Raw genomic sequence first — 60,948 nt, forward strand, 5'->3', positions numbered from 1 at the left:
TGAAGTTGCTAAATTCAAGACTTGTGTCAAAATCCGGGACATTTGCCCTAAGTGGGTGTGGAAGGGCCATAGCAAGGCCACTTAAATACAATGAAACAAGAGTAAGACCATGTAGCTTTGATGTTTGAATATTTTTGTTGAAGATAGGCGTAGTCTAGAAAAGTGATAATGGATAATGTGATTATCTGAAAGGATATGCTAATGATAGACCACTAGTACCTCCAAAAAGGTGGAAGGTTAAGGAAGGTAAATTCTTCATACATGGCAATGTGAATGATAGGGTCAACGATCCTAGAAACTAAGAGTCTGTTTGTAAAGGGGTTCTATACTCGTTAGAGGGCTTGGGACAATGCATCCCAAGAAAGTACTATAGATCAAAGGTAAACGTTTTGCGAGTTTTTAGAATGGGTTAATTATGGAATTGCGATTCAACTAAAGTTCTAAGACGTTAAGAAAGGTGGAACGAGTGGGAGAAATAAATGTGATGCTATAATAACCCAAAAGAGTATTTGGGCTTGATGGAAACCTTACAAGCAAATAAGTGTTAAGTGATATGTGGATGAACACACTTTCCCACGAATATCCTAACAAGAATTAAGAGGTGAGCGGGTTAAAAAAAATTAAGGGAAAAGACCACGTAACATGTGGAAGAGTTTGTGGCTATTCACTAGCTAGGAATAATGAGGCGAGAAGAAATAAGAAGAAAATCTATAAATTGAGATGTCCATGGTTATCGCAAAATAGTTCATATCAGAATGGTGGACTCGCCTGGAGCACAAGTGTTAATAGAAGGTATAAAGGACTAACCGTAATGCTATCGACTTGGGTGACACTGAATGGTAACTAAAGGAGCTAGAGATAGTTCATGTCTACATATAATGGAAAGTAAGACTACTGGGGGTGAAGTTACAATATGACAAGCTCATTAAACCAGGCACAATGATATTACAAGTTCACGGGAGGTAGACAAGTGTGTGGCAAAATAAGGCTATCAATTATGCACTATGAGCAAAATAGAATGGGAATGAATATTCCATTTAGAAAGAAAAGATGGCACCAATATATTGTTCGGGCCAGTGGCGTTTTCTGAATTGAATATGTACGAAGGGTGTTGATATGCGTTTTGGGTGGTGTTGAACAGTAAAGGGAGATCACGAGAATGTTTACAAGGGAAAGTGGAGTGGTTTCTTAAATCCTATAAGGCACACAAGGAGGAAAGAGGTTGACCAGGAAAGGTTTGAGCACAATGTTACATTATACTTGATGCAATGTCGTGCATGTTAATGATATTAAGGTGTGTGCGTAGGCTAGGAGATGTTATTCCTTTGAAATAGAAGGTTCTATAAGAAAACTCATCAAGTAATGTCTTTTGTTGAGAATTTGGAAGAGCAAGTTGCAAGAGAAATGTGATATAGATGGTTCACTATTGATGAAACATGGCCAGGTGATCACTTATACCTCTAGGAAACCCAAGAATCATGGAAGAACTATCCGGCACATGGTTTAGAACTTGCGGCGGTAGTTTTTGTATAACGATTTGGCGACATTATGTGTATGGGGGTTCACGTTGATGTATTTATGAACCACAATAGCCTTCAAGATATTTTTAAACAAAAGGAGTTGAATCTGAGACATAGAGGATGGCTCGGGCTACTCAAGGACTATGATATTGAGATTCTCTATCACCCGGGAAAGGCCAATGTTGTGGCAGATGCTCTTAGACGGAAATCTATGGGTAGTTAGCTCACTTGGAGATATATAAAAGGTTGTTGGCTAGGGAGGTTCACCAGTTGGCTAGTCTAGGAGTTCGTCTTGCAGACTCTAGTGAAGAGAGAGTAATTGTGTAGAATAAGGCTGAATCGTCGCTTGTAGCGGAGGTTAAAGAAAAGCAATACAACGATCCATTGTTGGTACAGCTGAAGGAGGGAATTCATAAACACAATATCACATCTTTTCTTTTGGCATTGATGATGGTACCCTACGGTGCCAAGAGCGCCTATGTGTTCTAGATATTGATAGTCTTCGTGAAAGGATTTTGGAAAAAGCTCACACTTCTAGGTATTCCGTACACCCAGGTTCTACTAAAATGTATCATGATCTCAAAGAAGTTTATTGGTGGACTAACATGAAAAGAGATGTGGCGGACTTTGTGGCAAAATGTCCGAACTATCAGCAAGTGAAGGCTGAACATCAAAGGCTTAGAGGATTGTTACAAAGCATAGAATTCTAACGTTGAAATGGGAAATGATCAATATGGATTTTGTGGTAGGATTACCTCACAAAATCAACGCACTTTTTGCCAGTCAAGTCCATCGATACTACAGAATAGTATGCTCAGTTGTACATCAAGGAAGTAGTCAGACTTCACGGCACTCTAGTTTCTATTATCTCGGATTGAGGGGCTTAGTTCATAGCAAACTTTCGGACGAAATTTCAGCAAGGTTTGGGTACTCAAGTAAATCTCAGTATGGCCTTCCATCCGTAGATTGACGGTCAGGCAGAGCGGACTATTGAGGCGCTTGAAAATATGTTGCAAGCTTGTGTTCTAGCTTTCAAAGGTAGTTGGAATGACCATTTGCCGCTTGTTGAGTTTGCTTACAATAAAAGCTTTCACGCTAGTATTTAGATGGCCTCATTTTAGGCATTGTATGGAAGGAGGTGTAGATCTCCGATTGGGTGGTTCGAGGTTGGTGAAGCAGAACTGTTAGGGCCAGATCTTGTGCATCATGCTATGGAAAAAGTTAAAGTCATTCAGGAGAGGATGAAAACTACTCAGAGTCATCAGAAATCCTATGCAGACGTGCGTCGAAGAGAATTGGAATTCCAAGTAGATGATTGGGTGTTCTTGAAGTATCTTCCATGAAGGGAGTCATACGATTCGGGAAGAAAGGGAAGTTAAGTCCGAGGTATGTCGGACCGTATAGAATCATTCAGAGGATCGGTCAGGTGGCATACAAGCTCGAGCTGCCACCCGAGATATCATTGGTACATCCGGTCTTCCATGTGTCTATGTTGAAGAAGGTAGTGGGAGATCCGTCCGTTATTGTTCCAATTGAAGCTATTGAGGTTAATGAAGAACTATCTTATGAAGAAATTCCAGCTGCCATTCTTGATAGGCAAGTCCGGAAATTGAGAACTAAGGAAACTGCCTCTGTAAAAGTGTTATGGCGGAACCAGCAGGTTGTGGAAGCCACTTGGGAAATCGAGGAAGAAATGAGAAATAAGTACCCACATTTGTTTGAATAGTTATGTAATAGCTTTCATGCATTTGGTTCCTGTAAACTCTTATCTTTTGATTTGATCTATGTTAAACTATTCCATTTTGACTACGTATGTTTCCTTTGCGGCCATGGTTGGTGTTGAACTAGTTATATTATGTCTATGGAACATGTATATGTTGTTAGGATATGTATCTGGGGCCCTCTGACAGGTGGATAGTCCTATTTACAAAGGAAACTCTGGCAAAATTTTCGAAAATTAAAGGAGTTAGCTAAATTCGGGGCTGATGATATATTTCATAATGTGAAAAAGCAGAAGTTACATAAGGATGGCTAATGAATGAAACATGATCCTCATTCGAGGACGAATGATCTTAAGTGGGGGAGAATGTAAAGCCCCAGAAAATTTTGCTTATTAATTTAAGATTTCGTGGTGCCAAGGTAGGCCAAATATTTTATCTTGCATGCAAAGGAGGATTAAGAAGATTATGGATATCAATTGGTTATGTTAATAAGTGTATAAGTCATAGTAGAAGTGAATTGGGGTCTAAGGAGAGGCCTAAGACTAAGCCAAGTTGGAAAATTTCATAAGAGACGAAAGTTGCAAATGAGTGCGCACAAGACCTCACTTTGGACAATCATATCTCCAGTTATATAAGGATTTGTGTGTAGAACAACCTATCAAATAAAAGTCCTTTGAATCTAGTTTCCAATGCTTCAAACCGTTTGTCATTCAGACACTCCTACAAAAAGTTATGACCAAACTACCAAAAGTAGCGCAGAATTTTACACTACCACGCTGCCCCATGCGCCGCCCCATGCGGCGCGGCTGTGTAAATTATTAGAGTACCTACAGTTTCTTTTCTAAACACATTTTGCATTACCACGCCACCCCATGCAGCGCGGTTGTGCAAAAATCGGGGTTTTTGTTATAAAACGACCTCATTTTGTCAAATAGATTTAAGGGACCATTTCTTGAGCAAAAATCAGATATTTTTAGAGTGAGAGAGTTCCCTAGAGTGAGAAAGTATCCCTCATCAATTCTTATACAACTCTTGCTCAAATCTTAAAGTATTAACAAGGAAATCCACACTAGGCCTTCATCCTTGAGGTAAGACTCTATACCCTAACCTTTAATTTTGAATCTAGCTAAAGATGGGAAATTATAAAGAATGTTTGTGGGTATTGAAGTTGTTATCTTGCTTGCATGTGTTGTCAAAGGTTGTAGAAACATTGTTGAGCTAAAGATGGTAAAGTATGGGTTGTGGGTTGATGAAATCCTCTATAAAAGGATCATAAAGATTTAACGCACATATGGTGTTTGATAAAATGCTCGAATGAGCTAGAATTATGAATATCTTCCTAATTTGTGTTCAATTTTGTTATGTCTCGAAGTAGATTGGCATTGCTAGAATTTCCGGAACGTTGTAGTAACTTAAGGAAAAGCTCTTTGAGGTATGTATGGCTAACTTTAACTCTTGTAGAATCCCCTTGTTGTGACGAGCATACGGTATGTGTACCTTGTATGAAAATATGTGTATTGATTGTCTTAGTTGATTTCCACACCACCGTGTTATATGTGATTGTGAAAAGTGATTTGATGTGCCTAACTTATTATGTGCTAAGCTTGTAAATGCTTGAGGATGACGATATGGGAGTATGTGTTAACGAATGAAAGAACGTTAATGTGTCCAAATGTGGGAATGTGTATAATGGTGGCGTGGTAAGTAATGAAAGATGGTATTCTGAAATGACGTAAATGAGTTGAACGATTACGACAACACCTTGTACATGAATTACTGCTTGGTGACATCTATGGTGTCTTGGGACCAAACGTATGAATTGTTGATATGAACTTGTGCTTCCTTGAAATGATGATTCTTGTGATTAATATGCTTTGAACGTTGTTTGTTAAGTCTCGCGAGATAATGGTGTAAGTAAATGGCAACAAACCAAGTGTGTGTATGTGAATGTGTTCACGTGGTAAGAACTGTGTAACAAATGATGGAAAGAAATCGTAATTGATGCAATTGAAACAACTATGGTAATATCATACGTGACTTGTCGCGGGCAATTATCGTTGTGACTTAAATTGTATACGGGTTTTTGCATATGATGGAAATGGTATTGATGTTATGAATTTTTTTTGTGAATTATTGTTGTTGTCGTGTGAAATTTGATTGTCCGGTGGGATCGGGTTGCGCGCCGCAACACGAAGTTATAAGGTGTGGGTTGTGGTAATAAGGGTGGCCGAGGTAATAAGGGTGGAAAAGTGATCGAAATCACTATTGAAATGAAAATATGTGAAAGTTGTGAAACCATTGATGTGATAAAATAATGTTGAAAGGGGAAAAGGAGAGATTGTGGAACTTATTTGGCTTTGGTTGTTCCTTTCATGTGCATTGGATTGTTGATTATATTACTATTTGTTACCGGTGTATTTCTTGATTTTACTTGGGGTAAAGTTTGTTCATACATACCAGTACAATTCAAATATACTGACCTCCTTTTTGCCGGGGGCGCTACATTCGTGTTAAGATTGTAGGTGGTTCTATAGCAGGTACTCCAGTCCACCAACAGTAGCACTCCTTCACTTTCCGTCAGCTGTATTGGTGAGCCTCTTTTTCCTCTCGGGGCCCTGCGTGGCTCATGCTGCTTTTCCTCCCGGAAATCTTATTTTGGTATTTGCGTAAGGTATAGCCGGAGCCTTGTTACCGGCAAGTATTGTAACACTCTTTTGTATCCCTAGAGGCTCCATAGACAGGAAATGTGGGTTATGTACTTATGTATTTTGTATTTGGGCAGTGTAACTTGTAAACCACGCTAAGTAACCATGTATATTATGTAAATCTCGTAAGAATGTGTTTAAATCATAAATGGCTATTTCACTTGGTTAACGGATAATGAAAACGCAGGGTAACACATGTGATAGGAAAGGCACCCAGGTCCGCTTGACTGGGGTTACCCGGTCGAGCGCCCGTCGCGCCCCTCGGTTTTGGGTCGTGATACTAAGTCACAATCTCCAATGGTGCACAACCCCATGCTCGTCATCTAGCGTGTGCATCACCTTAAAGTAGCACAACGATGTGAAATTCGGTGTTTCATACCCTCAGGATAGCATTTACAATCATTACTTACCTCTATCCGGTCCAAACTCTAGCCCACGATGCCTTTCCCTATCGAATCGGCCTTCTGATGCTCCAAATCTATCCAAAAACAGATTTATACCATTAAAATATGCTAAGGGAACAAATCCCATTCGAAAATAATAAATTTACATCAAAAATCTCGAAATTGGCCAAATCCGACCCCCCGGGCCCACGTCTCGGATTCCGATAAAATTTACCAAACTAAAATCCTTACACTCTCACGAGTTCATACATATCAAATACATCAAAATCCAACAAGAAATGACCCCTCAAATCCTCAAATCAAATTCTCAAATTCCAAGCCCTACCTCTACAATTTTAGGCTTTAGATTTCACAAATTCCATGATTAAATAGGTAGAAATTATAATAGGATTGAGTATTAAGTTCAAAAATCTTACCTCCAAGTGTTTCCCCTTGATTCCCTCTTCAATCACCCTCAAGAAGCTCCAAAATCACTCAACAATGGTGAAATTTTGACCCAAAATCGCGGAAGTGGTCTTTTAAACATTCTGCCCAACACTTAAAATCTCTTCTTCGCGAACGCGGTCAATGCCTCACGTTCGGAAAGCACAAAATTCCATTGACCACTTAATCCTTCTTTGCGAACGCGACACCCTGTACGCGAACGCAAAGCTTCAGCTTCTCAACCCATCGCGAATGCGACACCTAGCTCGCGAACGCGAAGCACAATTGGACCTGGACCTAGCTGCTCACCTTTACTCTACGCGAACGTGGAAAAGACATAGTGAACGCGATGAACAATGATCCCAACCCTTCGCGAACACGGGACCCCCATTGCAAACGTGAAGGCCAAACTTTCTGCCTCACACCCTAACCCTTCGCGAACGCGAAGACTAAATGTCTGCAACACCAACAGCAGATTTTTCGTCAACTTTTCCGACCAAACATGCCAACATATCCTATAACCTCATTCAAACTTGTTCCAACCTTCGGAACGCTCAAAACAACATCAAAACACCAAATTGACATCAGATTCAAGCCAAAGAATTTCAAAAATTTCCAAATTCCGCTTTCGATCAAAAAGTCTATCAAACCTCGTCCGAATGACCTGAAATTTTGCACACACGTCACAAATGACACAACGGACCTGTTCCAACTTCCAGAATTCCATTCCGACCCCTATATCAAAATGTCACCTATCAACCGGAAAACGCCAAAATTCCAATTTCGCCAATTCAAGCCTAAATCTAAAACTCCGGACCTCCAAAACACATTCTGATCACGCTCCTAAGTCCTAAATCACCTTCCAAAGCTGTCCATCAGAATTCACATCCGTGCCCTTTTTCACACAAGTCAATATCTGGTTGACTTTTCCAACCTAAGCTTACTCAAAAGAGACTAAGTGTCTCATTCCTTTCCAAAACCTCTCAGAACCGGAACCAACCAACCCGATAACACAAAATGCAGGTGATTAAGAAGTAGAAATGGGGGAAATAGAGCGGTAACTCATGAAACGACCGGCTGGGTCGTCACATCCTCCCCCTCTTAAATAAACGTTCGTCCTCGAATGAGTCAAGAAACATACCTGAAGCCTCAAATAGGTGGAGATATCTGCTCCGCATCTCCCGCTCGGTATCTCATGTAGCCTCCTCCACGGGTCGGCCTCTCCACTGCTATTTCACTGAATCTATATCCTTTGACCTCAACTTTTGAACCTGACGCTCCAAAATAGCTACTGGCTCCATATCATATGTCAAATCATCATCTAAAAGGACCGTGATAAAATCCAAAACATGAGACAGATCGCCAATATACTTTTGGAGCATAGAAACATGAAATACCGGATGCACACTTGATAAGCTGGGTGGCAAAGCAAGCTCATAAGCCACCTCCCCAATCCTCCGAAGCACCTTAAAAGGCCCAATGAACCGAGGACTCAATTTACCCTTCTTCCCAAATCTCATAACACCCTTCATGGGTGAAACCATCAATAGAACCTTCTTACCAACCATGTAGGACACATCCCGAACATTCCTGTCAGCATAACTCTTTTGTCTCGACTGCGCTGTACGAAGCCTCTCCTAAATCACCTTCACCTTGTCTAAAGCATCATGCACCAAGTTTGTACCCAATAGCCTAGCCTCTCCCCGCTCAAACCAACCAACTGGAGGTCTACACTGCATCCCATACAAAGCCTCATATGGAGCCATCTGAATACTTGACTGACAATTGTTGTTATAATGCAGAGCAGTAGAAACTGATCCCAAGACCCTCCAAAATTAATGACACAAGCGTGCAACATGTTCTCCAATATCTGAATAGTGCACTCAAGCGTGCAACATGTTCTCCAATATCTGAATAGTGCACTCAGACTGCCCATCCGTCTGAGGGTGAAAAGTTGTGCTCAACTCAACCTGAGTACCCAACTCTCATTGTACATACCTTCAAAACTGTGAAGTAAACTGAGTACTTCTATCTGAAATAATGGAAACTGGGACACCATGCAAACGAACAATCTCCCGAATATATATCTCTGCGAACTGCTCTGAAGAATAGGTAGTACACACAGGTATGAAGTGCGCGGACTTAGTAAGCCGATCCACAATCACCCAAATAGCATCGAACCTCTTCAAAGTCTGTGGGAGCCCAACTACAAAGTCCATTATGATCTGCTCTCACTTCCACTCTAGAATATCCATCTGCTGAAGCAAGCCACCCGGTCTCTGATGCTTATATTTCACCTGTTGACAATTGATACACCGAGATACAAATCCCACAATATCATTATTCATCCTCCTACACCAATAATGTTGTCTTAGATCCTGATACATCTTCACGGCACCCCAATGAATAAAATACCGCGAGCTATGAGCCTCCTCTAGAATCAACTCCCGAAGTCGATCTACATTGGGTACACATATCCGCCCCTGCATCCTCAACACCCCATCATCACCAATAGTCACATCTCTGGCATCGTCATGCTGAACCCTGTCCTTAAGGACAAGCAAATGAGGATCATCATACTGGCACTCTCTGATGCGTTCGAACAACGAAGGCCGAGAAATCACACAAGCTAACACCCGACTAGGCTCCGAAATATCCAAACTCACGAACCAATTGGCTAAGGCCTAAACATCAACTGCAAGAGGTCTCTCCCCAACAGGAATATACGCCAAAATCCCCATACTCACCGCCTTCCTACTCAAGGCATCGACCACCACATTGGCCTTCCCCGGATGGTACAAAATAGTGATATCATAGTCCTTTAGTAGCTCCAACCATCTCCATTGCCTCAAATTGAGATCCTTCTGCTTGAACAAATGTTGGAGGCTACGATGATCAATAAACACCTCACAAGACACACCACACAAATAATGGCTCCAAATCTTCAACGCGTGAACAATGGCAGCCAACTCCAAATCATGAATAGGGTAGTTCTTCTCATGGGGCTTCAACTGACGAGAAGCATAAGCAATAACTCTACCCTCCTGCATCAACACACACCCAATACCAACTCTCTAAGCATCACAATACACGGTATATGAACCTAAAGTTGATGGCAAAACTAACACCAGAGCTGTGGTCAAGGTAGTCTTGAGCTTCTGAAAGCTCTCCTCTCACTCATTCGACCACATGAAAGGAGCACCCTTTTGAGTCAACTTGGTCAAGGGTGATGCGATAGATGAAAATCACTGAACAAACCGATGGTAATAACCCGCCAAACCAAGAAAGCTGCGAATCTCTATGGCTGAGGACGGTCTGGGACAACTCTGAACTGCCTCTATCTTCTTTGGATCAACTTGAATACCCTCGCTGGACACCACGTGCCCCAAGAAAGCCACTGAACTAAGACAAAACTCACACTTGGAGAACTTTTCATAAAGCTTCTCTTCCCTCAATCTCTGCAACACAAATCTCAAATGCCCAGCGTGCTCCTCCTGACTACGCGAATACACCGGAATATCATCAATGAAAACTATGAAAAATGAGTCGAGATAAGACCGAAACACGTTGTTCATCAAATGCATGAACACTGCTAGGGCATTGGTCACCCAAAAGACATCACCAGGAACTCATAATGACCATATCGGGTCCTGAAAGTTGTCTTAAGAATATCCGACTCCCTGATCTTCAGCTGGTGATACCCTGAACGAAGGTCAATCTTAGAGAACACTCTCGTTCCCTAAAGCTAGTCAAACAAATTATCGATACAAGGCAAAGGATACTTGTTCTTGATTGTTACTTTGTTCAACTTCCTGTAATCAATGTACATCCTCATCGTGCCATCCTTCTTCTTCACAAATAGAACAGGCACACCCCAAGGTGACACACTAGGCCGAATAAACCCCTTATCAAGGAGTTCCTGAAGCTGCTCCTTCAACTCCTTCAACTCTGTTGGTGCCATACGATACGGTGGAACAGAAATGGGCTGAGTGCTCGGCACCAGATCAATACCAAAATAAATATCCCTGTCTGGTGGAATGCCCGGCAGGTCTGCAGGAAACACATAGGGAAAATCCCTCACAAGAGAAATAGAATCAATACTAGGAGTCTCCATACCGACATCCCTCACAAAGGCTAAGTATGAAAGACAACCTTTCCCAACCATCTACTGGGCCTTCAAGAACGAAATTACCCTACTGGGGACAAAATCAGTTGAACCTCGCCACTCAATCCGTGGCACACCCGGCATAGCCAATGTCACTGTCTTAGCATGATAGTCCAAAATAGCATGACACGGAGAAAGCCAATCCATGCTCAATATCACATTGAAGTCCACCATACAAAGCAATAATAGATCCACTCAGGTCTCTAAACCCCCAATACTCACCACACACGATCAGTACACACGGTCAACAATAATAGTATCGCCCACCGGAGTAGAGAAACGAATAGATTAAACAAGAGACTCACGCGGCATATCCAAATAACGAGCAAAATATGATGACACATATGAAAAAGTGGAACCGGGATCAAATAACACAGAGACATCTCTGTGGCAGACTGAGACAATACCTGTAATCACAACATCTGAAGAAATCACATTGGATCTAGCTGGGAGTGCATAGAAACGAGCTTGACCACCACCTGATCGACCTCCTCCTCTAGGGAGACCCCTAGCTGACTGACCTCCACCCATCGTTGGGTGGGCAAGTGGTGGTGAAGTAACTAGCAATGAAGCCGCTGGCTGACTCCTCTGCTGAGACGAACCCCCAAGACGACGAGGACACTGCCTCCACATGTGACCCAACTCTCCACACTCATAACAACTCTCTGGTGTTGGAGACGGGGACTGAAGGGAACCCCTAGCACCGGAATGACTAGCAGATGCACCTGGCATAAAAGATCCCGGAACTAATGGAGCACGGAACAAACTCTGGGCTTGACGGGAACTGAGTGATGAATGGCCCTCATGAGAACTGTGAGAACCATGACCCGATGATGCCCCACGATAACCTAGGCAAGCTGACTGAGCATGTCTGAATGGACGACCTCTATCGTGCTGAAACTGAACTCTCGAAGGAGCACCACCATAAATACCAGATCCCTGAGGCCTCTTGGCCTCCCTCTCGTCTCACACCTAGTGACGAACAGACTCAATCTCGTGACCAATGTCAATAACCTCCTTAAAAGTAGCACCAGACACCCTCTCCCTGGTCATGAGAATCCAAAGCTGATACGTGAGGCCATCAACGAACCTCCTGATCCTCTCTCTATCTGTAGGAACCAACTAAACAACATGACAAGCTAACTCCGAGAACCTCATCTTATATTGTGTCACAATCATATCTCCCTGACGCAACTGCTCGAACTGTCTGCACAGCTCCTCGCTGCGAGATTATGGTACATACTTCTCCAAAAAGATAACGGAGAACTACACCAACAGGCCTACGCCTCTCATAAGCCTCCCACCAAGTGAAGGCAGCTCCAAAAAATTGAAAAGTAGTAAATGCGACCCCGCTGGTCTCCAGAATACCCGCTATACAAAGAATCCTCTGACACTTGTCCAAGTAACCCTAGGCATCCGCGCCCTCTGTACCACTGAAAGTCAGAGGCTAAAGTCTACCAAACCTTTCCAACCTGCGTTGCTCGTCCTCTGGCATAACACGAGCTACATAGTCCTGAACAGCTGCAAACGACTGGGCTAGAGGTGCCCCCGGTGTCTGAAGTCCCTGCACGACCTGCTTAGGTGTGCAAACGGCAGGAGTCTGAGTGCCTCCCTTGGCCTAAGAAGTAGCTACGGGTGTAGTAACTAAGACCGCCTGAGCTAGGCAAGTGCATACTGATAGAATCTGGGCCAGGGCTTCCTGAAGACCTAGAATCACAATGGGCACCACTGGTGCCTGAGCTGGTGCTGCTGGAGTGTCCACAACTAGGACCTAATCCTGAACTGGGGCGGCTGGTAGATCTGTAGGTGCTGCCCTATTTGTTGTGCGGGCTACACCCCTGTCCCTACCACGGCCTTAACCGCGTCCTCGGCCTCTAGTGGCCCCAGCTGGTGGTACTAGTGGTCATCCATCCTGACCAGTAGCACGTGTCCTCACCATATGTGAGAGAATAGAATAACATAAGTTTAGTACTCGGATCAACAGATTTGCACGACAATAATTTCAAGAATATGAAGTTTTCCTAAAGGTTTTGCAGCCTCCCGAGGATAAATCACACGTCTCCGTACCAATCCGCGAGACTCTACTAAACCTGCTCATGACTCGTGAAACCTATGTAACCTAGGCTATGATACCAACTTGTCACAACCTTAAATCGGAGCCAGTCGTGATGGCACCTATCGTGAAACTAGGCCAGCCAACGCAAACCCCCAAACCTGTCACGCCCTGAACCTGGGCCTGGACGTAACATGGCACTCGATGCCTAACTACATGTGACCGAGCGAACCAACTAGCTGGCTGAATCGACATGTGATATCATAACATACTGAATACGGAAGATAAACTAACACATGCTGATATATTGAAAGTCTGGAAGATATAAATCAAAGTACGAAAATACTAATACAATTTTGAAACATATTTGTAGCCAACATAGCTTAACATGAAAAGCCTGGGACTCTGTCTAACTGTTACTCTAGTCTATGAAGCCTCTAATGAATTACTGAAAACATTGACTGTCTGAAAATAGTGAAGACTATAAGATAATTATAATTCCCCGAAAGAACTAAGGATCACCAAATAGCTGATATGAGAGTCCTAGCACTTTGAATCGTCAACCTGTAAATCATTACCTGCATTGTGAGATGCAGGCCCTGGGCAAAAGGGACGTTAGTACATTTGAATTGCATTGGTATGTAAAGTAACTGAAAGAAAGAACTATAAATGTTGAAACTAATACTGAGTTGACAATTGAGAATTGATAATTGGCAACTGAAATGATAACTGTTGAAATTGAAACTGAAATGATAACCGATAGCTAATAACTGATAGTTGATAACTGAAATGTTAACTGATAACCAATAACTAAAATGATAACTGATAACTAAAAACTTAACTGAACAAAGGAAGTAAGGTTATGAATACTCCCTCTTCTGAATGATGAATAACCTGTTTATCTGAATATTAAACTGCGGCCTTAGGCCCAATATATATGTGCAAAAACTGCGGCCTCAGGCCCAAGTAATGTATACATAACTGCGGCCTCAGGCCCAAAGATGCATAAAGCATAAACTGTAGCCTCAGGCCCAAATATACGTATACATAACTGTGGCCTCAGGCCTAAAGATGCATAAAGCATAAACTACAGCCTCAGGCCCAAAGACGCATAAAACATTAACTGATACCGCAGGCCCAAAGATGCATAAAGCATTAACTGCAACCTCAGGCCCAAATACAGGTATTCGATATTTAGGGATTTAAAATCATGAACTGAGAATCATACTGCAATACATGATAGTGAAATACTAAATCACACCGAGTTACATGATATTGAAATACTGAATAGGACTAGGTTGAGACATGTATTCTTGAACTGATTATGAATACTGAAACTTCAACTGTTTATGCCATATTGAGTAATCTATACTAGAACTCAGGGGCATCAAACCCAAGTCTATATTAAATATGCACTGAGCTTACAACATTCAAAATGAATGTCTTGAACGAGTTACGAAGCTAGAGAATAGAAGTTCTGCAACTATTCAAGGAAACTAGGCTTAACTATATTTCCAAGGCAATTGGTAATGTGGTAAAAGAAACATAGTGTAGGGAGAATCACTAAGATTCCCAAACATAGAGAGTTAGCCTCACATACCTTAACTTCCTACTCTTGAGCATAATACAACATTCGCTAACCCATTCAACTTTAATCTATATCTATACAAGTCAAAGGGATTCCATATTAGCAATAATACTCATGTTTTGGTTACTTAGGCATTTTCTCAAACACTTGGTGGCATAATACTTCATGGTCCTTATTAATGGTGTCTCTACACCCAATAACCCATTCTGTTGATCCTAGATAAATTCTAAAGTCTCAAATGGTTATAATCAACATAATTCTTTATCACCCATAATGTAAATAACACCCTTAACAAATAATCAACAATCAACACCCCAAACCTATAACAGTTCATGATTTTCTATCAAACCCAACAACTCATATCTCATGAACTAGAGTCAATAATCATTAATCCGATGCTAGAACTAATTAAAGGGCGAAGACATTACCCTTTGAAGTTCAATCCCCTTGAATTAGAGTTCTAACGTTCCTTCTCTCAACAACGATGTCCCAATCAAATATCTAATGATATGGAGGGTTTACCCATGTTAATAAGATGTTGGGAAATTGAAATTAACTAATAATCACCATTAGAACTTACCTTGGGTGGTGGAGGGACCCTTTTGGAGTTCGGTTTTTGAGAGTCCCCCTTTCTAGAGCAAGTTTTTGTGTTTTGGGAATGTGGGGGACGAAGTACAACTTTATAATGACCCCCCATGAGCGCCCCACGCACCTGACCATGCAAAATGGCAGTAGAACTGCCTCAGGAGCGCGGCCGCGCTCGGGGCGCGCATATCGCATATTGTTCTGTAAAACGCGCTTAACATTTTGCAAAGAGATCCGTTTGGGCTCCATAATATATCGCTGGAAATCCATTTCAAAGGCCTACAATTTTAGTGTTTTGAGTTTTCCCATATTTCTTACATATTTTTACTAAATCCTACTGGAAGATGGACCTTTTGTAAACTTACTCGATTTTATCGAATCTTATGCACCCCACTCTCCGTCTTGATTACAAAATAACTATTTTCACCCATACTCATCATGCTAGGACTTCATAAGTCTAAAATATAAAATTAATACCCATTTAATATATCCCCCTTGTGATATATAAGGGATGTTACATTATCTCCCCCTTGGGATCATTCACCCTCGAATGATTGTCCTGACTATAACTTCTGCTAACTCCGGACCTTAAACGGATTTGGTGGAAATATGAACTTTCATTAACACTTGCATACTAAGCTAAATGAATACATGATTACTACACTGTTGAGATATTGAACTGAATGAGTACTGCATTGACTGAATATTGGTCTGCCATGGATACGTGAATACTGAACTAACATGAATATATGAATATTAAACTTGCACGAATATTTGAGTATTGAATAACATCAATATCTAAGTACTAAGTTGGCATGAATATCTAAGTATTGGACTGACATGAGTAGCTGAGTATTGCACTGACATGAGTATCTGAGTACTGAACTGACATGAGTATCTGAGTACTGAACTGACATGAGTATCTGAGTACTGGATACTTGAATATTATAACATGACACGTGAAATACTAGATGTACCACCGCTAATTCTGGTGGCAACTACAACTCATAAGCTAATTGATTGGTCCTTCATAAGATTCTATATGGCCCAATATAGCAGGGATTATGCTTCCCCTTCTTCTCAAATCTCATAACGCCTTTCATAGGCGAAACTTTAAGAAACACTCAATCATCAACTTGAAACTCTAGGTCTCTATGCCGCACATTTGGATAGGACTTTTGGCGGCTCTGAGACGTCTTCAGACGCTCTTGAATCAACTTAACTTTCTCCATAGCCTGATAGACCAAATTTGGTCCCAACAACTCCCCTTCACCAACTTTGGACCAACCAATTGGAGATCTACACCTTTGCCCATACAGAGTCTCACACGTGCTATCTTGATACTAGAATGGTAGGTTATTATTAGCAAGGTCAATAAGAGGTATGTGATCTTCCCAATTACTTTTAACATCAAGGACATATCCTCAACTATTTGAACAATGCGCTCTGCCTGGCCATCTCTATGAGGACGAAAAACTTGTGCCTAATCATTTCTGAAAGAACTTCTAAAAGTTCATTTAAACTGAGCACCACAGTCCGAAATGATGGAAAATTGAGTCCCATGCAATCAGACGATTTCCTGAATGTACAACTTGGTATAATCTTCTACTAAATCTATAGTTTTTACTAGCAAGAAGTGTGCTGACTTGGTAAGTCGATTTACAATCACTCAATCAAATCATGCTTTTAAAATGAGCAAGATAATCCTGTTATAAATTCCATATTTACCATCTCCACTCAAAATATGTGTATTTTGTGATAAAACACTAGGCTTTCTGCTGCTCAACTTTCACTTGCTGACAATTTGGACAATTGGCCACAAAGTCTGCGACGTTTTTTTTCATGTTGTTCAACCAATAAATCTCCTTGATCATGATGCATATTTGGGGAACCTAGATGGAAAGAATACCTGGAATTATGGGCTTCTAACATGATCTTCCCTCTTTAAGTTCATCTATATCTGGAACAAACAATCTGTCTTGGTACCTCAAAGTACCATCATCCCCCCTTATTCAAAAGCCATCGTCTTATACTTGTGAATCTCTTCTTTCAACTGTAACACATAGGGATCATCAAATTGTGTATCCTTCTCTTCGGCTACTAAGGGGAACAAGTCCTATTCTAGACAACAACTCTGTCATCTTCGGAGTCCGAAGTCGAACTACTATCTTGGTTGGTGAACTTCTTTTACTAGAGTTATCTTATCTACCTCAATCATGAGTTATACTTCCCACACTTTATTTTCTTAAGCACTTCCTGAAAATACTTATAGTATTATTGTGAGCTAAGTCTTTTATCAGTACTCCGAAGACTAGAGTCTCGTGCAATGGCACTGCCCTCGTAATACATAACTAGGCATGATTTTATAGCTTTTTTGTGACCACTTTATTATCAATAACTAAGCTCGGTGATCATTCTACTCACTTTGTGTTTCTTACACATGCTAGACGTATGATGTTTCATATGGACACAATTTTAATTCTGGATGGAACGAATATCCTTATTATGATTAGAGTGAAAGTGAAGTGAGACAACCACCTCAAGAGGAGAATGATAGTTTAGAAGAGCTTATGTATAAGTTCATGAATGGTGTTGAAAAGAGACTTATACAAATGATGAAGCCATTAAGAACCTAACAATGCAAGTGAGTCAAATAGTAAGTATACTTTCAAAAAGTTCATTGCGTTGTGATGGTAATTATATGGATGAGATGCCCTATGATGAAGAGCCTACCCAAGAGGATGAGCATCCACAGAGAGAACTTGCCACTCTGCAAGAATACTCTGATTCAATTGAGATGACTGAAGATGAGGTTTTGATTGATTGTGAAGCAATAAAGGAAGAGTTCAAACCCTCATCCACATTTTCACATTTACAACCTTTAGCAGAAGAGAATGAGAAAGAATTGGTCTTAGACATACCAGAGAAATATTCACATGACCTTTCTTATTTGTTTTCTTATTCTAACCTTAATCATGTGAATTTTATTTTTGGGTATTTGCAGGAAGATGCATGGATTGATCCTGTAAAAGAATGCAGGAACAAGTTGAGGATGATCCTACAAGAACAATTCACCACTCAAAAAAAGGCAAAAAAAGAAAGAAAAGAGCAGGTCTTGCAGATATCTTTAGATGCATTTGGCCTAATGAGTTCCATAAATAATCTCAAGGAGCAAAAATAAAGAATGAATTCAGAATTAGGGGTGGAGTATATAAGTTCTCGAAAACGGAAATAATTCAGGGGAGTTTCCTTTACCTCTTGCTTTTTCTTTGTGTGTCATGGGGATATGCCTCAATTTAAAGTGTGGGGTGGGGGATGTAAATATGTATATGTATGTGTGTGTGTGTTTTTTTCCCCTCTCCTTAGCATTGTTTGTGTTTTTCGTCATTGTTTGATTTCTTTACAAAAAATTAGACTTTTCCCGACGATTGATTTTCTCAACTGTCTTCTTAAGGGATCAAAGTCGAAAAAAATCTTTTATTTTTGTTTTATTTTGTTAGGTAGTGTAACAATTCCCTCTTGATTTTTCTTTGTGCCGCGGTTCGTTTTCAAGGTTTTTGCTTGAACCGGGTGTATTTAGTTTTTCTTTTGTTAGGAATAGAGAAGTCTTGTGCTATGGTATTAATTGGAGGCAATTTTCTTGACTTTGTGTGCCTTGAGAGTGGTGAGTACCTTAGTTGTGATTCCTAGGCTCAACTCTTGACTCATGTATAAGTGTCTTAAATTATTTGATTGTGACTATACTTAACTTCTTTGACTAGAGAGTCGGGATAGATCTGATCCTAAGTGAGTTATGTGCCAATGTGGGTGTGAGATTTTTATAACTGTGCATGTCAGTTGATGTCTAAAACCTGCCTTGTGTGTTTGCAAAGCGAAATTGTAGTCTTGTTCAGTCTAGAAAATGATATAGGCATTTCTTTGTTGAGCCATTATATTTTTGTGACCCGCCTGATTGTTGTGTATCCTAGTTAGCCCCTTTGAGCCTATAATCCTATTTTTTTGGCAACCACACTACAAGCCTGACCTATTTGTTTGAATTAAATATCTGTTTGAACCTCTTACCACTTTGGAACACTTGAATTTATTATGAGCTTGTTAAAAGCTAAGTAGAGGTATGGTTGGATTTTTGAGTGGAACTATAGAAAAGGGGAAAGGTTCACTATTTGAAAAATTGTGAGAGCCACTTGTAGGGAATTGAAAAAAAATCAGAACTTAGAAAAAAAATTGGTGCCTGTATATATTATAAAGAAAAAAATATTCCTTGCTAGTGGTAAATCTCGTTGTGTTTGTGCTTAAAGAAATTGGGAGCTTGGTGCTAATATGATATGAAGGTTGGGGTTTGGTTCAACATAAGTATGGGGTTTGAATTGGTGAAATTGTATATATTAAAGTGCTTAGGGAGGTGTAGTGACTATTATCCAAAATGTATCCTACTCGTCCCCCAGCCTACATTACAACCAAATTAAGTCCTACTTGATCTTGGACCGAATGAGCTCAATTAGTAGAGTAACTACGGGCAAGCTTATGGTACATCTTCTGTGGCACATGAATTTTATTTTTGAGAGTGAGTTAATTCTTTCTAGCTTGAGTTCTAATTATTCTTGAATTGTATTATGTGTGGAACAACTCTCTATTGATTGTGTGAGGGCATATGACTTGTGAAGAAAAGGTAATATCTTTGGCTTCTCTGTTAGAGTAATTGTGTGAGTTTAAAAAATACTTGGTGCCTTTGAGTCAAGTCTTGAGGCTAGGATGTTATGATATGGTGCTTAGTCTGCTTTAAATATTTTTGGCATGAAGGGTTAGTGAAGTTGTTTGATGAAAAAGTCGTCTCTATGTGAAGTGTAGTTTGATTGCTCGGTGACGAGTAATTGTTTAAGTGTGGGGTGTTGATGGTAGGCTAGGAACTCATTTTAGCTATATATTACACTCTAATTACTACATTTTGAATGTAATTGAGCCTAATTATTAGTACTTTGTACTTATTATGTGTGTTATGTTGTGTAGGATGTGATTCTAAGTTAAAAAAATAATTTGGAGCTAAATCAAACAATTTGGAGCTTTGAAGTCTGAGTAGAAACCCAGGAAATTAAACCGAAATCGCGTTCGAGAATCGAGGACCGAATACACATATAAAAGATAGAGGAAAATGCTCAAGACCATTTAAATAGCCTATTATGGCATAGTGGCCAAAATGGGGGACAATGTGACTATAATATGTCACCAGATTCTATTTAGAAAATTTCCAAGACATGGCCTGATATGACGTTTGGCCAACGTGTCCAACAAATGGATCTTCCTATTTAGTTGCTTAGGCAGAAACGCAAGTTCTCTTCTTTTGTCCATTGGTGCGGCGTATGGGACGCTGCAGGGCACACCGCGCCTGTGCAATTTTGTTAGAGTATTTTTTCACTTCAGCTTAGAGAGGGTAGTTTCATCCCAGCCCGTTCCTACATGATATAATACACTGGAAACACATTTCTGAAGGGGGATTCGAACTAGGAGAGTTTTAGAGAGCTACCACGACTTGAAGACAAAAGATTTCATCAATTCTCTTGCCAATAATCGATGCAATACGAGAGTTTGTATCGTGAAGTTTTCTTTGATATTTTATATGCTCTTAAACTTATTTGTGATGACTTTTTCCATATCTATGGAGTAGCTTTTCCCTAGGGTTTTGACATATATAGTATTTTGAGTGTTGTTTGTTGATTTAACTCTAGTTTAATTGCATGAATTCGTTTATGGTGCTTTGAATTGATTGCGAATTTGTTCACCAGTTTATTTAATAGAAAGAGGAATATTTTGGTGATTAATTTCTTATTATTTGGTTTGGTTCAATTTAGCGATTCTACTAAGTAATCGAGAGAGCTTTTTGAATTATTGATTAAACCAAGTTAGAAGAATATTCGAGAGATGCTTTTCTGAAGACTAACATGTTCTTGCATATCTTCACAGTGCTTCATATTATTTTACTTTGTAGAGTTAAGATTTAATCGAGAGAGGAATCTTGGCTAATCATCCAGTGAATTCGTGAGAATCATTAGAACATTAGAAGTGAATTTAAATAGAGTTAAATCCCGAAAAACTATGTTACACCTATCCTGTCATGGCCCTTATTTCTCATATTGCTAACAATCCATTTTAGTTCAACTCTCACCCTCTGTGATCAAATCTAGTTAGTCGTAATATTAATTTAGTAGTTATTATAGTTAGTAATTACCTCAAATCAAGTGTTGATTGTCCCGAACAGCGTTAAACCATAAGTTATTTAAACATTGTTTAAAACCAATTGTCACGACCCTAAACTCGGACCCGATCATGATGGTGCCTCTCGTGAGGACAAGGCCAGCCAACACTTCCCATTTTTCAATTATTAACAATTAAGCATTTAGAAACAGTCTAAATATGAATAAGTAAACCAAAGTTTAAGCAAATGATAGTATATTATGCGGAATACAGCCCAAACACAGCCCGATACTGGGGTGTCACTAGTCATGAGCATCTAGCAAAACAGAATACTCCAAATATAACTATAGAGTTTAATACATAAAACAAAAAATATGAAGGACTAAGATAGGGGAGAGCTTCGGGCTGCGATACCTAGAAACTCCTCGAATCCGCCTAAGCCGTAAATGATCAGCACTCGGGAGCGGGACCAGACACGCCTGAATCTGCACACAAGGTGCAGGGAGTAAAGTGAGTACTCCAACTCAGTGAGTAATAATCATAAATAAAGACTGAAAGCAGGAAATCACGCAAGGCACAAAGCATGCTATAATGAAGCAGTAAAACCATTTAAAATAGTAAACCAGTGAAAGATAGGTAAAATCCTTTAACTCAAAATTAACTTCATAAAACGCCTTTTTCAACAATTAAGCATGGTAATTGACAGGAAATTAAGAAAAAGATAAACACATAAAGGTTCGTCCCTCGATCACAGTATCAACAAATCTGCCCCTCGGGCAACATCTCAGAATAATACCAGCCCCTCGGGCAATCACATAGAACAATACCAGCCCTTTGGGCTCAATCTCACATCATAATGGGTACCCGCGCTCACTGGGGATGTACAGACTCCTGGAGGGGCCCCTTACGGCCCAAGCTCAATATCAAGCTACCTCGTGGCATCATCACTAGGCCCTCGGCCTCATATCAATCAAGCCACCTCGTGGCGTACATATCTCAGGCCCTTAGCCTCATAATCAGTATCAAATGTTTCTTTACAACATAGGTCATTGGCCTTACTCAGTCAAAATCCTCACAAGCCACTCGGGCAATAGTAAAACATGATTCTCAGCCCAAAAATATCATTTAAAAGATCATGTAAGTGTTTAAAATAAAGTAAACATGGCTGAGTACGAAAAACAATGAAATAACATGACTGAGTTCAAGTATAAAGTCAAAACAGTGAGGAAATACCAGTAAAAATCCCCGAAGGGTTCAAATAGTTGGCACAAGGCCCAAATATGGCATTCAGCCCAAATCATGATGATAACAAATAGATATCAGTCAATACGCGGTAAAATAGTCATTCGGGACGGACTAAGTCACAATCCCCAACAGTGCACAACCCCATGCTCATCATCAAGCATGTGCGTCACCTCAATATAGCACAACGATGTGCAAGTCCGGGGTTTCATACCCTCAGAACATCATTACAATCATTACTCACCTCGAACCGGTCAAATATCTAGCTTGCGACGCCTTTGCCTCTCGAATCGGCCTCCACTCGCGTCGAATCTATCCCAAATCAGAACGAGGATGTCAAAATATGCTAAAGAAACGAAGCCCAAGCGAAAATAATCAAAATAAGACACAAATCCCGAATTACCAAAACCCGACCCCCGGGCCCACATCTTGGAATTCGATAATTTTTACATCAATAGATTACTAATCTCCCCACCAATTCATACATATCAAAAGTTATGAAATCCGACCTCAAATGGTCCTTCAAATCCTCAATCAAAGGTCTAAATTTCCAAGCCCTAGTTCTTCAATTTTTGGCTTAATTTCCATGATTATTTAGGTGGAATTCACATTAGAATCGAGTTTTAAGTCCAAGCATCTTACCTCCAAGTGATTCCCCTTGAATCCCTCTTCAATCCCCTTCAAAAAGCTCCAAAAACGACCAACAATGGAAGAAATAAACCCCAAAATTGCGGACAAGACGACCTTTAAACCTTCTACCCAGGGTTGAAATCCTTCTTCGAGAACGAGGTCAACGCCTCGCGTTCGCGAAGCACAAAAATGACTTTGACCAAAAATCCTCTACGAAAACGCGATGGTTCCTCAGACTAACTCTTCGCGAACGCACTCCCTCACCCGCGAACGTGATGAACAAAACACCTCAAAACCCAGCTGGCCAATTTCCTCTATGCGAACGCGGAGCTTACCTCGCGAATGCAATGAATCGCTTCCCAGCCCTTCGCGAACGCGGAGACTCCCTCACGAATGCGAAGGCCAAAGTCTCAGCCTTCTCCAGTTAACCCTTCGCGATCGTGGCTTCCCTCTCGCGAACGCGAAGGTCAATTGTCTGCAACACTGAGCAACAGATTTCTGCAACTCCAAACTTCATGAAATGGTCTGATTGACCACCCGAAACTCACCCGAGGCCCCCGGGACCTCAACCAAACCTACCAACATATCCCAAAACCTCGTTCAAACTCTTTCCAACCTTTGGAACGCTCAAAACAACATCAAAACACTAAATTCACATCGGATTCAAGCCTAAAAATTCCTAAATCTTCAAAATTACGCTTTTGATCAAAAACCTGACCAAACCACGTCCGAATCACCTAAAATTTTGCACACACATCCCAAATGACACAATGGATTTACTGCAACTCTTGAAATTCCATTCCAACCCCTATATCAAAATCTCACTTACCAACCGGAAATTGCCAAAATATCAACTTCGCCAATACAAGCCTAAATCTACTCCGAACCTCCAAAACTCATTCTGATCGCGCTCCTAAGTCCCAAATCACCTCCCGAAGATAACTGAACCATTGAAAATCACATCCGAGTCCTCTAACACATAAGTCAACATCCGGTTGACTTTTCCCACTTAAGCCTTCTCAAAAGAGACTAAGTGTCTCAAACCTTACCAAAATCATTCCGGATTCGATCCAACCAACCCGATACCACATAACACGGATAAACAAAGCATAAAGAAGTAGAAATGGAAAAAATGGAGCGGTAACTCATAAGACGACTGGCCGGGTCGTCAAATCCTCCCAAACTTAAACAAACGTTCGTCCTCGAATGAGTCAAGAAACATACCTGAAGCCTCAAACAGGTGAGGATATCTGCTCTGCATCTCCCGCACGGTCTCCCAGGTAGCCTCCTCCACGGGCCGACCTCTCCACTACACTTTCCATGAAGCTATATCCTTTGACCTCAACTTTCGAACCTGATGACCAAAAATAGCTATTGGCTCCACATTATAGGTCAAATCATCTTCCAACTAAACCGCGCAGAAATCCAGAACATGAGACGAATCCCCAATATACTTCCGGAGCATAGAAACATGAAATATCAGATGCACACTCGACAAGCTGGGTGGCAAAGCAAGCTCATAAGCCACCTCCCCAATCCTCCGAAGCACCTCAAAAGGCCTAATGAACCGAGGACTCAATTTCCCTTTCTTCCCAAATCTCATAACACCCTTCATGGGCGAAACCTTCAATAGAACCTTTTTACCAACCATGTATGACACATCTCAAACTTTCCTATCAGCATAACTCTTTTGCCTCGACTACGCTGTATGAAGCCTCTCCTGAATCACCTTCACCTTTTCTAAGGCATCCTACACCAAGTCTGTCCCCAATAGCCTAGCCTCACTGGGCTCGAACCAACCAACTAGAGATCTACATCGCCTCCCATACAAAGCCTCATATGGAGCCATCTGAATACTCGACTGGTAGCTGTTGTATAAGCAAACTTTGAAAGCACTAGAAACTGATCCCATGACCCTCCGAAGTCAATGACACAAGCACGCAACATGTCCTCCAATATATGAATAGTGCGCTCGGACTGCCCGTCCGTTTGAGAGTGAAAAGCTATGCTCAACTCAACCTGAGTACCCAACTCACGCTACACAGACCTCCAAAACTGCGATGTAAACTGAGTGCCCCTATCTGAAATGATGGAAATTGGCACACCATGCAAACGAACAATCTCTCGGATATAGATCTCTGCCAACTGCTCTGAAGAATAGGTGGTACACACAGGAATGAAGTGCGTGGACTTGGTCAGCCGATCCACAATCGCCCAAATAGCATCGAACTTCCTCAAAGTCTGTGGAAGTCCAACAACAAAGTCCATAGTGATCCTCTCCCACTTCCACACGGGAATATCCATCTGCTGGAGCAAGCCACTCGGTCTCTGATGCTCATATTTCACCTACTGACAATTGAGACACTGAGCTACAAATCCCACAATGTTTTTCTTCATTCTTCTCCACCAATAATGCTGCCTTAAATCCTAATACATCTTCGCGGCACCCGGATGAATGGAATATCGCGAGCTATGGGCCTCCTCCAGAATCAACTCCTGATGTCCATCCACATTGGGCACACATATCCAGTCCAGCATCCTCAACACCCCATCATCAATGGTCACATCTCTGGCATCATCATGCTGAACTCTATCCTTAAGGACAAGCAAATGCGGATCATCATACTAGCGCTCTCTGATGTGAACATATAAGGAAGACCGAAAAATCACACAAGCCAATGCCTGACTAGGCTCTGAAATATCTAATCTCATGAACCGATTGGCCAAGGCCTGAACATCAACTGCAAGAGGTCTCTCCCCAACTGGAATATATGCCAAACTCCCCATACTCACTGCCTTTCGGGTCAAAGCATCGGCCACCACATTGGCCTTTCCCGGATGGTACAATATAGTGATATCATAATCCTTAAACAACTCCAACCATCTACGTTGCCTCAAATTAAGATCCTTCTGTTTGAATAAGTGTTGGAGGCTATGATTATCAGTAAACACCTCACAAGACACACCACACAAGTAAGGCCTCCAAATCTTCAACACGTGAACTATGGCAGCCAACTCTAAATCATGAACGTGGTAGTTCTTCTCATAGGGCTTCAATTGACGAGAAGCATAAGCAATAACTCTACCCTCTTGCATCAATACACAACAAATGCCAACTCTTGAAGCATCACAATACACGGTATATGAACCTGAAGCTGATGGCAAAACTAACACTAGAACTGTGGTCAAAGCTGTCTTGAGCTTTTGAAAGCTCTCCTCACACTCATCCGACCATACAAATGAAGCACCCTTCTGAGTCAACTTGGTCAAGGGCAATGCGATAGATGAGAATCCCTGAACAAAATGGCGATAATAACCCGCCAAACCAAGAAAGGTGCAAATCTGTGTGGCTGAGAACAGTCTGGGCCAACTCTAAACCTCCTCTATCTTCTTCGGATCAACCTGAATACCCTCGTTGGACACCACGTGCCCCAAGAAAACCACTAAACTGAGCTGAAACTCACACTTGGAGAATTTTGCATAAAGCTTCTCCTCCCTCAATCTCTGCAACACAACTCTCAAATGCTCCGCGTGCTCCTCCTGACTACGCGAATACACTAGAATATCATTAATGAAGACTATGACAAATGAATCGAGATAAGGCCGAAATACATTGTTCATCAAATGCATGAACGTTGTTAGGGCATTGGTCAGCCCAAAAGACATCACCAAGAACTCATAATGACCATATCGGGTCCTAAAAGCTATCTTAAGAATATCCGAGTCCCTGATCTTCAACTAGTAATAACCTGAATGGAGATCAATCTTGGAGAACACTCTCGCTCCCTGAAGCTGGTCGAATAAATCATCAATGCGAGGCAAAGGATACTTGTTCTTAATTGTTACCTTGTTCAATTGCCTATAATCAATGCACATCCTCATAGTGACATCCTTCTTCTTCACAAATAGAACCGGCGCACCCCAAGGTCACACACTAGGCCGAATGAACCTTTTATCAAGGAGTTCCTGAAGCTGCTCCTTTAATTTCTTTAACTCCGCTGGTGCCATACGATACGGAGGAATATAAATGGGTTGAGTGCCCAACACCAGGTCAATACCAAAATCAATATCCATGTCCAGTGGCATGCCCGGCAGGTCTGCAGGAAACACATCGGGAAAATCCCTCACAACTGGAACAGAATCAACATTGGGAGTCTCAGCACCGACATCCCTCACAAAGTCTAGATACGAAAGACAACCCTTCCCAACCATATGCTAGGCTTTCAAGAATGAGATCACTCTATTGGGAACATAATCAGTCATACCTCGCCACTCGATCTATGGCACACCCGGTATAGCCAATGTGACTGTCTTAGCATGACAGTCCAGAATAGCACGACACGGAGATAGCCAATCCATGCCCAAAATGACATCGAAATCTACCATACACAATAATAAAAGATCCACACAGGTCTCCAGACCCCCAATAGTCACCACACACGACCGGTACACACTGTCTACAACAACAGTATCGCCTACCGGAACATGAACAGGTGAAGCAAGAAACTCATGGGGCATACCCAAATAATGAGAAAAGTATGATGACACATAAGAAAAGGTGGAATCGGGATCAAATAATACAGAGGCATCTCTGTGGCAGACTGAGACAATACATGTGATAACAGCATCTAAAGCAATAGCATTGGGTCTGCTTGAAAGTGCATAGAAATGGGTCTGACCGCCACCTGATCGACCTCCCCCTCTGGGGTGACCCCTAGCTGGATGGGCGGTTGGTGGTGAAGTAATTGGCGCTGAAGTCGATGACTGACCCCTCTGCTGAGATGAACTCGGAAGACAACGAGGACACTGCCTCCACATATGACCCATCTCACCACAATCATAACAACTCCCAGGTGCTGGAGAAGGGGACTGAAGGGAACCCCTCACACCGGAGTGACTAGCAGATGCACTCGGCATAGAAGAGCCCTGAGCTAATGAAGCACGGGACGAACTCTGAACTGGAAGGGCACTAAGTGATGACTGGCCCTGATGAGAACTGTGAGAACCATGACCCGATGACGCCCCACAATAACCTGGGCGAGCTGGCTGAGCATGCCTGAATGGACGGCCTCTGTCGTGCTGAAACTGACCTCTCAAAGGAGTACCACTGTAACTACTAGATCCTCGAGGCCTCTTGGCCTCCCTCTCCTCGCGCTCCTGGTGACGAACAGACTCAATCTCCCGAGCAATGTCTACAACCTCCTCAAAGGTAGCACCAATCACCCTCTCCCTAATCATGAGAATATGAAGCTGATAAGTGAGGCCATCAACAAACCTCCTAATCCTCTCTCTATCTGTCGGAACCATCCAAATAGAATGACGAGCTAACTCGGAGAACCTCATTTCGTACTGTGTCATAGTCATATCTCCCTGACGCAACCACTCAAACTCCCTACGCAGATCCTCTCTGCGGGACTGCGGCACATACTTCTCCAGAAAGAGAACGGAGAACTGCTGCCAAGTAAGGGGTGCTGCACCAACAGGCCTACGCCTCTCAAAAGCCTCCCACCAAGTGAAGGCAGCTCCCGAAAACTAATAAGTAGTGAAAGCGACCCCGCTGGTCTCCAGAATACCCGCTGTACAAAGCATCCTCTGACACTTATCTAAGAAACCCTGGGCATCCTCGCCCTCTACACCACTGAAGGTCGGAGGCTGCAGTCTGCCAAACCTCTCCAACCTACGCTGCTCATCCTCCGGCATAGCAGGAACTACATAGTCCTAAGCAGCTGCAACCAGTTGGGATGGATGTGCCCCCGGCGTCTGAAGTCCCTGCACGACCTGCTCAGGTGTGCGAGCGACGGGAGTTTGATTGCATCCCCCAGCCTGAGAAGTAGATGAGGCTGTAGTGGTTGAAACCGCCTGAGCTAGGCCAGTGCAAACTGATAAGATCTGGGCCAAGGCCTCCTGAAGACCCGGAATCACAATGGGCACAGCTGGTGCCTAAGCTGGTGCTGCTGGAGCGTCCATAACTTGGACCTGATCATGAACTAGGGCAGCTTGTGGATCTGCAGGTGCTGCCCTGGCTACTCTACCCTTACCACGACCACGACTGCGTCCTCGGCCTCTGGTGGCCACGGCTGGTGGTATCGGTGGTCGTCCATCCTGATCGGTAGAGCGTGTCCTCACCATCTGTGAGAGAATAGAACAACAGAAGTTTAGTACTCGGATCAACAAATTCGCACGACAAGAATTTCAAGAATATGAAGTTTTTTCTAAAGGTTCTACAACCTCTCGAGGATAAATACAGACGTCTCTGTACCGATCCGCGAGACTCTACTAAACCTGCTCATGACTTGTGAGACCTCTATAACCTAGGCTTTAATACCAACTTGACACGACCCTAAACCCGGACTTGGTCGTGATGGCACCTCTCGTGAGGACAAAGCCAGCCGACACTTCCCATTTTCCAATTATTAACAATTAAGCATTTAGAAACAGTCTAAACATGAATAAGTAAACCAAAATTTAAGCAAATGATAGTATAATATGTGGAATACAGCCCAAACACAGCCCGATACCGGGGTGTTACTAGTCATGAGCATCTAGCAAAATGGTACTCCAAATATAACTACAGAGTTTAATACAGAAAACTAAGAACATGAAGGACTAAGATAGGGTAGAGCTCTGGACTGCGAACGCCAACATCTACCTAAAGACTCCTCGGATCTGCCTGAGCCGAAAATGATCAGCACTCGGGAGGGGACCAGATACGCCTGAATCTGCACACATGGTGTAGGGAGTAAAGTGAGTACTCCAACTCAGTGAGTAATAATCATAAATAAAGATTGAAGGCAGAAAATCACGTAAGCCACAAAGCATGCTATAATGATGCAGTAAAACCATTTAAAACAGTAAACCAATGAAAGATAGGTAAAATCCTTTAACTCAAAATTAACTTCATGAAAAGCCTTTTTCAAAAATTAAGCATGGTAATTGACAGGAAATTAAGAAAAAGATAAACACATAAAGGTTCGCCCCTCAGGAACAGAATCAACAAATTCGCCCTCGGACAACATCTCAGAACAATACCAGCCCCTCGGGCAATCACATAGAACAATACCAGCCCCTCGGACTCAATCTCACATCACAATGGGTACCCGCACTCACTGGGGTGTACAAACTCCTGGAGGGGCCGCTTACGGCCCAAGCGCAATATCAAGCCACTCGTGGCATCATCACTAGGCCCTCGGCCTCATAATCAGTATCAAATGTTTCCTCACAACATAGGCCCTCAGCCTTACTCAATCAAAATCCTCACAAGCAACTCGGGCAATAGTAAAACATGATTCTCAGCCCAAAAATATCATTTAAAAGATCATGTAAGTGTTTAAAATAGAGTAAACATGGCTGCGTACGAAAAACAGTGAAATAACATGACTGATTTCAAGTATAAAGTCAAAACAGTGAGAAAATACGAGTAAAAATCCCCGAAGGGTTCAAATAGTTGGCACAAGGCCCAAATATGGCATTCAACCCAAATCATGATGATAGAAAATAGATTTCAGTCAATACACGGTAAAATCATCATTTGGGACGGACTAAGTCACAATCCCCAATAGTGCACGACCCTACGCTCGTTATCCAGCATGTGCATCACCTCAATATAGCACAACAATGTACAAGTCCGGGGTTTCATACCCTCAAAACAACATTTACAATCATTACTCACCTCGAACCGGTCAAATCTCTAGCTCGCGATGCCTTTTCCCCTCGAATCAGCCTCCACTCGCATCGAATCTATCCAAAATCATAACAAGGACATCAAAAGATGCTAAGGGAACAAGGCTCAAGCGAAAATATTCATATTACGACACAAATCCCGAAATTACCAAAACCCGACCCTCGGGCCCACATCTTGGAGTTCGATAATTTTTACATCAATAGATTCCTTATCTTCCCACGAGTTCATACATATCAAAAGTTTTGAAATCCGACTTCAAATGGTCCTTCAAATGCTCAATCAAAAGTCTAAATTTCCAAGCCCTGGTTCTTCAATTTTTGGCTTAATTTCCATGATTATTTAGGTGGAATTCACATTAGAATCGAGTTTTAAGTCCAAGAATCTTACCTCCAAGTGATTCCCCTTGAATCTCTCTTCAATCCCCTTCAAAAAGCTCCAAAAACGACCAACAATGGAAGAAATAAACCCCCAAAATCGCGTACAAGACGACCTTTTAAACCTTCTGCCCAGGCCTGAAATCCTTCTTCGCGAATGCGGTCAACGTCTCGTGTTCGCGAAGCACAAAAATGACTTTGACCAAAAATCTTATACGTGAACGCGACATGCCCATCGCGAACGCGATGGTTCCTCAGACTTACTCTTCGCGAACGCACTCCCTCACCTGCGAACGCGATGAACAAAACACCTCAAAACCCAGCTGGCCAATTTCATCTATGCGAACGCGGAGCTTACCTCACGAACGCGATGAATCGCTTCCCAGCCCTTCGCGAATGCGGAGACTCCCTCGCGAACGCGAAGGCTAAAGTCTCAGCCTTCTCCAGTTAACCCTTCGCGATTGCGGCTCCCCTCTCACGAACGCGAAGGTCAATTGTCTGCAACACTGAGCAACAGATTTCTGCAACTCCAAACTTCATGAAATGGTCCGATTGACCACCCGAAACTCACCCGAGGCCCCCGGGACCTCAACCAAACCTACCAACATATCCCAAAACCTCATTCAAACTTGTTCCAACCTTCGGAATGCTCAAAACAACATCAAAACACTAAATTCGCATCGGATTCAAGCCTAAAAATTCCAAAATCTTCAAAATTATGCTTTTGATAAAAAAACCCAACCAAACCACGTCCGAATGCCCTAAAATTTTGCACACACATCCCAAATGATACAACGGAGCTACTGTAACTCTCAAAATTCCATTCCGACCCCTATATCAAAATCTCGCCTGCCAACTGGAAATAGCCAAAATATCAACTTCGCCAATTCAAGCCTAAATCTACTCCGAACCTCCAAAACTCATTCTGATCGCGCTCATAAGTCTCATATTACCTCCCGAAGCTAACCGAACCATCGGAACTCACATCTGATACCTTTAACACATAAGCCAATATCCAGTTGACTTTTCCAACTTAAGCCTCCTCAAAAGAGACTAAGTGTCTCAAACCTTACAAAAATCATTTCGGATTCGATCCGACCAACCCGATACCACATAACACGGATAAACAAAGCATAAAGAAGCAGAAATAGGAAAAACGGAGTGGTAACTCATGAGACGACTGGGCGGGTCGTCACACCAATCCCTGTGGAGACGATAATTTTACTATACTATCTTTGGCTAGCGAACATTAATTTCGTTTTGTGTTTTGCGCTCGTCACATTGGACTTTATTGAAGGTTTGCCTAAGTCTTGAGGAAAAACTATCATATGGGTCGTAGTTGATCGCTTAACAAAGCGTGCTCACTTTATTGCTTTGGCTCACCCTTACACTACACAATTCAAACTCCAGCTATCAAAGTTTCATCTCACACGAGCACAGCAAAGAATGCAAGCTCAAGCCAATGCCCACAGATTTGATAGGCAATTTCAAGTTGGTGATTGGGTCTTTGTAAAGCTACAGCCTACAACCATACAGGAATCTTCCTTGCTCACCTTTCCCTATCACAAGTTAACTTCCTGCTATTTTGGACCATATCCAATTGTTGAGAAAATTGGAGCTATTGCTTACAAACTATTGCTTCCAGTTGAAGTTTTGATCCACCCCACTTTTCATGTCTCCTAGCTCAAATTCTGTCATGAGATTCCTTCTGAAATTATCCATCTCCCGTGGTGGATTTGGCCAGTCAATTCCGCCCTACCCCTGAGCTGATATTAGAGAGAAGGTTGATCAAGAAGGACAACAAGGTTGTTGCTCAATGTTTGGTTAAATGGACAGGTTTGGATGCATCCTATGCTTGGGAGTTGGCTTTTGCTCTTCAAGCTTGTTTTCCTTCTTTCACCCTTGAATACAAGGGTGTTATTCAACGGGGGGTTATTGATACACATATTAGCCATTAGAATTTGAAAAGTTAGTTAATGAGTTTTGCCGGGAAAAGTCGTTATTCTTGTATCATGCATTTGGCATGTATATATTTTCCTTTTTCTTTATTTCAACATTTTAGTCTCATTTCAGTCTTATAAATAGGAGGAAACACAATTGTAAAGCCATTGAGATTGATATATGAATTGAACTCCTTCCTCTCTTATTCCTTTCTCTCTAATTCTGCTTCTTCTCGCTCAAACTCTTTTCTTCTTCTCTCAATTCTGTTGCTTGTATACTGTTCCATAGGAATGATACCTCAATTTAGTATCAGAGTAAACCTTCGTATACCTTTTTCTTGTTTTTGGATTTATGAACAACATGAACCTTGCTCTTTTTGTTTGGTTTGATATCTGATACTTCTTCTGCGAAGTTATCATCAACAGAGACTTCTTTGCCCTTCCTTTATCTAGTATCGCGAATACCTTCAGTAGCATCAATATTTTTCCTGTCATACTTCATCTTGGTCCGAGCCTCTGCCCTGATTTCGCGAGATGTGGTAGGCTATTTTTTACAGGTGTTGCATGACAGAATTTCGATTTCTTACTTTGTTCTTCTTGTGTAAATACATTTAATTCGAAACTAGGTATACCATCAATACTCGATTAACTACATTTTCATGAACTTCTCCTTACTGAAGCTTTCTTCGGCATTATTAGTCGAAGTGTCAGATAAATAAAAGATGAACCAAATTAGAAACTGTATATTTCCAAGTTCTGATTCGTTGTTTGTTGTTTAAGAGATGAACACGATAACAAAGCTTGTAAATCGTGTTGAATATACGGAGAGAAAGAACCAATTTTTAGAAAGAGAAAGGGATTTTGAATTGATGTTGAAGGGATGAAGACAAATTTGGAATTATATGGCTCGGATTGGCTGAGAGACGTGAGGGGGTAGGGTGGCTTAGATGAGAGACGTGGGGGAGGAGGGTCGTTGATAGGCGTTGGTATAGTAGTTATTACCGATTTAATTACCTATGATTAAGAAATACTCATTTATCACTAATTTATATATAATTGGTGGTTCTGTATAACAAAAGGTAATTAAATGATAATTTTTCTAATACGGGTAATAAAGTTTATAATGTCACCTCATTTTTTTTCTGTTTCTGTCACCACAACCACCACCACATGCTCTTCATCCTTCTTCGAGTTTGGCCTCTACCATTATTGAACATTTATTATCCTTAGAACAAATCCTTTTTTGGATTCTTGAATAAGAGCCCGTTTAGTCAAACTGTCAAAAACTACTTATTTTGAAAAGTGCTTTTTGAAAAAGTACTTTTGAAAATTAGCAGTTTGTGTTTGTTCAATTTGTTTGAGAAGTACTTTTTGCAAAATTTGATAAGCAAATTGTGTTTGGCCAATCTTTTCAAAAATTACTTTTAATTGCCAAATTACTATAAAGGACTGGAAAAGTTTATTTACAATTAGTATTATTTAAAAGAGAATTTTAAATTTTTATTATAAAATAATTAACTAATTTTTTTATTTTTATGTATACAAATTTTAATCAATATAAAATATAAGTATATAAAAGCAATAATATTGGTAAGAACATATAAGCTTACAGTTACCTGTACGAAAAATATTATTAATTCTTGAGGAAATAACAAACTAGGTAGTATTGCATTATGTCAATTATATTATATGCATGCATGCAAAAAAAGGTACAAATAAACTACAAACTGGAGATCATATAATATTGGTATACTTAAAAGAAAAAAAATTATACCTTATGAAGAAAGTGCTTAAATCTGGTGATTAGCCTTGTTATTTTAAAGAGTAATAGCCTAATATGAGACGAAGAAAAGAAGAAACAACAAAAGAGAAGAGATCTATTTATATTAGAGAGATTATTCCAAATAGGAATAAGAGAAGAAGAATAAAATACGGTAAAAATAGAAACGAGAAGAAAAAATGGTAGAGATAAACAAAATGTAAAGCTTAAATTAATAAGGGACAATTTAGGAAATATAATTTTATCGTAAGGATATTTTTGTCTTGAAAACATTAATCTTCTGCTTTTGCTTCTTAGAAGAAGTTAGAATTTGTAGTTTCTTCACAAAAGAGAGAAATTACTTTCTGCTGTTCTCAAAAGCACTTTTCTATTTTGACCAAACAACTCATATTTCCAAATAAGTACTTTTTTGATGAAAAAAACGTTTTTGGTCTCCCATAAGCTTGGCCAAACATGCTCTAGAAAACGATGATACCCACGACAAGTCCGTCTCGGGCAAACATTTGAATAACCCATGTCCATTAGTAAGATATAATGCTTTGCTGAAAGTTTAGCGGTTTGCTGAAAGTTAAAAAATGCATGGCATCTTTTGTTGAAAGCAATAATCTTAAAAGCAAATTTTGTTTGAATAACCCATGCATGTCTCACATCAAATTGTTGTAATGCAACGTTCTGACAAAGGGTAGAACAGGGGGGAAAATACATTGACACCGACCAACTGCTTTCAGATGCCATGGTTGTGAAGATAAATCGGCGCCATTTATGGTGGAAGAGTTAACCCAAGTTCCGACTTTCCGACATAGCCAATATTGCCTTGAGATTTAAGAGCAATTCTTCGGCACCTGGTCACGTTTCACTTCACAATCAATTTTGTTTCACGTTTCACGGTTCTGGCGTCTTTTGCCAGCTTTGAGCTGTAGCTAGTTTGGACATATCTTGGTCCTTTCTTTTATTTTATTTTTTTGCTGATGTGTAACTTTTATATTGATTTAATCCATGTCAAAGAGTAACAGGAGAGTGTGATTCATACTTTTGTTGGTTTGGAGCCCTAATAGGCACATCTTTAATACACTTGATGTGTCTAATAACCCCCAGTTAAAGTATTTAAACGAAAATTTGTGACAACTTTAAGGGACTGGTATGTATTTGGCCTGGTTAAAACGAATAGTGAAGTATCCATGAGTCATAAGTAGTTAAAGACAAGGACCAAATTACTAAAAATCATATTCACTGTTCTACTGACTTGAAAGAGAGTGGATTGTAATATCAAATTTGTTAAAGGCTCAGATCCTTTTAAGAGAAATTCACTTTTAGCCGGTTGGAGAAAACAAATATCATCCGATAACCATAAATATTAGTCAGACAACTCATAACCCCAAATTAGTTATACCGGCTAGCCCAAACTTACCGTATGCAGACTATTTTTACTTCTCTTTCTTTTTTTCACGGTTCAAATTTTCCATAAGTACGCGATTTGTTAGGTGTAGAAGAATTAGATGAGCAAATTAAAGAGATGCAGTTGTTGGACAAGAGAAAGTGATTACTAACACCTAAGAATTGTCACGTATCAATTTGGACAATAAATGTACACAGTACAGTGCGCCAACTGTACTGTCCCCAAAACAAATACCTATCAAACTAATAGAGCTACACGCTGCATGACTACAATATTGTGTTATCATGTATGACTTCTTCTACTCGACATATGTGAGTCCGGAACCTTTTTGTTGTTTTTTTGGACAAAAGATACACAAATAGGTGTAAAAAAAAAGTTACATTTATATATATAACGTCAAATTACGCCACGCTATACCTTAATGGTAACTTTTGCCGTTAAGGTATAGCGTAGTGTGTTTTCGCGTTATATGTACTGACATTTACTGACACAGGTATAGCGTGTTGTATTGTCACGCTATATATAGCGTACAAATACAGCACATTATACCCCTAATTATGGGCCCACCAATAATTGAATGTATAGTGTATATTCAAAGAGCGCTATACATCAAAATTTTCAACCCCCCGAGCTCGCACATTTCCTATATAAAGGGCGTTAGGATTTTAGGAAAATCCATTCACAAAAGATTCATCCCATTCAATCTTTTCTTGTTGTTAAATTCTCAAGCATTTTTTCGTAATGTCTGAAGAGCGTAGAATAATAGTTTCATTATATTAGGGGGGTGAGGTTGTGAGGGAGAATAACTCAGTGAGGTATAGTTTATCTCCACGGGGTCATGTTAAATTACCACTTACAATGGAGTACGATAAATTGATATCGTTGTTATGCAAAAAAAAGGAGTGTGAGGAAACACCGAGTGATACTTAAAGTAACCGGAAGAATATCCGAATTCTGTCACTCCGCAAGGGCATGCTTTTTACTCGGAGTTAAACATCTACGATGATGAAACTTTGAGAGATTTTCTGAGGACTCCGGATGAATACCGGAAATTTCTTGTAATCAAAATATTGGATATGTACGTCAAGGTCGAAAATGTTCCCAACAATGAGGTTCCGGATAACCCCCAGTCATCGGGTGGTTATTCTGGAGCAGTTTTTGCCGGACAGGTTCCGGATGAAAGAGTTTTCCTTGATTTAAACTTATCACCCCCTGCTTTTCCTAATTCACAAGACGAGTGGTAAACTTTAATTTTCCTTTGTGTTACGATTCTACATTTTTATTGTATTGAATTTGTATTAACGCTCATACATTTAACAGGGGGTACTAGATATGAATTTACAAATTATGAACTCAAGCATAGTTTTGGTGTGTTGGATCATGGTGGTCCATCCGGTAATCATCACCTAAATGAAAATATCCATCATGGAATTTTATCACATTACGACTTGTAAGTGAAGTGATACAGCTATATGGAAAGTATTTATTAATTTCAGTAGCTTATTATTTTGTTGATTGTGCAGTGAAAACGAGAAAGTTGAACCACATGTACTCACTCAATTGCCCGAAGACGACGTATTAAATCGGGATCTGGCATATGCACAAAGTGAGGAAGAGAATAGTGATTATGACAACAATGCTGATGAATCTGGAGACAATACACCATTTCCTCGTGATGATGGTGATGAGGAGGATGAGAAGGAAGGACCTGATTCGACCAGAGAGTATGTTCCACCCCCCTAGACGAAGTGTGTACGAGTCCCAATTGTCGTTTCATTCAAGAGAGATTCCTTACCTTGATAACTTGCCAAGCATGCCGAATGTGGAAGCTCTCACAAGGGATTTTAATGAAATTCGGACAGCAATGTGGGATGAGTCTGGACCAACGGTGCTGGAAAAGGGCATGCTTTTTCCTGATAAAGCGCACGTAAGCAGGGCTTGTAAAATGCACAACGTAAAAGAGTGTCGTGAAATGACAGTATGGGAGTCAAGTCCGGTTGTATACAAGGTTGTTTGTCGCAGGTGGTTTTGGCCATGTCATTGGATGTTGCGTGCGAGCAAGAAGAACACAGGTCTGTGAAAAGTGGGTAAATACATTCCCACCCACACATGCGAAATGGATACATTCAACGGGAATCACTTCAACTTGGATATTGACTTGATTTCTCTTGTCCTTATTCCACACGTCGAAGCGTCCATAAGGTATAAAATCAAAGAGTGCATTACATCAGTCCACCAGGAACATGGCCATACCATTACCAAAAGAAAGGCATATCTCGGGCGCAAACGAGCGTTTGAAATAGTCTATGGCAACTGGGATAAGTCATTTGTAGCTCTGCCCAGGTACATGGCCGCACTGCAGCACTTTAACCCCGGGACGGTTGTTGAATGGAAGCTTGAGCGAAGTCCGGGTAAACCAGAATATATATTCAATTATGTGTTCTGGCGTTTAAACCAGCATTGATGGTTTTTCGCATTGTCGGCCCATAATATCCATAGACGGCACTCATGTCTATGGAAAGTGCAATATCAAGATATTGATAGTCGTGGCAGTAGATGCTAATGGACAGATATTTCCTCTAGCTTTTGCTATTTATGCCAATGAAAGCCAAGAGACGTGGATGCTGTTTTTGAACTACTTGAAAGAGCATGTTGTCAAACAGCGTTTCGGTATTTGTCAAATATCTGATCGGCACGGTGGTATCTTAAGTTCTGTGGAAAACTTGCCTGCATGGCAAGAACCTCATGCCTACCACCGTTACTGTGTGAGACACTTTAAAGCCAATTTTCAGAAGGCATATCCCAACAAGGATCTGCATGATTTGATGTGGATGGCAGCAACAGACTACCAACAGCATAAATTCCAGAGGCACATGGAATTTATCAGGCAAGAAGACGAGGCAGCCTATCGTTGGTTAATGCGACATGACCCTAAAAAGTAGACTTTGCATGCAGATGGTGGCAGACGTTGGGGAACTCTGACTACAAATGTGTTAGAGTCTTTCAACGGGTTATTGAAGTCGGTAAGAGGATTGCCTGTCACGGACATGGTGCGGATGTCGTTCAAGCAGATAGCGGAGAGGTTTGTTGAGAGGTCTGCAGCTCCAACTTCATTGATGGAAAGGGGTATTGATTTTATGCCAGTGCCGATAAAGAGATTTGAGAGATACAGACGGCGAGCACATTGGCATTCATTTTTGCAGTATGATAACGAAAGAAATATTTTGAAGTTCGCACCGCTATCCATCGAAATCGGGGGAATAATGTACATATTGTAAATGAATCTACAAGGTTATGCTCTTATGAGAAATGGTCCATCTACCACATGCCTTTCTCACATGCCATAAAGTGCTTTCAAAAAGTTGATTTAGGTATAACCAACTATGTTGATCAACAATATAGTGTTGCGAAGTACCTAAACACATATAGTGGGCAGTTGCAGCCAGTGGGAGCTGAGCATTATTGGCTGCCTGAGCCATTTATAATGGTGTGTACCAAGTCCTATTTGCGTCGAATACAGGTGCAGAAGAGAATGCGTATACGGAACCAAATGGATGTTAGTGATACCATTTATGCGCGCAGTTGTGGTATATGCTGGCAAACAGGACACGACCGTCGAAAATGTCCTTTGGGTGGCAATAGTAATCAAGCTTGTGGTGGGTGTTCTTCTATTGTTCCTAACTATCAATGAGTTTATGTTGTAATATTTAGTTGTTTTGTTTATGTTGCAAGATTTATAAAATAAAATTATGTTTGTTAATTATGAGTTGAACTTTTCCATTTCAGTTTTGTTAATGATAATTAAAAAAAATTATATATTCGGAAGAACTTGAAACAACATTGAAATTTCATAATGCTGATTAATTTAATATTAATTATGTTTGTTATTTTATTTATATGTGTTGTCTTGTCGAACTAAAAAAGCTGCCCAACTAACATAAAGTTGATTCGTACCTGTCAGAACCTTTAACACGCAAAGCATAACGCGGTCAAATACTATGTTATGTGTATATATAGAGCGGTGAAATAATACGTTATATGTGTTGTCTTGTCGAACTGAAAAAGCTGCCCAACTGACATAAAGGTGATTCGTACCGGTCAGAGCCTTTAACACGCAAAGCATAGCGCAGTCAAATACTACGTTATGCGTATATATAGAGCGGTGAAATAATACGTTATATGTGTTGTCTTGTCAAACTGAAAAAGCTGCCCAACTGACATAAAGTTGTTTCGTACCCGTCAGAACCTTTAACATGCAAAGCATAGCGCGGTCAAATACTACGTTATGCGTATATATAGAGCGGTGAAATACTACATTATGTGTGTTGTCTTGCCTATAAATAACGGGATCATTCTAGTTATTTTATGCGCTCAACAATAACTTAAACCAAGGTTTTTTTTAACGCACAAATGTCTCAACCTTTTTATGTACCAATGTGCAAGTGTGAAAAAAAATGCATGATGCAAAGTTGTTGGGATAATGGTGAAGCTGGACGCCGCTACTGGGAATGTTTGAACAAGTTTTATAAGGTTCCTGGCGAACCTATTTGCGATTTTGAGGTATGGATTGATGAATCATGTTATCAGGAATACTACAAAGAATTATTGAACGATCTTAATGATTTGTGTTTAAAATAGTGGGAACGTGAAAAAAAAAACATAAAAGAGAGTTTGTGGAGTTGAAAGCGAAACTTAAAGAGGTAGAAGAAGAAAAAAAGAAGCTGGAAGAACAATTTAAGTGGTTGGAGCAGAAAATAATGGGCGGCAGTGACTAAACTTTGACATGTGTGTATCGCTTTATCTTTATGTTTCCTACGTCGTGTATTTTTATTAGTTGTATTGACTTTTAATTAAGTTAAGTTGTTGTGTTTGTGTTTGTGTTTGTGTTTGTGTTGTAGTATTAAACTAAATTAGTTGTAATGAACTTTATTTTTATTAATTGGAATGGAATTTAAGTGTTTGTGTTGTAGTACGAAACTAACAAATGAACGGAGAATTAAAAAAGTAATGTGCATATTATATAAAAATTGTTGTTAATGTATATACAAAGATATTATTTACATCAAAAAGATAAAACAAGAAAATCAATATGTCCCGCATCAAGTGTGCTTCAACGCAGCTGCTGGCCTGAGGCGCATCCCATCCCACCTGGGTACGCTATCGGGATCATCATCATCAAGTCGCCTCCTAATAGCCAGATGCGCCGCATTATGAACATCATTGGTGCTGACAGGATCAGTAAAAGGGGCCGCCAGTCCAGTAGAAACCTACATAAGAATAGATAGCTCAATATAGCAAAATATATAATAAGTCACAACAATTTAAATTGCCTTACCATGACATCGTCGGGCTCCTAAATGTAATCATCTATCACAGCCATGTCAGCATCGTGTTCAACCTTAAAAAGGAAATTAATAAAGTTATGGAAAATAAAGACAAATTGTAATTCAATACCAAGAAAATCATACCTGCGCCTGTGATGATGAACCATAACTCAATCGCCGCCAACTATGTAAATCTCGGGATGGCCGGTCCTCAGCAACAGTATACGGGCCTAGAAAGTATGTATCCCAATCGACTCTAGAAAGGTCCATGCATGTGATCAATAATTGACCTGACGGGTTCACTTGCGAAGTCCCTAGAGTGAGATCCATCCCAAGGCTGTATAACGGCATGTCCGTCTCATGTAGGCCACCCGGCAGATCAGCAGCAACATCATCAGCAGGGGCCTCAACGCCCCCTTTCTAGGGACCACCTCTTCTCCGCCCACCGCCACGTCGTCCGGCACCCCCGCCTCATCGGGCATTACCACCTTGTCGGGCACCAGCCACCACCTCGTCGGGCACCACCACCTCGTGCCACACCAGGGCCTCGCTCGTAATCCTTTGGCTCCACATAATCAGGCATGTGTGCCAAACGCTGATCCTCCCGGGCTTTCTGTAGTGTCGGGGCAGCCAACTCTACAAATCGATGGCTGTAATCGTGCAAGGCGGCGTCAGGATCGCCGACATAATCCTGCATCTACAGTTCTATCTGATAGACTGTATGTAGTCCAATAGCATGCAAAATGTATAAAATATAAACTACATACATTGTGCTAAGTTACAATTATATAATTAATAATAACAGAAAACATACCAGGGCCTCGTGTCGCCCGGCGTATGGAACGTACCGACCGCCAGCCTGATGAATAGGGTTCCCGATAAAAAGTCGGGTAACGTGGCGATACCAGGACAGATACCCCTCAATAGCCACCTCCTGGGTCTATCTAGGTGGGGGCAGAATCATCTGATCCGCTGGTCCCAAATATGGATCTGCCCCGCTAAACATGCCATAAATGCATCGTCCGTCCTGCAACAATCATCCCTCTGATAATGTCTTGGGTACCATATAGGCCCCCTCGGTATATACTGCGGGCGGCCAAACTGGCGAAGTACCCGCTACGAGGCATGATGCTCCACAATATCGAGGCATATGAGCGGGGCAGAAGTGCTCCAAATCAATCGGTCGGCCCAGCAATAAGCTTGCAGGCTAGATATCAAATCATCGTTGTACAGCGTCCAGATGAACTATCAAATAAGAACACAAAACGTGAGTATGCGCAACACTAAGTTAATCTATACCAGGTAAGTTTAGGTACATATTTACCTGTGCGCCCTCCAGCAGATCCAACACATCCCTGCAGAGGGGGAGATTATGATGAGAATCATACTCTTGTGAAAGTGTATGGCGGAGAACCCACCTCCTGGCTAGAGGGAGTTCTGAAAGTGCTACATTATGAGGTAATTGTGGTAGAGGTGGCTGAAACTGCAAGAACCGCTCCCAGGCCCAAACCTAACATAGAAAGTTGACGTCAGGTTTAAGATAAATTCTAACTAGGTAGAGTTGGAACTGATGAACAGATTATTCGAATATGTTGTCACATGTAGAAGCGGCAAAAAACCACGAACATCTCTCTAAGTGTCCATGCTCGCCCGGCACATACTCCTGTACATGTAGGCAAGAACAGCAGCACCCCAGCTGTAATAGGGTAATTCATCTAGCAGTTGAACATGATGAAGAAATCTCAGGCTGACTAGGTTCCCCGAAGTGTTCGGGAACAAGACCCCTCCAAATAGAAGAAGCAACAACAACCTCGTATACCGGGTAATATGTACCTCCTCTATATCGTCGGTGATAATGGGGTGGAGTACCTCCAGGTAATGCCTAATAGGGGTCAAAGACAACCGATTGGCAACTAATGAAAATGTCTCGTCCTGTAGCTTGAAACCCGTGAGCTCCTGCAGCATGTCCCAATAATCATCACGCGACATAGATCTCATAGCAATAGGCAGTGAAACGGGCATGCCATATAAAACCTCCACGTCCTGCAGTGTTATAGTGGCCTCGCCAATGGGCAGGTGAAAGGTGTGCGTCTCTAGTCGCCACCGCTCAATCAACGTCGTGATCAAAGCCCAGTCGAGCTACATCCGCCCAATCTCAATAATCCTATAAAATCCTGTATCTTGTAGGCACTGGACTACACGCTCGTGGAGATCTCTAGGCCTCAAAAAATCCCACAGGTCGTCCACTCTCCTAGCGCGGAGAGTCTGGGACAGTAACTCCCCTTCCCATATATGGGCGGGCCTATGATCGCCTTGTAGCACTAATATCTCATGAGAGTAAGGGCCTATGTCGTCAACTGTAAATTAAACAACATTAATTGTTTATTTAATTATTTAATTGTACAAAGTATATATACCTATTGGGTTCCAGGCTCGGTATTTGAGGCCCAGTAGCACCAAACTATCATTAATAATTATGTGTGTCAAATTCAATATTTTGATAATTTTGTGTGTGTTTGTTTTAAAAATTTAAATTTTTAATTATTTAATTGTACAAAGTATATATACCTATTGGGTTCCAGGCTCGATATTTGAGGCCCAGTAGCACCAAACTATCATTAATAATTATGTGTGTCACATTCAATATTTTGATAATTTTGTGTGTGTTTGTTAAATTCTTAATTTTTAATTATTTAATTACACAAAGTATATATACCTATTGGGTTTCAGGCTCGATATTTGAGGCCCAGTAGCACCAAACTATCATGAATAATTATGTGTGTCAAATTCAATATTTTGATAATTTTGTGTGTGTTTATTTTAAAAATTTAAATTCTTAATTTTTAATTATTTAATTGTACAAAGTATATATTTTCATCTACCAATATAAGCAATACTTAAACTACAGGGATTCTACGCTAAAATACTCTATAGTTCACTACGCTAACAAGTTCTACAATTTACTACGCTAATGAATAATCTAAACTAAATATAAACAACAAATACATTTTAATCACATAAAATTCACAAAAATACATATAACATACTAGTTTCGCAAAATAAAACACAAACCGGCATGGAAACAGTAATATCTAAATCCTGATATTAACAGAAAAAATTATTTATATTTTTTTAGAACACTAATATCTAAGTCCGGATAAATATAACATACTAATTTCGCAAATAAAACACAAAACGACATGGAAACACATTCAATCAACTAATAAATATGCATTATTATATAAGTTTCGACATAAAATAAATCGAAATACCTCGATGTAATATTTTGTGTGAAAAGTTGAATCCGAAAGAGTGAACCACAATAATACAATGCTCTACTACGATGTGGGACCTACGTTCTTAACGTTTTGTGTGACGGGTGGGGCCCACAATTTTTTTTAACAGACGATGCTGGGGGGGGGGACCAGAAATGGCTTGAAAGTAAAAAAATGGGGGAGGCTCGTTTCTGGTCGGGGAAAAAGACGAAGGGCATTATTTAATTAGGGGTACAACGTGCTGTATTTGTACGCTATATATAGCGTGAACATACAGCACACTATACTTGTGTCAGTAAATGTCAGTATATATAATGCGAAAACACACCACGCTATACCTTAACAGCAAAAGTTACCATTAAGGTATAGCGTGGCGTTATATATATAAATGTAACTTTTTTTACACATATTTGTGTATCTTTTGTCCAAAAAGACAACAAAAAGGTTCCGGACTCCGGCATATGTAAGCTCAATTTTCTTTAGTCTTATTTTTTCCCCCCAGTTTCGAAGCTTGAATGAGAAAAGAAGATCTTGAAATTAGTGGTCATGAAATAAAAAGTTTAGTATTGTACACTAAAGATACATTAGGATTTAGGGGTACACTCAAAAAAATATAGGATACACTTTATATAAAAAATTTATACAATGTAATAGTGTATATACAAATCCATCTCTTTTTTTTTTTTTGCTCCCCAAAAATAACCCAAAGACTGAAAAAATTCTCGTAGTTAAAATTGTATAATCAGTGTATACTGCATAAAAACTCAAAGTGTACAGATACATAGATATTACATAAAAGATACACTAAATATACATTTATTGTACATGATATACACAAATTATACATCTCATATAGCAATAACCACCTCCACAAATACACTTCACCTTTTACTTCTTCTCAGGAAATGCACATAAATTCATCCAAAAGACATGAAGCTCAACCTCCAAACGGCTCACAAAGCACCGACAACCCACCAGCGACATTATATATTGTATAAACAGTGTATATAAATTGTATAATAGTACATATACACCTATTATACAATATATATACATTATATATACATTTGTAAGGTAGATCCACAAACTTTTTACCCCATAGGGCATCTCCAACCTTTACCCCATTTTTGGTCCCCAAAATGGGAATTTTCCCATTTTGGGGACAACTTACTCCAAGCATTCCCCCATTTTTGCCCAAACTTTTTTATATTTTTCTCTCTCTTCTATATTAAATTATTATCTCTTATTTCAATTTCATTTTTTAACTTTCATTAAATAAATTTCATATTTATTTTTATTAATTTGTAATTTTCATAATTAAAACAATTCCATAAAATTTTAAATAATGGTTGAGGCGCTGAATAATGCAATCCAGGTAAAAAAAGAAGTTCTGACTGTTCAAAAGGAAAAAGTAAGAGTAAAAGAAATGAAAGAAGAAAATAAAATTTTAATGATGGATGTGGATTCTATTGTCGATCCGACTCATCGTGAATTTATGCGACAAGAACAACAACGAATAATGTATAAAAGAAGTCAAGAATATTCACAGTCACAACCACAACAATCCTCAGCCCCATTCAGTCAATACTATAATGATTTTGGTGTATCTGGAAACGACATAGCTCCCTACTAAGTTATTATGCTATTTACCGTAGTTTTAATTTTTATGTATTTTAATTTAATGTATTTTCAGTTGTCTTGTATTTCCAATTTTAATGTATTTTCAATCTTCACTTTTCAATTTTAGCAACATTTAATATTTTATATTCGCACCTTTCAATTTTAGCAACATCTAATATTTTATATTTGCACCGTTCATTTTTTGAGATAATTATATATTTTTTGTATAATTATAACTTATAATAAAATTAACTTATAATTTTACATAAAAATAATAAATGCACGAAAATTAATTTATCAAAATTATACACCAAGTTAAGATATAAAATTAATATTATAAAGACATTACATAAACATAATTAGGTATATATAAAGAGATAAATTAAAAGATTAAATAATAAAATAAAAAAATGATGAATAGTAATGTGGGAGATGAATAGTGTAACCCCATATTTGAGGGAACACTATTCATCCTCCATTTTGGGACAAAAATGGGGGAGGGTTGGAGCTAAATTACCCCAAAAATTGCCCCCATTATGGGGGATGGGGGCAAGGTTGGAGATGGCCTTATATAAACATTTGTAAGGTAGCTGCAAAAAATTCGGAGCCGAAAAGGAAAGCAAAAGGGAAGGTCACTGGAGTCTTTATCCGATCGTAGCCATGGCCGATAGATATCACTAACCAAGTATTTGCTATAATTCCTTACAGATCTAGAATTGCATGACTTTTATAGAAGAGGAAGGAAGCAACACGGAAGATAATAAAATTATCATTGGTTAGAGGTAGTGGTGGAGATGTTTTAGGCAAAGAAAAATTATTTCTATAAATTTCCGATTCGCAATGGATGGTTGTTGGTCTCGATTTGATTTTGGGGTTGAGATTTGAGAATGTTTTGAGAGGGAGATGAAGATTTACTTATGGAAATATGGTGAATCGGTGGTAGTGAGATCAATGTAGAGATAAGTTGGAGTGGTGGTGTAAGGAAGGCGGTGGAGATAAGCTGGATTGGTGGTGATTATATCGATGATGGAAGTGGGAGGAGAATAACAAACAACTGGAGGAGTAGGAAATACAAATGAATTGGGAAGAGAAGTGCATTGGGAATTGTGGCTACAACTTTCAAAAGAATTGGGCCTAAAGGCCATTTCGGGGGCATTTGCATCTATACCTGCTTTTTGGGTCACGTTTTAACTTGTACCCGTTTTGCAAAAAAATTGTAAGTGTACCCACTTTTTCGCGTAACTTCAGCATACGGGGCTGAAGTAGCAAAGGCAATCACGCAAAACTTCAGCATTCTAGTAGACAAGCCTGAAGTAGTAAAGGCAATACGTTGGAGTTTTTTTGTCCTGGATAAGGTTTTTCAAAAATTTCAGCAAAAGATGCTGAAGTTATTTAGTTCATTTGTAAAAATTTCAACACTAAATAAGCTAAAGTTTTTTTGTCCTTGATTCATTTGTTTTGTCATAAAGCTTTTTTAAAAACTTCAGCAAAAGATGCTGAAGTTATTTAGTTCATTTGTAAAAACTTCAACACTAAATAAGTTGAAGTTTTTTTGTCCTGGATAAGCTTTTTCAAAAACTTCAACAGAAGATGCTGAAGTTATTTAGTTCATTTGTAAAAACTTCAGCACTAAAAAAACTGAAGTTTTTTTGTCTTAGATAAGTTTTTTCAAAAACTTCATCAGAAGATGCTGAAGTTATTTAGTTCATTTGTAAAACCTTTAGCACTATATAAGCTGAAGTTTTTGAAAAAACTTTCTAAATGTTACTATAGTACAGATGGAAGGACAAACAAAGCAGGAGGCTTACACGACGCTCTACCAACTGAAGTGGGATTTTGTGGCTCTTACTTTTGTCTCTCCACATTCCCATCTTATTCTGAATGTTACTATAGTACAGAGACAGATTGGTTGTTTTGCAGTGCAAAAGATACTATTCACAACACTCTCACTGTTCTGCTTCCTATTTCCCCACTTCTCTTTGAACTCTTCCCTTTGCATATCCATACGAAAAATATATAAAGACCACTCACCTTCCCATTCTTATATGTATAGTAATAATACACCTTTCAATAGTCTAAGTCGGTTCTTGAATTCATAGAGAAAGATAGGTTTAAAAAAAGATTGTGTTTTCATTATATTTTCTTGAGTTTAGAGTTGTGGGAAATCGATAAGACCGTGATCCGATGATGAAGATCTATGCCTTTGTGCTTGATGCTACTGCTGCGTGGTTTTGAAGGAAACAGAAGAAAGAAGAAGAAGAGGAAGAAGAAGAAGAAGAAGAAGAAAAAGAAAAAGAAGAAGAAGAAGAAGAAGAAGAAGAAGAAGAAGAAGAAGAAGAAGAAAACGAAGGAGGAGAAAGAGGGCTGAGGTTGTTTAAAATGTGGTTACACGTTAAAACTTTTAAAAAAAATGGGTATAGGGCGCCCCGTGCAATTTTTCGCATTTTAGGTCAAAGATGAAAATATGGTCTATTAAAATATTTGGACGACCATACAACGTCATTTACTCGATCCTTTTTGGGCGAACGGCACAAATAGCCACTAAAAGCTGTGGCTTTTATTTTAAAGCCACTGTTTTCAATGTATTTAGACTTTAGCCACTCCTTTTAAAAAACTTATACCTGACTGGACGAGAATACCTTTCTGGTATAACTTATACCTACGTTATCAACACAAGCAGCAGTTACACAAAGAGAAGAAGCGAGCAACAGCAGCAGTTACCACAGCGGCGATCAACTGAGGACGAACCACCATTTCTCTTCCCGATTTCAAAAATTTAGCAATCTAATCCAAAAAAACGACATAGATAAACAGTAAGTTGTAATTTCATGTGTTTCTATCAATTTTTATTTCGCTATAGTTATACTTTTTAGATCTATATTGATTTGATTATATATTAGATAAGAATTTGATTTTTTTTTAATTTCTGGATTGATAAATTTATAGACACCGCCTCCTATGATAATTCTGTATTCCGGACTTAGTGTCTTCATTTTGGAAATTGAATTCAAAAAAATAAGAACACTATGTCCTTAACTTTGATTCTACTGGCCTCATTTTGCAAATTGAATAAAAAAACTTAAGGACAAATGTCCTTCACTTTGTTGTTGTTCTTCTGTATACAAAGTCCTGTAGCTTGAGTTTCAAATTGTATGTTTTAATTTCTGGTTCAAATGTTAAGGATTGACAGTCCTTAACTCTTAAATACATGTTTAAATGTTAAGGACTAGCAGTCCTTAACTTTTAATTCCATGTTTAAAACTTAAGGACTGGCAGTCCTTAACATTTAATTCCATGTTTAAATGTTAAGGACTGGCAGTTCTTAACTTTAATTACATGTTTAAATGTTAAAGGACTGGCAGTTCTTAACTTTAATTACATGTTTAAATGTTAAGGACAGACAGTCCTTATCTTGGTCTTGCACTTACAGTACACCTGTTCTTAATTCTACAAGGATTTCTTTATAACGTATGCCCTTTGTTTCCCATTCTCTTGACTTGTAGGATGGAAACAATATGCATAATAGTTGCTTTAAATGGTAGATGGACTGAAGACTATAAGTATCTTGATCATCAAACAAAGCTTTTCCTAGCACCTGAGTCAATTCAGTTTGAAGATTTCGTTAAACAGATTTTTGAGCTTATTGAATTGGATAGAGAAAAGTTTGAAATAGTGATATGGTTTGATATCAACCTTGGAACAAGCAAAGGAATGCTTGTATCCAAAGATTTAGATCTTCACACATGTATAGAGTTGCTAAAAACTCATTCACTCTTCAAGAGCTGTCGTTTCATAGTTGATATTTCGGAAAGAGTTTTTGCATCAACAAGCAATGAACATGCCAACACAAAAACTCAACATGACAATCAAGAGCGATGCCAACAGATAGTTGAAGTAGATATGGTTGAAGCTCAACCATTAAATGAAGAGGTGCATCAAACATTTGATTCTATTCAAGTAGAAGGACAAAGCATTATAGAGATTGACAACGAACAAGCTTTGGGTATTCAAGTCTTAGAGAGTGCACCGGTAATCGAAGTAGTTGCTGACAAAACCTGCACTCAAATAACTAAACGAAGATCAAATTTGAAACAAAAAGAATCCCCAACTACGATATTAAGAGAAAATGCTTCTTTGGATCAAATAAAAGTCGGATCAGTATTTGACAAGAAGAAGAGCATAATTAATTGTTTTTCTAATGTAGCAATCAAAGGACATTTTGAATTCAAAGTTGTTAGATCAAGCTCAACAAGATATTCGTTGACATGCAATGATGATAGGTGTCGTTGGTGTGTGCGTGCTTTCAGAATTAAAGACTCAACATTATTCAAGATAGTAAAGCTTGAGAAAAAGCATGACTGCTCTGTTAACACTAGGAAAGCAGATCAAAGGCATGCTACTTCAAAGTTGATTAGTGGTTACATTATCGATAATCTTCGGGACCCAAGATTTGAAGTTACACCAGCTTTTGTCATGGCAGAGATGCAAAAATTGCATGGACTAGACATTGGATATCACAAGGCGTGGCGTGCTATTCAACATGCTTCCGCTTTAATAAGAGGAAGTCCCGAAGAAAATTATGAATTATTGTGTTCATACTTGTATATGATGACAAGTAAAAACCCGGGAACTTATACTAACATAAAGATAGACGACAACAACAGGTAAACAATTTAGGACATGCTGTCTTTAGCCTTGTTAACTTTTGAGTTATAACCAGAAGTTGAGGACTGCCTATCCTTAAGTTTTGAACTTGTAATTAAAAGTTAAGGACTTCCAGTCCTTAAGTTTTGAACTTTGAAATAAAAGTTAAGGACAGCATGTCCTTAACTTTATAACTTGTAAATGTAAGTTAAGGACTGACTGTCCTAAACTTCGGGTATTTTAACCTTGTTTTATATTGTATTTTCAGGTTTCTTTATATGTTTTACGCATATGGATCATCGATAGCTGGTTGGAATCATTGTAGACCAGTGATTGCTATTGATGCGACTTTTTTGAAGTCAAAATATCGTGGTGTTTTAATGATTTCAGTTTCAAAAGATGCAAATAACCAAATTTTCCCATTAGCCTTTGGAATAGCAGAATCTGAAAACAACAATTCCTATGAGTGGTACTTTAGTCAGCTTCGCAATGCAATTGGGAGCCGTGAGAATTTGATTTTTTTATCAGACAGGCATCAAGCTATTGCAAATGGCATTGTAAAGGTATATCCTGAAAGCCATCATGGGATTTGCATCTATCATTTGGAGCAGAACCTAAAGCGAAGAAAGGTGAAAAGTGAGGTCATAAAACTTTTCCAAAGTGCTGCAAGAGTATACAAGCGTAAAGAATTTGACATATACATGTCAGATATTGCAAATGTAGATAAGAAAACTTATGACTACTTGATGGAAGAACCACCGGAAAGATGGGCACGTTCTTGTAGTCCACAACGAAGATATGACATGCTCACAACAAACATAGTTGAGTCGATGAATTCAGTGCTATTAGAAGCAAGGGAGCTGCCTATACTAAGAATGATGGATTTCATTCAAGTGAAGCTACAACATTGGTTTTATGAAAGAAGAAATAAAGCAGAAGGAACATTTTATGATGTTTCTTGTTGGGTAGAGGAGGAATTGAAGAACAGAATAGATTTAGCATTTACTTTGAACGTAAGTATTATGTTTTATGTTTATATTATGATTTTGACATTTTTTAACATAATGTACTCACTTATAATTTTTCAACATTGAAGGTCTTCCCTGTTGATTCATGGCGTTCTAGAGTTGAAGAAGAAGGAATAACTTTCTTGGTGGACTTAAACAAAAGAACATGTGATTGTTTTCAATTTCAACTTGATGAATTACCATGCATACATGCAATTGCAGCTATCGAGAAGAGAAACATCAAGAAGTCCGACTTTTGTTCGCACTGGTACTTAAAGGAATCTTGGCTGAAAACATATGAAAGACAAATACATCCTGTAGGACATACTGATTCATGGATTGTACCAGAGAGTGTTAAGTCACAAATTGTTAAACCTCCAGATTTCAAAGTGCCACCAGGTAGAAGGCAAAAGAAAAGGCACATTCCTGCTACCGAGCCATCAAAAATAACATTCAAATGTGGTCGTTGCAGAAGAATTGGTCATAATAGAACAGCTTGTATATATTCTTCGGCACTCCATCCATTTTCAAGAAAGCATAGAGAAGAGTAGAAATATACACTTATGTGTATCGACTCTTTTAAGTTTTTGCTATAGATTGTATTCATTATTATTCTAATTTGAGTGGATGCCTAGATTTTCAATATTTATATCTTGTTACATTCTTTTAATTTCTTTTGAGTTCAACAATTAAAAGTTATTAACAGGAGTCAGTAAGTTCAACTTGCAATTTTGAAACGTAATGATTGTCTGTCCTTAACTTTGAATTTCAAGTTCAAAAGTTAAGGACATGAGGTTCTTAAGTTATAGTCTCATGTTAAAAACTTAAGGACTGTCTGTCCTTAACTTTGAATTTTAAGTTCAAACGTTAAGGACATGAGGTCCTTAAGTTATAGTCCCATATTAAAAACGTAATGACTGTCTGTCCTTAACTTTGAATTTCAAGTTCAAAAGTTAAGGACATGAGGTCCTTAAGTTATAGTCCCATGTTAAAAACTTAAGGACTGTCTATCCTTAACTTTGAATTTCAAGTTCAAAAGTTAAGGATATGAGGTCCTTAAGTTATAGTCCCATGTTAAAAACTTGAGGACTGTTTGTCATTAACTACAGGAGTCCTTAAGTTTGAAATACAAGTTAAAAACTTAAGGACTGTCTGTCCTTAACTTTAAATTTTAAGTTCAAACGTTAAGGACATGAGGTCCTTAAGTTATAGTCCCATGTTAAAAACTTGAGGACTGTTTGTCCTTAACTTTGAATTTTAAGTTCAAACGTTAAGGACATGAGGTCCTTAAGTTATAGTCCCATGTTAAAAACTTGAGAACTGTTTGTCATTAACTACAGGAGTCCTTAAGTTTGAAATACAAGTTCAAAAGTTAAGGACATGAGGTCCTTAAGTTATAGTCCCATGTTCAAAACTTAAGGACTGTCGGTCCTTAACTTTGAATTTGAAGTTCACTTACACTTAGTCATGAACAAATACTAACAAACTCAATGGACAAATCAACAGTTGAGAGAAACAACGAAATAAATAACAAAATGCCTTGACATAACTTTTGAAATTGTAATTTTGCATAGCTGTTACAAAAAATTACGCTATGCCAACAAAACAAAATATAAGTGCCTTTTCACAAATTTACAGAATATTTCAGAACTATCCTAAACTGGCATAATTCAGATGTCACCTTTACAGCAATTTTATACAAAAATAACACCACAATTTCTTTACAACTCCTTTGGACAGAATGTTTCATTTTCACTCTCATAATCATCACCAACATTTTCTGGTGGAGTATCATAACCAGAATTTCTTTTCCATTCACCATGTGCCCAAAGATTTGCAGCAAGTTCTTTTCGAAAGTCTTTTATGTCTTCGGGTTGGAATTGCTGCACGTCCTTTCCAATCATCAGCAACTCGGCAAATTTGATCAGGAATGCACCACAATCAGTCCTAAGAGAAATGTAAGATATGCAGTGAATTAAACAATAAATCTTAAGTACATATAAATAATATAACAAATAATAACACGTACGATCCAGTTTGGTGTGGTGATCTTTGCCACTGTATATCAAATTTGTTGAAGACATTCCCAAAAGACTTGTGATTTTTGTCAAACTGTGAGAACTTTAGCAAATGGGGGATCATGCGTGCATACATTTGCATGTAGTTCATTCCTGCTTCATATGGCTCACTGTATATGGAATCATATACATCAATCTTTTTTTGATTCAAGTCCAATACTCCCAACAAAAAGTGTGTCACGGCTTCATCATCTTCTTAAGGAAGCCGACATGGAAAAAAGATTTTGTCAACCTCAGTCCATGCAATTCCACATCTACGGTTGTCCCCCACACATATGGTGTCAGAAATAACTGATTATCACCAGCACACCAAAACTCATCACTAGCATCTTCACTAAAATCTTTATATACAAGTGCCATATAATTATCAAAAAGAACATCAGTAGTTGTGCATCGAAAAGGATGATCGCGAGGGTGGTAGCATTCCTTCTTTCTCAGATAATAGAGAGCAATGTCAATATGCTTCATAAAAAGGCAAAAAATAAAACAAATCAATAACAAATCAGTCATAAAATAATGAAAAAATGATAAATTAATAATAGAAAAAATAAATGCCTTGTGAATTATCTAACCTTATCATCAAGAACAAATTTGCTATCTGAAAGCTCAAGGAAAAACATTTTGCTACTGATTTTTTGATGATACAATTTGTATGGTTTTTTCCTCACACTATTATCATCAGCATATAAATCAATTTGTCCCCTGAAAATTTTGAAAATGTCAAGTTAGAATTTTGAAAACTTTAATCTATAACTTAAGGACCAAGTGTCCTTAGCTTTTGAATTTGATACTCAAACTTAAGGACTGCATGTCCTTAGCTTATGAATTTTGAATTCAAACTTAAGGACAAGAAGTCCTTAAGTTTTAAACTTGAATCTATAAGTTAAGGACAGTTAGTCCTAAAATTAGTCTTACAATCACAGAAGTTAAGGATGTAGTGAAACACATTAAGAGACTTACTCTTTTTTGCGACCTCTCCTTTTCTCCTTGCCCAACCACACAATGAAAAATAGTCTCTTACGAGTATAATGAAAAATACACCTACGAGTATAGGTTGATTTTATCCAACCTGAACTCTTCAGAGTATTTTGATTGTCTGCCTTGGAACTTACTGCTTTTCCTTCCTTATCAAAAGGAGATTTCAACTGCCAGCTTAACTTCTTGTTCCTTTTACCTCGACCAAGTTCTTCTTCAACATTTCCTTCACCCTCCATAGTCAAAGTCGCATCAATGTCCATTTGTATACTTGGAGGAGTAGGAGTAAGAAGAGAAAATGACGGACCATCATAACCAATATTGTCTCTCTTTCTTTTCCTTGTATATTGGTTAAGATCGTCATCATTGGTGTCATCTTTGTTTTCCTCTGCTGGCAACACTATATATATATATATATATATATATATATATATATATATATATATATATATATATATATATTCATATTAGTTTTTTGCAACAGGTCAAATGAAGAGACAAAATTTCAATTGTACATATAATAACTAGGGCACAATCAGTACCTGTCTTCTCCGCAGTACCTTCTTGTGTTTTTTCAAGAGACAACTCAGCTAAAATATTGCGTGCAGCATTTTCTTTTTCTTGCAATTCCACATTTTCTTTATCTTGCAGTTGTTCACCATGATCTTTAGATGCTTGTTGACAAGATTCTGCAAAAATATTTACAAGAGCTAACATGTTAATAATCTTTAATTAAAACAAACATATATAAAATTAAAAAAGCACTGCCTAACCATTTGCAATATCCAAGATCATTCCAGCTACATCATCATCATCACATGTTGCATCTATAGATTTGGAACCAATCTCACTTCTGCCTATGTCTTGAGATTGTAGTCCAGTTTTCTCTTGATACTGCACTCCAGCTTCTTCGCTTGCTGCTTCAAAAGATACAATATATAATGATGTAAGCACGTGATTTTTGACCCTCCCCGAGAATTTTCACATTTTTAGCGTGAATATGTGAAATTGGGTCTAGTATAGCTATTTTAACTATTTTACTTTATTTCACTGCAAAAAGAAAATTTCAAAAAATATATATATAAATTTTAGTTTATGTATTTCTCATAAACTTGAAAAATACAAAAATTGCACTTTATTTTTGTACTTTATATAATTTCGAAAATTACAAAAAATATAGTTCTATTAAGGTTTTATAGTCATTTTTAACTTTGAAAAATACAAAAATATTACCTCATATTTTATCTTAATATTTAAAAACGAAAATTACAAAAAAATAGTTTTATTAATATTTTGTAGCTATTTTAAACCTTGAAAAATATTTAAAAAGATATAGTTTTGTTTAAATACTAGTCTTATTTTTGGTAGTTATTTTGCTTACATAGGACTAGTTAAGCAACGTGTTCCTATTTCTCGGGTCCGGGCAAAAGAATAATATTCGGGTTTAAACTACCCGGTTTTAGGCCTAATTTTCGGACCTAGCCCATAATAAACCGTGTCCAGGACACGTGGGGAACCCCACCACGCGTGGGGGACATATGCCTCGAACCCCACCACGCGTGGGGCTCATTTTTATGGGCATTGAAACACGGACAAACAAAAAGAAAGGGGGGACCAACAAACAAACTTTTTTAAAAAAAATTGGAGAGGGACCACTGTGCATGGGTTTCTTTCTCTTTTAAAAGAAGGAACAGAAGAAAAACGCCGGGGAAACTTTGAAAAATTTGGACAGATTTTTTTTAAAAAAACGGAGGCACTGTTCATCCTTCTTCTTCAAAGAGAAGAAGAAGGGAAAACCTAGCGAAACCAACCACCCTCCTCCTCATAGCTCCACCATCATCACTAACCAGTCGACGAGCAAACAGACCCTTCCACTGTCATCGTCGGACCCATCACCTTCCCCTCGTCAACCACCGGCGTACACTACCCTACTCCAAAACCCTCACGTAAAACCACCATTTCCGACTTCTTCAAGTCAAACGACCCCCCACGTCCGCCGCTATCACGCAGCAGCTGTTGTTGCTTCCTCGCCGGAACAGCTGCAGCATCAACGACCCACCACCACTGACCCAGCTCGATCGTCCGAACACCACCCCCACGCACAGCCCGAACAAAACCCAGCACTTCCGCCATTGTTAGTCCAACAAGCAGTCGTTGCTGCGCTTCCAAGCAACGCACAGCTGCTCCTTCCTCGCGTCTAAACGACCCCTTTTTCTACTTCATCCTCCTCGCGTCGACGCCGTTCAAACGCCCGTCAGCAGCCCCCTCGCGTCGACCTTACAGTCGTCGACGTTGTTTCATCTTTCGCGAGCAGCTGGGTTTGCTGCGAGCCTGCTTGGCCGAGCGTTCTGTTTTCTGTCGAGGTCGACTTTGGTTCATCGAGGTCCGGTACGTTCAGCTTGACGTCGAGGTTCCGTCGTTCCGTCATTGGAGAGGTTTCCGATAGCTGTCGAGACAGTTTGGTTGTTGTTCTTGCTTCAAACAGGTGCATATACATTTCCAAACTTGTTATATTTGCTTAAATGGAATGAAATGATATAGATTTCCTATGCACTGTTTGTGTATCGGATTTGCTGAATGTCTCTTCCTTTGTTTCGTTATTTTAAGTAGCTATTCCGCAATTTGTTTCTTCATATTAAGATTATTGTTATCTACAGGCCTGTCTTAAGAATTGTTTGTACGTATAGTAGTAATGTTAAAATCATAGGAGTAATTTTAATCCCACTGAAAAATATTCGTTTCATCAAATAAGTTTAACCTACAACTCATGACCTCGCAAAGTAGCAAAAAAAAATGTAGTTATTTTAGCCTTGTTTTTTTTTTTTCTAAAAAATAATTAAAAAAATAAAAAATAAAAAGAGACGAGCTTCGCTAAATAAAAATGTACAAATTGCGGAGCCCTCACAAAATATATGTATTAAATACTTAGATTCCGGGACGGGCCGTTTAACAAATTTCACGGCCCTAGCCCAAAATAATAATGCGCTAGTTGCTTTAGGCGCGCCTTTAATAATGCTATCTCCCTAAACTCGGGTGCACATTTATGTGACCCAAATCCAAATCTCAACGGAGTCGAAATATGTCTCTAGTCACGGGCGCATTGATTGTGGCGTGGCCCGAGATGCACAAGTGGCGACTCTGAAATAATTAAACCAATCCCATTTCGATTGTCCTTTAATTGGAAAAAACTCCCCTGCGCCCCTCGGGCGCGGAAAAAGGAGGTGTGACAGCTCTGGCGACTCTGCTGGGGAGTATACCCAGAACCACTGGTTCAGGGTTAAGAATTCGAGCTTGAAATAATTGTTATTATTTGGCTTTATTTATTATCTGGTTTTTTACGTGTTTGAGCCTAATGTGCTAAATGCTGCTTTTACTGCTTTGATATTATTTGGACTGTATATATAAACTGTGCCGAAACCCCTCTCTTCTCTCTCTTGAGGAGTGCACGCTGGTCGTGGCTTCTTTCTGTTAGTGTCATATACCAAAATAGAACGAGGATTCGGAGGAGTTGCAAAATCGGATGGCCTTTTGGTTACCGGTACACAGCTCCCATCCTCGGCTCGAGTTGTCCGCTCGGGTAAGCCAGGTCTAGAACAAACACCTAGGCTTTACAGCTTAGCATAACATAGCTTCATGCCGGATCCCTAGTAGGAACGCTTATTTGCATCATGTGCATTTGACTTAGGGGACTCAATACAGGGGTTGGGTCCGTCTAGGACAAGCAACCTGAAAATAATAGACCATCTTTTGGCATCCTAAGTGCTACATGTTGTATTTATTCAAGGGTGAATGGGTCATTTGGCGGACCAATAATAGTTGCGGACAAATAACACACCTTGTTAGGTTGATCACATTTAAATGAGAAGGCCGCACGTTTTTCCAGCATGATGTTATTTTAATCAAAGCATGGGGAACATTGGTGGAATCCAAGAATTCTTGGAATTCCCTATGTCCCCCACGCTTGCTTTTTGGGAAAGCACATGGGGAACATTTGTGGAATCCAAGAAGCCTTGGAAATCCACTATGTCTCCCACGCTTCATTTTGGGAAAAGCACATGGGGAACATTTGCGGAACCCAAGAAATCTTGAAATTCCCTATGTCCCCCATGCCACATTTTTGAAAATATAATAAATATAAAAAATAAAATATATATGTATATATGTATATATAAAAAAAACGTTGAAAAATTCAAAAAAAAAAAGATTTTGTATGTTTTCATCATCATCCACAAGTTAGAAATAGTGGAAAAGAGGAAAAAATAACAGTTTATAAATGTGAAAAAACAAATGTCCAAGTAGTGTCGGAACTCTGCCGAATTTTTGAGAAAATAAGGAAAATATGTCTTATTAGTTAGTTTTATTAACAACAAAGGAAAAGTAGAAAAAATCATCATTGTTTGGTTTTGTTTTTCAAAAAAAAAATAGTTTGTCTTGCCATAAAAAAAAAGTAAAAAAGGGTCTTGTTTTTAAAAAAAAATATGTTTATTTACTTGTTTATGAAAATGCTCAAATTACAATAATCCAAAAATACTTTCCATTATTGATTTCTTTAGAAATTCTTTCTAATTGTTTTAAAAAAAAAATCATGTATATATAATATAAAAAAAAATCCGAAAATATTTTGATTCTTTTTCAAAATTGAAAAGAAAATTCAAAATCCAAAAAAAACATTTTTGAGAAGCATTCCTTTTATTAAAAGCAAAATTCCGAAAAATATTTTTCTTCTTCTTCTTTAGAATAAAGAAAAAAAAGAGCAAATGAAAATTCAAAAAATATCTTAGAAGTCTTTCTTTTAAAAGAAAATCAATCAAAAAAAATACTTCCTTGCTTCTTTTATTTGCCTTCCTTCGCAAATTCAAAAAAAAAGTTAGTTCATCTACTTATTCTTATTTGCCTACTTATTCTCATTCTACCGAACTACGCGGGTTTGATTCTCACCGGATGTGAGATACGTAGGCAACCCTCATCGGGTCCAACCCCACCTTCTCAAAAAGAAGGAATGTTTTATGTTTTTCGTTAATTCGTTTGTTTGTTATAAATGAAAATAATAGAATAATAGTCTATTTGATTGTTGTGAAAATAATAATAAAAAATAAATAAATATAGAAAATGGAAAAGGGTCCTCTCAAAAACAGTTTATTTGACCGAACTACGCGGGTTTGATTCTCACCGGATGTGAGATACGTAGGCAACCCTCATCGGGTCCAACCCCACCTTTTGCTAAAATAGCTAAAAATCAAAAATTTTAATCTTGTCATAAATAAGTCGGGTGATGTCCAACCCACATTTTGCTAAAATAGCCAAGAAACAAATAAATAAAAAATATATGTCAAATTTTAATTTTGTCATAAAGAAAGTCAGGTGACGCTGTTTTATCAAGACATAGCCGAATGTTCCCGAAAGGAACGCCGGAAGGCTGACTTGCATAAACAACCACTTTTGGGTCATTTTTAAGACTTGGTCCAGTTGACCCCCACAGCCTAAAAATCTTCGTCCCCGAGACGTTGAAAGGCCGTGTTTGCAATATTGACTTTTCTCATTTGAAAAACGATAAAAAGAGTTATAAATAAGTCAGGTGATGCTGTTTTGTCATAAAAAGGGCCGAATGTTCCCGAAAGGGACGCCGGAA

At 39.2% G+C, this 60,948-nt stretch overlaps 2 protein-coding genes across 2 annotated transcripts; one reads left to right on the forward strand and one right to left on the reverse strand.

Moving 5' to 3' along the window:
- The first annotated feature begins 38,209 nt into the window (after positions 1 to 38,209).
- LOC138875623 (uncharacterized) lies at positions 38,210 to 40,087 on the forward strand. Its single transcript, XM_070154471.1, has 5 exons — positions 38,210 to 38,323; positions 38,419 to 38,468; positions 38,855 to 39,306; positions 39,352 to 39,522; positions 39,768 to 40,087. Exons 1-5 carry the CDS (start codon positions 38,210 to 38,212, stop codon positions 40,085 to 40,087), a joined length of 1,107 nt encoding a protein of 368 aa, XP_070010572.1.
- Positions 40,088 to 53,787: 13,700 nt separating this feature from the next.
- Positions 53,788 to 57,200, reverse strand: LOC104212783 (uncharacterized). Its single transcript, XM_070154472.1, has 7 exons — positions 57,167 to 57,200; positions 56,093 to 56,236; positions 55,862 to 56,008; positions 55,305 to 55,719; positions 54,917 to 55,046; positions 54,296 to 54,806; positions 53,788 to 54,213 (listed from the first exon to the last, which is right to left on the reverse strand). The coding sequence occupies exons 1-6, from the start codon at positions 57,198 to 57,200 to the stop codon at positions 54,522 to 54,524; spliced, it is 1,155 nt and encodes a 384-aa protein (XP_070010573.1). The 3' UTR covers positions 53,788 to 54,213; positions 54,296 to 54,521.
- Positions 57,201 to 60,948: the final 3,748 nt, after the last annotated feature.

Source organism: Nicotiana sylvestris, chromosome 8 (genome assembly GCF_000393655.2).
Source record: "Nicotiana sylvestris chromosome 8, ASM39365v2, whole genome shotgun sequence".
In the NCBI taxonomy this organism is placed as follows: Eukaryota; Viridiplantae; Streptophyta; class Magnoliopsida; order Solanales; family Solanaceae; genus Nicotiana; species Nicotiana sylvestris.

Coding starts and splice junctions, on each gene's coding strand:
- LOC138875623 (XM_070154471.1), top strand. CDS start 38,210: ATGCCGAATGTGGAAGCTCTCACAAGGGATTTTAATGAAATTCGGACA. Junction 38,324..38,418: donor TTTTTCCTGATAAAGCGCAC/GTAAGCAGGGCT, acceptor TGTTTGTCGCAG/GTGGTTTTGGCCATGTCATT. Junction 39,307..39,351: donor AGAAGACGAGGCAGCCTATC/GTTGGTTAATGC, acceptor CTTTGCATGCAG/ATGGTGGCAGACGTTGGGGA.
- LOC104212783 (XM_070154472.1), bottom strand. CDS start 57,200: ATGACAGTGGAAGGGTCTGTTTGCTCGTCGACTG. Junction 56,237..57,166: donor GTCTGTTTGCTCGTCGACTG/GTTAGTGATGAT, acceptor CTTTTGAAGCAG/CAAGCGAAGAAGCTGGAGTG. Junction 56,009..56,092: donor GATCTTGGATATTGCAAATG/GTTAGGCAGTGC, acceptor ATATTTTTGCAG/AATCTTGTCAACAAGCATCT.